This window comes from Falco peregrinus, chromosome 7 (assembly GCF_023634155.1).
Source record: "Falco peregrinus isolate bFalPer1 chromosome 7, bFalPer1.pri, whole genome shotgun sequence".
In the NCBI taxonomy this organism is placed as follows: domain Eukaryota; kingdom Metazoa; phylum Chordata; class Aves; order Falconiformes; family Falconidae; genus Falco; species Falco peregrinus.
The window spans coordinates 37,996,310-38,068,398 of NC_073727.1; positions in this window are offsets into that span (position 1 = coordinate 37,996,310).

Here is a 72,089-nt window from a genome sequence, read left to right on the forward strand (position 1 = left end):
GCTCTGGTCTAGAACTGCGAGTATAACTGCAGGTTCATGCCGGGTGAGCAGAGGGCTGGCGAACAAGATGAAGAGATTGCATCTACAGAATTATTTATTATGCTCTGAAGTTATAAACAAACATGTGAGAGCAAGCACATTCCAAACTAAAGTGCATTCATCATTATTGTTAGCAATAATGATTAAAATAATTCTTTGTGCTTCCAGTAGGAGTGCAAATCTCAGAAAAAAAATATTCCTGAAAATAGGAGAGTATTATAATGACTTTAGCTTCACACAAACCCTGTGAATTAGGCACCCTTATCTGCACATTACAGAGGAGGAAACTTCGGCATGGAGAGATTGTGATTTGCCTAGGGCCAGGCAGGAAACCCAGGGAACAGCTGAACAGAGCCCCAAGCTCATGAATGCCAGCCCTCTGCTATAGTCACAAGATCATTTTTCCTTTCCTTCATTTGATGTTTTTCAGAAGAATTAAGTTAGGCAAATCCATAGTTATGGATTCAAAAATAACCTTTATGCCATCTCCCAGGCCAGGGTGTTCAGAACTACATGGTAACAGAAGACTGGTAAAGGAGGTTTTCTCTACTTCCTACATATGCTAGAAGTGCAGATGGGTTAAGAACCCTGAGCATCAAACTGGGTAGTCTTTGTAGACACATCCAGTATTGAGACTTAGAAAGGGGTGCTGCAACAGACCCAAAACTTTTCTAGATGCATTTCAAGCCCCAAGCGTGAGTCTTTTCGGTTCTGTCACTGGAGTGATACATATTTAATTATGCTGCTTTGCACAGGAGAGCCAGCAGCCCTGCCACAGAACACATGGTCACTCTGCTTGGGGCAGTTGTCTGGAGGCTGGATAAGGTCCAGGATCCTTTTCACCAAGGCAGGACTCAAACATTGCTCATCCTAATGAGTGAATGCTTTCAACATTAAGCGATTTCTTAACAGGTAGAAATACTCACTATCTTCCCTGTTTTGCCTGCAGCCTAATCTGACAGTGATTTTCAGAAAATTCCTATCAGCTCAGATCTCATGGGCAAGAAGGGGCAGGACAAATTCATCTTGCTTGTGAAAGCCTTTCAGCGTGGGCCTGAGATGGGTACCCAGCTGAACAGCACTGCAAAGACCATCATCAGCTCTGCTCAGTCCCACTGCAGATACATGGGTCACATCTCACCTGCCTGTCGTTGTTCTTGGTTGGAGCAGACAGCACTAAACGAGCTTGTGCTCTGGGAGCTGTTGCACCGCAGCCATTTGCCCTGACTATTTTGCCTGTCAGCAGCGTCAGCCCAACAAGCCTTCACAGCTTCAGGTTCCTGGGCTAGTATTTCTGCACAGCACTGCAGTGTGGCAATTACATGTGCCAAATTTATTTGAAGCTAGGCTGGAGATCTTTTAGCCATCACTGTTGCATGTAGAGTAAGCCTGGACACACAAGTGGTGTTAGTGATAGAAGCAAAAGTGCCTAGTGACTTCATGTGTTCCCAAGACCAAGAGCCGCCAACAGACAAATTCTGAGGATATAATTTTAGATTTAATGGTCAACAGTGCTGATCTGATATCTAAATCTTCTTGTGGATCTAACTTGAAGCTTTTCACAGACTACTACCAGAACCATATGAGAGGTAGAAGAAAGACTCTGTAGTGCAGCTATTTAGCTTTCTTGTACACTTCTTACCTAAATATATAATTTCATACATAATTTTTCTTCCTCTAAAACTCTGTTCCAATCGTATCTTACTTGTATGCTTCTGCACCTAATGTGTCTTGTACCAGCTTCACAATCAGCCATGACTCGGCAGTGTTAGGTTTATGGTTGGACTCAATGATCTTAAAGGTCTTTTCCAACCTAAATGATTCTGTGATTCTATGATATTGCTTTCACAGCTTTCTAATAACCATGGAAAATGATCTTGGTAACAGTAGCATATGTTAATCTTAGGGGGACCATACTTGGTGTTAGTCCTATTCTGATATAATACCACTGCTGACTGCTTGCTGTATCCCTCCCAACAGCCAGTTTTATCATGCACCTTTTTTATACTGTTGACAAGCAATGCTCCTTCAGTGTGTGTCTAAGCTATCAGTGTGCTGCTGTGTTCATAGCATCCCTAAAATCAAGATAAACTGCATGCTGCATTTCCTATGTCCTCCATATCTTTCACCGAAAAAGCCTCTCAAGCTGGTTTGGCAGAGACTCAAATCCAGGACATAGACCCCTTGATCTCTAAGGCCAGTGGGCTACATTTGAGGCCTAAGACATATCACTGAGACTGGTGACATCCCTCAGAGGAAGAACTTGGCACTAGAATTTTATTTTTCACACCTGGAATTAGAATTTGGTTTGGCACAAGTGGACGTTTTTTTCCACATCCAACACACATAAAGCAGAGAAGAGTGCTAAGAGGCAAAACAAAGAGGTTCCTGCGAAGAGTCACTCTGCCACACTGTAGCAACAGCAGAGATGTCTCTCTGCCAGCCCCAGGCATTGCTGCAGAGCGGCCCATGTGTCAAACCAGCCCTGGAGAGCAGGCATCCACATTTACACCAAGACAAGTGGCATGCTGAAGGGACAACTCGCAGCACCTGGGGGGATGTGCTGGTATCACAAAGACAGCACACAGGGAAGCATGCAGTGCTACTGTCTCACATGAACTACAGTAGCCTCAATCAGCTGATGGCATCTCCGATCAACAGAGAGGCTATCTTTAACCTTTCCTCCTTTGGGATCATGTATTAACCACGTGAGTGTGACCCTCAGCATCCCAAGCAGGAAAACACGTCTGCAGTTGTCACTTGCCTGACTACTTGTTTCTCCATCAGTTTCACAGGGATTCTTCATGTGACATCAGAAAAAGCAGTTCCTTTCTCCTATTGCCAGTTATCCCATCTGCAGCAAGAACATCAATAATTCCTGATCTCACATCAGTGTGCATGATTTACCTTCAGCTCTTCTCAAACTATTGCCAGTTTCTAGTCTAATAATTGTCTCTAGATATTTTACAGACAGCAGAAAAGAGAGCAGAAAAGTTTCAAACCCATGAAGAATATTAAGACAGAAGGCAAGACTTAAACCCCAGAGGAAAAGGACCTACCAGAAACCGCCTGTGCAGGAATAACCAAAGCCTGAAACTCTTATGAGGAGTAATGCTTTACTCTTTAAACTATTCATAGTAGCTATCAGGACTACTCACTGAATTAAATGCCCGTCATTGTAAACATATTTAGCTGGGTCCAAGGAGAACAAACCCAGGATCATTTGATCGGCTTCATGAAAGGACTGTGCTGAGTTCCTTTTGTAGCAGAGGCAATGGGGATGAATGGCTGCCCTGTCCACTGTGACTGCTTCTGGAGGGAGCATCATTCCTCATCTCCATGGCCCAGCCCCAGGGATGCATGGGGAAGCTGGGCAGGAGCTGTCTCCTGCTAGCTGTAATGGATGTGAGGGCTGTGTCACTGTCTGCTGTGGCAAACGAAGCAGAGGAAGAAAAATTATCCCAAGGATAAAGCCAGTCAGCCTGCAGAAGTGTTGGCCTCACTAAGCTGAAACAAGACCAGGAAAGGCACCTTGTGTGATCAGGTCTGTGAGGACTTGTTGCCACGCTCTGTGCCCTCAGGGATTCCTTTGTTAGTCAGGTCTCTGCCATCAGTGTGCCACACTACAGCACTCGGGCATGGACTGGCTTGCCGTGATTGCCTGTGCCTGAGCTGCACAGAGGACTTCTGCCACCACTGAGGACAGCCCTTGGCTGCCAGCAGGTTCTCCTGCACCAATGAGTCACGCAAGAGTCACTTGTCCCTGCACCAGGAACAGCCAGTCTTCTCCCAGGGAATACAGCAACCTTCCTGGCTGACATAATGAGTCTAACCAAAAAGGACAGGTGAGACACCAGTGTGCATTTGTTCCCAGCAAAACCTCTCGGGTATTAAACCATCAGCACCTAGCAACAGTTTGGAGACAGGTTTAAATTAGATGTTTCTCCCTCCGCCGTTGATTTTATTTTCCTTTTTGGCTCTGATAGGAAGTTCTCAGTGGCCAAATTGTAGCGAAGTGTTAGGGGAAGATGAGAGGCAGCTGTTGTCAACTCTGAGGACTTCTGCTAACACATAAAAGTGCTCACAGCATGCAACATTAATAATGCCCTCTAGGAAGTTGCAGGGGAACAGTGATCTCCAGAATAACAAACAGATCAGCCCAAGCTTTTTGCTGGTCTCCCTCAAATGGATTTGTAAAACCTCAGATCACTCTTTGTGAACTTTCCTGCTGAAATACACATTTGCACAGGTCAGGCTTCACAAAATAAAACCCTTCCTCTTTCTCTGTTTGATGATGAATTCACTGGGATGGGCCAAAAATGTCTCTGTCGTGCTTGAAGGAACTTCTGATCGATTCTGGAGTGACTGGACCAGGAAGGCATGGCTTAGAGGCAACCAGTCCAGATGAGAACATAAAGCCTCATGTTCTGCTTTCAGTAGAACTCCCCAAAATTACCCTTTAAAGATAGACCTGTTCTAAACTGACTGCAGAGAGAGGTCAGATGGGCACATTTAGGGACATTCATTCCCCCTATATTTAGGGAACAATGGTGAGATATTCAGAATGAATCTGTTTTCCTTTTGCGTTGGCTCCTTTCTGACAGACATTTAATATGTGCCCTCATTCACACTCCAGCAGGCCTGCTTTGATTACAGGTACCTGGTATCTTTCTAACAAGAAGAAATACAGATGAAGAGTTCATCCTGGCTTCCCCTCTACTTAGTGTCTAAAACTGAAGAGAATACCAAAGAAAACAGAATTTAGCAATTGCTTCAGAGGAGCTGAGAAGAGGCCATTCTTGTGCAACCAAAGGTGGTGTAAAACCCAACAATCTGAGCATCTGAAAAAAGACAAGCGACGTGAGCAGCAGAACCCCACTAACATGATTTTCCTCAGATGAAGCGTTTAAGACTACGGTAAGGTCAAGAAGCCTGTGTAGGACCTTCACAGTGTCCTTCATCAGGCCAGTAGCGCTTCAGTTTTCTTCAGCCCTCACTTGGCAACTCTTAATAGACCAAAAATTGTAAAAATAAATGTTCTGATCCTTTAGCAATAGACAGGAATCGCTGCTATGATACACAGCAGAATGGGCCAAGATACCCTTTTGCACCTCCTCATCCACACAAAGGGCTACAACACCAGTAGCTGTGTTGCACATCAGTGAAACTGAATAACGCTGGGTTTCCCTTCAGAGGTTGTTGCCTCATTTTCGGGTATGCAAACATGTTACTAATATTAGTTTGTTACTGGGAAGTCAGAAAGATTATAAACTTTATTTTGAAGGTAAGAAACAAGGACATCAGGAGCTCGTTTAACTTTCTGCATATGGTGATGAACCACAGGCAAGCCTGTCACTCCAGAGCTGTGAATCCACTTCTCTGCTTTAGTTAGTAGATAATACCGTGTTTCATAGATGCCCCTACCACACTCTGTGCCCCTACCACAATTCTGGAAATCAACCTGCTTTAACACAGAGACTGCAGGAGAGCTTTCTCTGTGAAGCAATCACATCGTTAGCAGCAACATTTTCAGTACAGACACACATTTTTTGCTGCAAAGCAGAGGAAAAAAAATGCTACTTATTTTGTGCTCTGCATCAAGATAAAAATAATTGCAGTTTATCTTCCACCCATCTTGAGCACACTTAATGGGAGAAATGAACCTTGCTGGAACACTCAACTTGTAATCTTTTGGTATAACAGCACTGAATTTCACAATATACCTGGTCTGATTAATGCTCAGCTCTGCATTTACTCCTCATCAGGCTATAAATACAACATACTTGATGATTTTACTTAAGCTACCCAAGTGTAACAGCTCACATCACAGGGTTATTCAGGGAAGCTGTTGCTCAGACCATGATATTCAGCCTTAACTAGGTTTGTATTCATTTCTGGTCCCCTGGTAACACTAACAAAACATGTGACCACTTGTTAAACCAAACACTGGGGCATCTTTTTTTTTTTTTTTTTTTAAAGAAAAAAGTTAAATTTTTGTTTTAACTTGTACTGTCTACTGATAAAGGAAGATGAAAAGATAAACAGTGTGCTGGATGCTTCCCCTGTCTGGTTAGTAAGCATTCACCCCACACCCATCCAACTGGAGACATAAACATGGTGAATCATGCCCAGTTTATGAAAATGTTAAAACTGAGCCTTTGATGATGTTTCTTCATATTTTTCCCTCTGGGAAAGTTCCCTAGACTCCTTTTGCAGGAAATAATGTCCTCTCTTGTGTTTCAGTATTCAAGAGAACCTGCAATGGAGTGCTGAGACCAAAAAGGGTTAAAATACTGAGAAAATTCAAGAAGTCTGCTGCCTTCTCTAGGTAGCTCTGCAAATCTAACATATATTCTGTTGAGAAAAGAAAATGCTTGTTCCCTGAATACATGGGATTCATGGTCTTTCAGACTTTTCTGAGATGAAAGAACCAATCAAGGGGCATCGTAGAGTACATTATTAATATTTAGTAACAAGTGAATTTGCCAGATTAGAAGATTTTTTCTACTGCCTACTCATCTTGGTTTGTCAGAATATGGAAACACTGCCAGCAGCTGAACCAAGACTGTGGGTAAACTAAGATCAACTACCAGACAGAAAAAATGGTCCTTTGCAGCTCCTGCTTTCAGTCACAAAGTGAGGCACTAAAGTAGTACCCAAGATCAGCTCCTGAGGGATTATATCTCAAATGTTGTCATGAAGAGAAAGCCAGGCCTAGGTGTTAGCTGCTACTCACGTGGTGAAAAAACTGAGCATTGCATGGGCTGGGAAGTGTTTTTAGCTCAGAGCCCCATCCCATGACCTGGGTAACCCACTGCCTTGGGACCATGGCAGGGGACAGGAGCTGTTTAACACAGAATGTAAAGAAAGTTGCAAATTCTAATGTAAAAGTTTTTTCTTTGCCAATTCTTTGCCAATAATTTAAGTAATGTAGTTTTAGGCAACTCCACAATTGCCTACTGAGTGCTTTTTTGAACTGTCATGCAGTAACCTTTTGATTGCAAAATCCCCACTTCTCTCATTCCCCTGGCTCTGAGAGCGTGATGAATATGTTAGCTGATCATCCCACACTGGTTTCTTTCCTTCAGACTGGAAAGGACAACTGTCACCGGATCATGGTATTGCCATGAAAGTAGCAGCTGAATGTATACAAGCATTGGACTTGCTGCAAGTACAAACTCTGAAACCCAACAATAATAAAATTTGGAACCTTAGTGAAGGGATTTGCTTTCTCAGGCCTGTCCACTCTTTACTACTTGATCAAGCTAGAATTAGGTGTTGACAGTAATTAATTCTCTCATTTGAAACCGATTTTCTTGAAAACAACAGAATCTGATTTCCAAATAATGCAGTCGAAAACTGGACACCATATTATATGGTCTCTGCTGAAAAAGTATAGACACTGCTAAGTTAAATAAAGCTTTGCAGTCATGGAGGCAAGGTAAAAAGCAATAGACAAAAGGTCTTATTTCTTGAACAGTAGGTTACACCTGTCAACTGAAAAAAACCGAGAAGAAAATATGTCTATAGCTATAGCTAAGCCCTGCATAAATGTGATAAAGATCACACGCAAGCCCGCACGCCCTCAGATCCACGCTTTTTAGGCAGGCACCTACAACAACAGATGCTGAGATTACCCATGAGGTTGCACAACCCAACGAGTGCCTAATTCCAGGTTCTGTTATCAGGCTGACACTTTCTAAAGCAAGATCCAAACTATCAGCCCTGTCCTCTGCAGCTGGAACCTACTGCTTGCTTTGCATTAGGAAATGTTTGCTTTGCATTAGGTACCAAATCCTATTCTACCTCCCAACCTCAGTGAATTCATCTCAGTTTAAGCATCATACTAGGGAGGGCAGGCTTTGTCACTCAGGCTCTTAGACCTACTTGCACCCTGCTGCACATGCACTCGGAAAATACTCTCTCACATACGGTCATGGGATCAGGATTAGCAAAATGATCATGAGGCAGAACAGCAGTTCAGAGCAGTTACCCAGGCAGAGACGGCACTCTGAAACAGATCAAAGAGTTCCCTGTAGGCTCTGTCACCCTGGTTTGGGGGCAGCAGCGGGGCTGGCCTGCCACGTTTGTCTTGTCATCCCTGTAGGCGTCCCTTCCACCCACCATTAATCTCCCGTGCTGCTCTTGAGCTTTGCCAAGCTATAAATGAGACCTACCTCAGGTGGAGGTAACCCAGGCCAAAATAGATTTCTCCAAGAAGGCTTTGCCCTAAGTGCTTCAGTGATTAAATACCTATAAATAGCTCAAAGTGATGAGACAAAGATAAGCAATGACCTCTCCTCAGGAAACATCATCCCACTAACTTGATTCTCATCTGCTGCCTATTAGGCCTGGTAATGGGGTTGGGCATATGGTCATTTTAAACTTATTATGTGATGTAGTCCACCTCTTTGGGACACCACAGCACGTGTAGAGAAGATAAGAGTCATCCCTTTAGAATTCCACACGCATAGGACAGTCTCGGCAGCACCACTAGCAATGTAGCAAACTGCTTGTCACCTCATTTTCTTAAAAAGAAAATAAAGCCATTGCCCATGAGGTGTCCTTTGAAGTGTGGGACTCCAGGCTTTTGGCCAACATCCCTTTCCTGGCCAACTGCTTTGTGCATGACTGCAGTAGCACGCTGCAGTCCCACGGGACCTGGTTATTACTCCTGAGTAAACTTTCCCCCTTCAACATGAGAAAACAGATTCACAATGATAGAAGGCTGGGGTTCTGCATAAGGCTTATAAAATTATTTTTTATCTTTTCTTTTTTTTCTTTCAGGCAAACACCAAATAAAAGAATCATGTTAACCCATGATTATAAAACATGCCTTTGATGGCTTGTGTGTTTGCCTTGTAGTACCTCCAAGTCAAATATTGTTTAAATCCCCATCAGCTCGCCAAGATAGATGGAAGAAACAGGATTCAGGAGGCTGGCAGTGTGCTAACTGTATCCGCTGCAAAATAAGCAGCTACCACAGCACCAGGACTGATGCACACAGATGAAAGGAGCTGTCAGGAGATGCAGCCTCTTCATCCCACAGGTTTCTTTTAGGCCAGCAGCCTGGCCAACGCAGCCCCTTTGGTCTCTGACTGTGGGGCCACCTGCAGCCTGTTTGACTGAGGCAAGAGGGTTCTTAAAATCCCTTGGTTTATGCAGACAGTTATTTCACTGTACGCACATTAAAAGCTTTAGCTGTCTGCCTGCTTATTCAAAGCTTCAGTTTAAAATTAAAAATGAAATTATGTGTGCTTGCAGAGGGGAGAGAGGGAGAGAAACAGCCACCTGCAGCCACCTGCCCCAGTGCCCAGCTTCAGGGTATCTCTGGCTGCCCTGTAGCAGGAGGGAAGGAGGGATGGACCTCTGGGCACTACAGAGAAGCTACATAAGGGAGCAGAAGAGAGGAGTTTAATTACTGGTTGTTGCTGGCAGAAAGATTTTGAAAGTGGCAGCATCATATTTATGACTTGAGAGGACTAATTGATCCTACATTTGTAATGACTTCTTCTGGATGTATTTGCTGTGCTAGGTTTAAAAAATAGTTAGCCCTGGAATTCCTTCCTTACCTCCTCTGATGTAGGCAGGCAGCCTGGGAGAGATGGCAGCTCGTTTTACTCCTGGCTCTTGCACTCCTGTTTTTTTGTGAAAGCCATGACTATTCATGTACAAGTTAAATGATGCTGGCATTACACTGAAGTGGTACCACAGTAAATCAGAGACATTTTCAAACTACTCAAATTTTAAGGGGACAGAAAGAGTGGATTTAATTAAATACAAAAAATGAATAATAGATGAAAAGCAAAACCCAAAGAATCTAAAGTAAAAAAAATACCACATATTTATTCCCATTTCAATCCAGACCTCTGGCTTGCAGTCCAGACACCTTGCTGCTTACAGACAGCAACAGAAGGTAAAAGTTATAAAAGGTGTAATGTAAAGTAAAAGTCAAATATAATTTAAAGTTGTTTAACACCAGCTTAACTAGCTCTGAACCTAGAACTGCAGAAGCTAGTGCTCGGGACTAGATAGGTGTACCTATCACAAACATGGGACTGTTACACAGACAAACCCCAGTATTCCCATAGTGCCACCCACTCACAGGCAACAAACGTTTAGAGAAGCCCTCTGCTCTCTTGCTTCAATTTACCACAAACTGCAGAATCCTTCGTAACCTGGTACAAGAAGCTTTGGAATGCAATTTTAAAAATCAAAAATAAGCCAACGACAAAACCCTGCATCTCTGGTGCAATGGAAGAGAGCAGCAGGGGCTGAGGATTTCCCCATTATTCTAGAGCCACAAACCACACAGGATCTATGAAGGAAAAAACTGTGTTTGTTGACCTTTTCTTTATATATGCCCACCTATGAAATAAAACCTTTACATAATAAGTTTATTAATTGTATATTATACTGTGATAAATGTTGATATGTAACACCATGTATATTATATATATCTACAATATATTTTATCTGCTCCTGAGTCCAGCATCCTGGAGGACTGCAACATGCACTTTGGACTGCATATACAACACAGGACCATACCCCATACGAAAGTACCTTTTTTGTATATACTGGAAGAACAAAGCACACTCACTACTGAACAAAACACGGCAATACACCTTAGGCTGTAGGTGAAAGTGGGAATCATGAAGTAAAACTTCAGTGAATTCATTAGATGAGCAAATGTAACATGCAAGGTAGGATTTCACTAGGAATCATTATTCTGATGAACACAAGAAGAAATGTATGATTCACAATGATATTTATTTAGTTTAAAAAGACCTATGACAAACAGAAGAAAAGCTAAAACGCTTCAGTAGTTTGTTATAAAAGCATAAGTGAAGCAAATCCTGTAAAATGGTTTGTATGTGTGCATGTAATCTCAAATACATACATGCACTTCGTCACCCAGGTGTTCTGAACATCATGTGCTACTCTGGAATCAGAAATGTACAGTACATTCAGAGAGGATATCATAAGAAAGCTGTACAAGGTAAATAAATACTGAGATTTTTATGAGTGAACTTTTGTGAACTAATATAATATGGGAGCATGAGAGGAAGTCATAAAAGGAGGGCAAAAGCCAAAGAACAGATGAGGATGAGAAAATTATATGAGGTATGCAGCAGAGAAAGAAATTTAAAACAACCATGCCTTTTATTTGACATGTATTCAGAAGAAAATCCATTAAAGCCATGAATCTATTTTAGGATTCAGGAAACTAAAGCTTTGCTCTTGCATTATAGTTATTCCCACTACCTGTCTCTGGAGTACAGCCTCATTAAGTTCTACTGAAATTATATTATTCTGGCATTCCAGGTATGCTTTGGAAATTCTTGGCTACAGTGTAGTATAGCTGAAACTGATTTATTTGTATGCAACACTGTAACTACTTTGCAGCCAGTACTCTGAGTTTGCACACAGCCTCTGCCTGTAAAGATCATAAACAGAGTAAAAGGATGACTGTGAGAACAGTGTCTGCAGGTAGGGCCTTGGAAAGCACTCCACAGGCACAGCTTCAGGCGAGCAAAACTAGGAGTGCAAATGAATAGAATATTACAGTTAGTTTCAAATTAAACCAGGCTAATACTGAAGAACAAAAAGTCAGATTCCCCAGTAAAAATACTCACAGGCCGCCTCTACTGGTCAAGCAGGTGTTCAAGTACAATAAAAACTATTATAATATGACAGAATATAAAGAAGGGCAGGACTCCAAAAAGTCATTTTTATCCAGAGACTGAACTAAACCACTTCTGATGTGTCCCAGCTGTTCGCAGAGCCTCCAGAGATGTCTTTCTTGGTTATTAGCTAACCTGTCTGCACTACCCCAGCACTTAACCATATACCACAACCTTCCATAGGTGGACAAGGAAGCTTGTGCAATGTCACGCAACAGGTCTGGCAGCTACGCTGTCACCTGCAGCGGTAGGCTTCCTGGTGTTGAGCTGAACAGACGCATGTCAAAACTGTACAAGACTGCTCTATCTACTTGGAAAAAGTGGAAATCCCCCAGTGTTGGCAACCTTAACATTACATGAACATTATTGCATGTAAAGAACTCAGGAGCAATGATTGTTACCAATGGTGCTATTATATTTTTAAGTAATTTTCCTGTGCCCAGTATGAATTATACCTGGGTCTGAACTGATCAACTTCTAGCAAGTTTTTTAAAGATGGCTGTATCATCAAGATAATTAAAACAATGTAGGTTCCTGTTCAATATAAAATTTCAGGTCATTATAAAGCTGTATGGCATAATCACAAACTGAATCTCTGGGTAAAGCATTACTGTGCTATCACAATGTGTTAATAGCCTGTTTATTAAAGCAACAGGACTATAATTTATGCCACCTTTAACCAACCAATTTTGAAAAGGAAGGCTTCTGGAAAATAATTTTTGATATTTTCAAAATCTGGCAGTCATGCAGACTCCTTTGAAAATCAATCATGTCAGCAAGAATAGCAAGGTAAATTACAGAGATCAATGCTTTTAAGTGCCGAAATGGATGCATCCCATATTCTTAACCTCTCCAATAATAACAGCAATAATAGGCCCTTTGGTTGTTTTTGCAGCTTGCGAGCAGAGCTGCGCAGTACCGCTGGCCCCAGCACAAACACGCTTCAGCAGCCACCAGCTCTGATGCTGCTTCCTTCCACAGTGCCTACCAGCTGCTCCGAGTCACAGAGAGCATGTATCCATCTCCAGTTTCCTCTCGGCAACACTGAAAAGCATGGACGTAGTTTACGGAGAGGTGTGCCAAAGACAACTCTTGTGCTACCAGACTCTTGCCATTTCTGAAAGCTCCTCCGCTCAGCCGCTGTACTGCAAAAGTTGCAGCCAGACATCTCACTATGCCTCTGGGTACCAGTAGGAGAAATATCTTCAGCCTGGCCTTCTGTGACCTTCTTTTTTTCATCTTTTTTTTGTGGGTGGAAGGCCTATCTTCCAGTATGTGGCAGGGTGGGGAGGACCTGACCTGTGGCTTTATTTCTTCTGGAGAAATCTCATGGGGACGTGGGTACCCCAGAGACCTACTGGTGTACTCCAAGTTCAAGTGTTTTTCTAAGTCTCACCTGCCAAGTACCTGCCAATAAACAGGTGTAGATCCAGGTAAAAGCCACTCTGAGCTGTGGCTCCTGGCACTCACCATTCAGTTTGTCAGCATTTTTCTGGGCATGTATGTACAGACTTTTTAAAATGAAATAAATGGGAAATACAGGAACCCGAGCAGTGAGTGGCTATAAACAGATTGCTACCTCTCACCTCCATTTGGCAAAGAGAAAGTGTGAGGAAAAAGATCAGAGAACAAATTTCTATTTCAGGCCATAAAACAATAAGGATAGCATTTCCAAACTCAATGACTGTTCAAGAAGAAGCTGTGAGGAGGACAGAGATGTGGCAACAAGCAGAGGCAAAGCAATGTCCTCTGCAAGGAAGGGCGGGGGGAGGGGGGGGGTACATAAACAGAGGGTGCTGGGCTACGCCACCCTGAGCTGCTGGAATTGGCAGTTGTAGTATTGGGCAGGACTAAATGTCAGCATGGCATAGGAACAATATCATAGTGTGGCTAACCCTCTTAAAAATCAAGCTCATGGGCAATCTCTAGCAAGCCACTAGTTTTAGTCTTGCTCAGTAGTACTCAAGGCAACAGCTCTTTCTTTTTATTTTCCCCAACAAAAGCTGAGCTGAGGAGGGTCTGGCAAGTTACGAATGTAATGACCTATTCTAAGTGTTCCTGCCACAATTACTGCCCAAGTGGCTAAATCTTGGGTAAATTACCATGATACTGCAAACATGACCTTGCAGTAACCCCCAGCCCTTCAACTCCCTGTGGGCTTAGGAGGTCATCCAGGCCACCCACAGTCGGAGCCAGTGACCCTGATCCGCCATGGCACTGGGACAGCTCTGCAGCGATGCCCAGCTGCCCAGTGGCTGGCCTGGGTGCCCCAGGGGGCTGCTGGTGGCATGGCTCAGCAGCGGGCAGCCTGCCTATGCCCTGGCTGCTCTCGGGGCAGCGCCAGGCGCCTGGCACCTTGCCCTGCACAGACCTGATGCTGGCTGCTCCAGGTGAACCCCCAAACTGCACGGTGAAAAAAGTCACGCAGAGCAAGCTTGCGGCCCCACAGTACTTACAACCAGTTAATAGCAACTGACAAATACCAGTTTTGGTTGTTTTGGGAGTTGTTGGGGTTTTTTTTGATAATTCATTGCAAATGTTAAAAAGGAAGCTGTTTACAGCGTATGGCAGGTCCTGTATTACCCTGCATAAGTTTGGCTCAGTGAGGACTGTAAGCTTGGATTTTTTTACAAATTATTTTCAGTCTCATGCTTTTTCTCCTGGTCTTACCACTGTGACAGCAATCCACATCACTGCTGTGGGCTGCTTTTTAGGAAGTGGGCACATGCTGACACACTGGGGAAACAAAGAGCCAAAACTCGTTTGGAGAGACTTCGCTTTATTCACCATTTAGCATCACATCATGCCATCACGGTCAGTCTTTGCACTAAGAGGATGTCGGAGAGAAGGAGAAGGCGGGCACTGAAAAGGAGACCCTGGTTTCTGCATGGAAGATTGAAAAACCTGCTTTTTGTGATTTTATTCTGATGATCCACTTTCCTGAAGGCCACAGAAATGACCGGCCGTCAGGGAGGCGGTTCAGCAGTAACACCTCCTGACGCTCCGTCCCGGCCATCTTACCTGGCGTCGGTGTGAACGCGGGGCCCGCCGCCGCCCGCCGCGGGGCCGTGGCCTCTGCCCTCCCGCCCCCTGCCGCCCGCCGCCGCGGTGCACGCCTACCGCCGGCCGGGGCCGGGGCCGGGGGCCGGGGCCGGGGGCCGGGGCCGGGGGCCGGGGCCGGGGGCCGGGGCCGGGGGCCGGGGCCGGGGGCCGGGGCCGGGGGCCGGGGCCGGGGGCCGGGGCCGGGGGCCGGGGCCGCCACAGCAGCCGCTTACGTCCTGCCCTGCTCTGCCCCCGGCCACCGCGGGCAGCCCTGCCTGAGGTCTGGGGGCTCCTAGGCCGCTGTGGGTGCCCAGCGAGGGCTGGCACCCTCCACTGCTGCCGCTTATAGGGCACGGCTGTCCCACAGTGCAGCACGAGTGTTGGTTGATTACCCCGAGTAAGCACGTAGGGAAAGGAATGAGGCAGTGGAACTGATTTCACGCATCCAGAAGGGAAATGGAGCACTACCTGTGAAGTTAAAAATAGAGTTCAAGAAATAGAAGGGGCAATTTGCTTTGCGTGCACCCTGCAGAGAGGGAAGTCGAGGTGAGGTGGGAAGCCAGGCGCATCCATGCCCAGCCTTGCTGCGGATACAGAGAGGTTCCGCAACACCTTTTGCCGCAATCTCTACAGTAATATGACGACATTAACACTTCTCAGCGGTCAAGATCAGGAAACTGTCTGGCACAGTATGACGTAATATTATTTTCCAAAATGCTCTAAAGCAAGACTAACAAGAAGGTCAGTCTCTGGGCATGGCATTCCATAACCTTCTGTGCTCTCCTCCTGAGGTTCAATTCCTGATATTCGAACGCAAACACCAGACAGAATAGAGATAAACACCTAAGAGCAGTCTGTTGCAATTTTACGTTCCAACTTTTTTTGAGGTATTTAAGGGGAATGTAGTTAAAATGTTTGCATTAACTGTTAAATATTAATTATTTAATCGGTAATAAACATATTCAGATTGTTATAGTGAACGGTCAAATGGAATTTTAGAAATAGAGATAAGGTAGAAAAAAGGCTTGGTACAGCATTCTTTCACTGTTTTCTGTCCAAAAGACAGGTCTCTCCTAAGAGTCACCATAAATGGCAATAAATACCACAGATCATACCTTAACCTCTCTACTCTAAAAATCACCATTAAAACATTAAGAATAAATAACATCTAAGTGAGAGCCTTTTTGGAAGCTTTAACCCAAGCAACTGGAAAGTTGGTATGCGAGTTATGTGAGTTAATTTGGAAATAAATTTACAAACAAACATAGCTAAATGCTGGTGTATTTATTACTGCCGCTTGCAGCAGTAGACAGCATAGCAGCTCAGTGCGGAATATCTGTCCCATCATGCTAACCCTGGGTGATGTTTGGAAGACTGGCTAGGGCTAAAGAAATTTGGTCTTTTCACTTGATTAGGACACATGTATTGAAGAACTGTTGCCTTCATGTCTAATGGCTATATATCGGTGAGGTGCACTTAGACTCAAAATAAGCAGCTGAATGAGGGTAAACAGAATATTCAGATGATTCAAATCTCGTAGTCAGACTGTATGCTCTAAAGAAGTAACAATTGGGAAGCTTTTTGCAAGGCGGAGTTACTGAAAGTGAACGTATAGCTTTGACTTAAAAGCTCTAGAGTATATTCACTCAGTGATTAACTGCATCAAGTCCATGTTGGTATACTTGGACAACATACTTCATTTTCACCCCATATTATTTTTTCTGAGATGGTGAATCAGAGATAGATCTGTAACCTGCTTGCCTAATTACCAGTTATCCGTACCCTACAACTACTGGTAAAGAATAAAACCTTGAGGCAATTGAAAAAGAAAATGCAGTAAAATATGGAAATAACTGTAGTAATTAAACGATCTTTTTTCTTAGTTTTTTGGAAAAAAAAGTCAAACACCATAGTTAATATCTTCATCTCAGAATAATGGCAATTCAGCTTTTCATAAGGACACTAAACTTGCTGACATTCCAGTTCCTTTCCATTTCTAGAACACAGAAAATATTTATGTGCTTAATTATTTTTCAACTATAAAAGGGGAACCCAGTGTTTTGAAAAAAGCTGATCAGTCAGTCTGGTTACATTCTTTGCAACAGCTGACCTTCAGCCTCCCCCTTGACTATTTCCACTTACCTCTTAAGAGCTTCATAGCCTGTGACACCCGCCCTGCCCTACTTCATCCCTGCATCTCAGGTCTAGACTGTGTCCAAAGCCCCAGGGCTGTGCCTGTCTCCCTTGCAGTGAGGTATACTCTCAATTCAAATGGATGCTGGCATAATCCAAGAGCTGAAGCATGCTGAGATTTGAAGCTCTCTTGAAGGTTCAGCTGAAGGAGCATGATTAAGCAGATCAGTGTTAAGAATGATCGCGCCAGTAACCATAAGAACAAAAAAATGGAAAATGTCCAAATAAAGACAGAGGAAAGCAGAACATGCCAGTACTAGCAGGCACATTTCTAACATCAAGGATCATAAATGTTTGTCTCCTGAGGCATGCATATTAGAAGGACTTTTCTTGGTAATACTTTTGTGGGTGGATAAGAGTTGGAAAATACCTTTTGCTGTTGAAACAACATCCTCTGAAGTGATACAGTGCTACAGAGCGTGGCTCAGCTAATAGAGGAGAATTAATCAAAACAAGCCTTATTTACTTATGGAAATAAAAGCTGTGGGTTTCTACCACCCCCACCCCCCATCCTACACCTTCCACTGACACTGCCAAGTCCTTGCACTGTTCAGTCTCATCCTTAAGTCCTGTAAGTAAACTCGAGATGAAAAGTGTGCCTTTGTTCCCTGAAGTATCAAAGGAACTGTGATGTTCCTTTCTCATGCCAATCATTATAACAATCATTAAGTCAGCACAATAGGTGCAGGGCTTTCATATCCTTAGGGTTGATGGTACATGCACAAAACATTACTGTAATTGTTACTTTTACTATTTTTTAGTCATCGTTTGTTTACACTACAGCAAGCCTATGAAAATAGCAGACATTCAGTTGGTGGTCTGTCTCAGCAATCTCGCACAAAGTCCCATGTGAGACAGGTGAGGAAGAAGCACCAGGTATTCCCCAGCAGGAAAAAAAGCCAGACCAGTCTTGGTCCTGCTTCCATGGGGTCTGTGCTACACTGGGGTCCTGTTGGCTTTGGCTGGATTAGAATCAAGCATGCAGGCATCATCTAGTATTTCTGTGAGCCAACACTGAAGCATACTTGGTACTAAATTCTGGAAAGGTACTAAATTCAAGGAAAAGACTTGGCAGATGTAGCTTTCTTTTAAATATATTTAGCTGTTGTTGTAATCAAAGAGAAAATACTGTAAAGAAGATTACCAAAACATAATGATTCATTCTCAGGTGTTTTGTGAAAGCAGGAGCAGATTTCTTCAGGGTTCTTCCCTCGTGGCAAACCAAAAAGCTTATCTCAACCAGAATGTTATTTAATCTGATTTAATTTTTATTTGTGTTTTTATTGTTGGCATGAAGGAAATTGTGGATCTGGAACCTTCAGAGTGTTCTGGAGTGTGTTAAGTTTGATTGCTTGTATCAGCACAAAGAAATCCTAATTAACCAACACAGAAGTAATAATAAAAATTATGGTATCAAATGCCTGTCCTGTTCTTTCAGCTTATTTTACAAATGGAGAAACTGTGAACCAAAGCAGCTAAAAGATGCCTATCATTGCAAAAGAAATCAACACGGATAGAAATTACCTGCTTCAGGTTCTAGTTTGAAACATGTTTCCCCTTAAACAAAAAAAAAAAATCAGCTTGTGAAAACCAAGAGGTCACAAAGTCCAAATGACTGAGCCCTAAGTTAGTAATACATACCCTCTAGTTCCCACACATACATGATTACACTTGATACATCTAACTGGTGAGATCATTACTTTAAAGTATCTGATCACATAATTTAGTTCCCAAAAGCCTGACATTGCAAATCCTCTGTTGACATTACAGAGCATCCATTCGATGTAATCCCTGAAGGATAAAAAATAATGGAAGCAGGTATTCAAATATACCTCATGAAAATCAAGCCTCTGAGGTTAAGCAAAGGTCAATAAAAATACGAGAAAAAGCAAGACAGAGCATAGGTTTGCCCAGATATACATCACTGGAAGACCTAACTAAAGTGTCTTAAAACTTTTTTTGTAGTCCTTACTAGAGGTTTGGCAAAGGCCTGAGGAATCCATCCCTGTTTTTTAAATAAACCTCAATGCCTGTTGTTACAGGAGCCCATGTGTGCGTGTGGTCATTGCCACAGATGTTTAGAAATCCAAGCAGGGTGGATGAATTGAGGAAAGTTATTTGTTCTTTATGTTCATCGTTAAGTACTACCATATTCAACTGAGGTACCTAGTAGTCTGTATGTAATTTGACCAAGTATTTTTTCACCTCCCCATGTATGCCAGACAGGACTAGCCAGAATTTTCTACTTAAAAACATTATTTCCATACTCCACTCTATTTATATTGGTTTGGTAAGTATTCATTGGCTGAGCATAACAGAACAGTGATGCCTGCCAAGCATAACCTCCTTGACTAGAAATGAAGGCAGCGCTCAACTATCACTGACTGTTGACTTGTAAATCATTTGACATGAGTCTAGAGCACTGATGGGCAAATGCTTTTCTTCACATAGTGTAAATGATCTGGCTATGGTAAAGTAATATTGATTTAGAAAATCAAGCTAATTTACCACTGTTTCTTTAAAAAAGATCACCTGTACAGGACATGCTAAACCATAAAACTGTAACACGTGACTGGCAGCTCTTTCCAGGTGGATTGCAGAACAAAAAAACCAATACAGGGCTTAATACTGCGAGCAGTGAAGCAGCAGCATAAGGCTTAGTTTGTTCTACAAGTCACCCATTTAGTCCATCATATACACTTATATTTTACCAGCTACTCACGTTGATAAATACCACAGACAACATTTCATAGGCACATTTTCAGGCCAGACAAATTTCACACACTGGATGTTACGTTCTCATAATTATCTTTCCTCATGCAATTCTGTTGATTCCCCACCCTCCCGACCCCAGTTAAAAAGCAAAACCAAACCAAACAGAAATATAATGAACACAAAACCACTTTGTCAGTGTATCTCTTATTCTGATGACCTCCCACACCTGGCCATGGAGTAGGGATGAAGCCACTAAGAAAGAGAGCATTCTTGTTGGACCTTGTTGTGTCTTCCTAAGAGAAATTGCAGCTTAGTGTTACCCAGTCCCCATATAACTTGACTTAGTGCCGACACACAGCAGCACAAAAGAAAATGCATTGAGCCTTAAATGTTTCAGAAAGGAGATAAACAAAGTGTTCACATTTTGGCTGTGGCTGACTGGAAGCAGCAGTAGGATTTAGGGCAATAGGCTTCTGATGAATGGTCACTGGTGTAATTTTTTTTTTAATATCAGATGACACCCAATGGACACATCTTGCATAAGGGATGGAGTAGAAATGAGTTGGCCCAGCATTTTTTCAGAGTTTGCATGTCTGGCTATTCTTTTGACAGCTTCAGGTGTATGCTCTATGCAAAGTAGCTAGTAATCATTCCAAGCAGGTACACAGAGAGCTATAGCTCACAGGGATGCTCACAGGCAGAGGCTGCTCTGGAGCTAGTTTTGGTACAGGTTGCAGACAGACAAAATATGGTCCTCTACCCATGCCCTTGTATAACCAAATCTTCTGCCTGGTCCCGGGAGGATACTCCTCATAAGCTACTTCACTCCACATAGGCAGGAACTTTTCCAGTCCAGCCTCTCTTGCTTCTTCCTGCGCCTTTCAAACCATATGAGACTGTCCAGAAAAATCAGGATTTGTGTTTAATTTAGCCTAACTTTTCCCATTGATTGATGGAGCAGATATGCTCTTGTATCTTCAGTATCTGAGCACAGCCTCTTAAAACATGTACTCTTAGAGTGCAATGGAAGGGTGCTGCAGTCCCTACTTTGCAGGCTGCACAGAGCAACTAAAGCTCAGGTCTCCCAGGATACGGAGAAATCTAACCCTTATCAATTTCCTTTGAGTCACAGAGGAAGTTGTTGCTAAAAGAGAGGATCCAGGACCCAGGCTAGGATCTTAATCACTGTCATCTTGCAGTTAATCCAGTTATCCTTCCTGTTTATACAGTACTTTTCCGTTGATCGCATACAGTGGAATGCAATTTTGGGAGCACAGCAGCCAATTACCAGGACATATCCATATTCATGGAGACCTATCAAGCTATTAAAATGCATTTAATGAAACTGGAGACTGACCTAGAAAAGGCTGCACTGTAATTTCCATGCACTGTCAGAGCAAATCAGTCAAGAGCAGCAGTTCAAGATCCTGGCCTAACGCAAGGGATGAGGGAGTAAACAGTTTTGCCTCTTCACTAATCAGCCACCCCTCCACAGGCAGCTGGCAATGCAAGCAGGACACCTAAGGGCAATCTGCAAAAAGATTATTTACTATTAATGAAATTCAGTAGCCTTTAAGGTAAACAAGTGCTCCTCAGATGAAGACTATGGAGCCAAGCCCCTTGCTGCCATTTGGGACTCATTAAGCAAAGAAATAATCCAGTGGAAATGGCTGCAAGAGTCTTCTCTCTCTAAGACCGATTTTGTAAGCCACACTGGTATTTTCCACAGCTTCATGTGATTTATTGCAGCATGTTGGCAGTAACCAAGGAGTTTTGATGTGGTATATGTCTGATCCAAATTCTTCTTATAGAAATAATTTTTGATCTGTCATGTCTATCTTCAAATTCAGAGGTCCTGGGGAGAATGACTTTGTTCAACACAAGTATAAATAGTGTGGAAATGAAACTCTTCCTCCCATAAACTATTTTGCAGGTTAAGATCCTCATGATTCATAGTTCTCTAGTGCCAGACCTGTTTTGGCATGCTGCTTAAGGATCACTCTTTACTAATTAGCAGTCTGTTCAATAAAAGGTACAATTTATTGGCTGACAGGTGGCATTAATTTGATGACACCATGAGACACAAAATTAAATTAGTCTCAGTGTTGCTTAAAAAAAAGAATATAGACAAATAGGCCGTGGTAGAGACAACATGCATGTGGGAGAGGTTTCCCTCAAGTTTTCTCAAGAAAAGAACCCTACAGCACTGCAGGGAGTAATCCCTGCTCTCTTTGGGCTAAATGAAATGCAAAAATAATGATGGGGGTGAAGGCTGCAATGCAGAATTTTGGTATTTTTACTGGGAGCAGTGCTTAATGGCCCAATAAAGCTGTAATAACATACAGAGACATTCATCTCCAGGCCCCTGAGACAAAAATAGTCCAGAAGCAGCCACAACAAGGTTGTTATCTGGTGAACACCCAGTAAGACAAAAGTTGGATGTGTTCCAACTACTTCCAAATGAGTGTGTAAGGCTGGTAAGTTATAAAACTATTTTCAGTTTCCATCCAGAAAGGTAAGAAGGTGAAAGAGAAGTTCAAAGATGTTACCTGTGGTCTTAGCAGACCCAGCAAGGGCTGCAGAGAAGACTGACCAGGGAAAGTGGTGAATTTGGGTTGAGAGGATATGGTAAGTATTTGTCTCAGCTCCTGCACACACAACATCATTCAAACTTTACGCTGCACAGAGGTTCAGTGCTGCTCTCTATATACAGTTTATATACAGAGTGACACGCAGCCTCAGAACAAGCACAGCTGGTGTCTGGCAAGACCATGCAACAAGTTGTACAAACAACTGCAAAACTTTTAAGAAGCTATGACAAAGAAAATACCTTCTTACAAGCCATTTATTTTGCACTTTTAACAAAAACTTAAAAACCTGCGACAGTCACACTCTGACATTAAAACCTGTAATCTCTGTTTCAGGCTGTTTTCTAGCAGGGACATTGTAGCTCCAACTCAGACTAGCCCAGAGGAAACACCATCAGCAAAATGCTTCTCCAACAACTATACCAAATTGTCCTGTAACAACTACACTGTACATCCTTTCCTTTGCATTGGTGCACAAATTAACACAAGCAGCCCAAGGAACTGGATGGATTTATTTTGTAGCTGTAAGGACTTGCCTCTCACATGAAGGAGATAATCTCCCAAGATTTACTCCTATGATGGCATATTCCAATCATTCCATGGATTTCAGGATTAGTCATATCTGAGGTACAATTTTTTTTTAGCTTTTTGAAATGTAGGAGTGAGAGCTCTCAAAATTAACTGCTTGCTGGGCCAGTTCTGAAAGATTTGAACTCAGCCAATACTTTCTTATGTTGTTGTACAACAAAAAGCAATTGCATGGCCTCTTTTCCAATTTGGAAGCATCATTAGAAAAGTGGTAGGATGGGGCAAATCAACTTTGAATTTTGCAATGCATTCTAAGGCCTTACTGAACATCCACATGGAAAATCTAGTGCTTTTTCACCAGTGGCGTATGTCACGGATAACATTTTCTATTTCTTTGTCCTTCCCAAACATAAGGGCCCCTTTGTCAGAAGGTGTTGTGTACTTTGGTTTCCTGTCAGTCCATGGAGGGCTGGCTGAAAAGGCAGGATGAAGCATTTTCCTTTCACCTCCAAGAACTTTGTGTTCACATCCTGGGTATTATCTGAAGTGATAAAAGGCCTGAGTGATTTTCTATTGACATATAATATGTTCCTTGTATCAAATCAGTGAACAAAACCCACTATAATATGACTGAGCCAACAGGCCAGCTCATTTTTGTAAAATAGCAGACAATAAACAAACCCGGTGATCCACCTAAAAGTTTGACGTAAGCTGGTAACAGACTTCTAGTTAGGCATTTCACAGTAAAACATGAGAAACCAAGCACCTTGATCCTCACCTCAACAGATTTTAAAGCAAAACAGTTTCATTGTCCCCAGCCTCAAATATGATGCAAACCTAACACACACGTCACCTCGTAAGTGAAGTTACATGGGGCAAGGGTGATGAAGAAAACAGGAAAGGATCTAAATCCCTCAAAAAAGGACTCAGAACTAATGTTTTTTAATTTTGGTTTTCTTATGAATAGGTAAGTTTTAAAATGCTGCTGAAAATGTCTGGAGATATTTAATTCCTTGTCTTCAGACAAAGAACCTGTCATTATATTGACAGACTCGATCAGGAGGGTTTCCTCCTGCAACTATTTGCATAGGCAACCATGTCAAGGAGTTACCCCACGGGAGAGGTTTGATTTTGCAAAAATGTTACATGACATTACAGTGCTATGTTCTCTTTGGATGCTTCATGTTCATGGTGATGTAATTTTCATGTTTTGAAGCCTTGTGTCTTGTTTTTCCTTCTACCTGCCTCCCTTCGGGATAGTCATCAGAAAAGGACAAAGTTCCTCTAAAGGAGTACTCTGAGTTCTCAGAAAAAGGTAGTCTAATTGTTCAGGCACTTGCACAGCCCAGCCCTGTTTATAATAACCTCAGGAGCAACATCCATGCCAGAAATAGTTTATTAGGGAAACTGGAAGTGTTTAAGCCACTCTGCAATTTGCACGAGGTCAAGGTAAACATTCCACCTGGGCAAACAGCAAGGGAGAACATGCTGTTACAAACCTTGAACAAGTGACGCCAGAGCAAAAAGCTGAACACAGGACAGAACATTGTGACAGACCCCAAGTTTTCTAAAACTAAGCATTTACAAAGAAACCCTAAATTCAAGCCAGTCAGGTCTCACTGACTGAACACAACACCTACTTCTTTACACTCCACCTTGATGCTCCAGCTTTGCTTTGCTGGTACTCGTCACATAGCACCACTGGCTCTCTCTTGCAGCAGAACCCGTGGTGCCAGGCTCGGGCCTTTTGGAGAACTGTGATCCAGGGCTGTGACAGAGAACTCCCAAGTGCATGGGGGAAGCTGAGTGCAAGGTGCAATGAAGCCAGGGGAGCAGGTCACCCTGAAGGATGTGTTCTCTGGTGTCATAGCTTTTCCCCATCTTGCCACCTTTCGCTTTAGCCTCACATCATGTTTGATGCTCTCAGAGATATCAGAACCTCAGCATTTTAGAGGGCTGGTCCATTTCATATATCCATACTATTGAAACAGCGCATTAATCCAGACCAATCCTCCGATTCTGCACAAGCACAAATTGAAAGAAATCCTCTCCAGCTATTTTCCACAAATCACATTTGCTACAAAAAGCCTATTTTCAGTCTGAAATGTGAAACGTGGGCGAGCTCATTACAAACCCTGGCTCTGATAAAAAATAAAGTTTTCAGTCGCAGTCTCTTTAGATTACGAGCAGCAATGTTGTTTTCTCATACTTTAGATCACTTAGCTTTCCCCTCTTTCTCTCTAATTTTGCTAGTGCCAATATTGCTTTGTAATGCTGTTTTGGCAGTGGTGAAATGGCATATGCTAACAAACATATTCATTCGTAATTTATTCATAAGTATTCCTACCAACTTTGTGTCTTCAGCCAAGGCAAAGAAATGGACAAACACATTCAGGCTTCAGTTTTCAAGCACTTTATTCACTGCACTTGGACTCAGCTATGCTTGACTCTTCTGAAAACATTCATGCCCTCTGTTTCTGGCAGGTGCTGCACGTTTGGATTACTGCAACAAAGCATTAGAAATGATTCAATAATATCCTCAGAAAACTGGATGACATTTCTTCACTCCATGACTTCTTCTAGTTCATCTCCACCTTTGCAGATTGCATAATAAGGAAAAAGAAAATGTACTTCTTTTAGGAACAGCTGCATCTAGTCTTAACTTCATGAGCTGGCCACTCCCACATGCATGGATTTCATACCTAGGGTCTGTAGAAAGTCCTAAAAACAAAGCCAGAAGCATTGTCAAAGACATTATTTACACATCAGCCCAACTTCTCTGCACTTAGCCTTTGCCAGCTGCGTGTGCCTCTTTTACAAGCGTGTCACATGCTTCCTGCAGCGAAAGTAAGAGACCCATGTTGGACACCAAGGCTTCAAAAGGTATGTGTGCTTTCTGTCCAAGTATTGTCTATCTAACAATGGAGCTATGCCACGGAAGCAGTAGAGCAGCCGCTTCTCTCCCCCCAGCCTTTGTAGAACAAAGCACCAGGCTCCTCAGGAGTCAACTTTGTTGTTCTGCTGTTGTATAACGAGCTGTCATCCGGCCACAGGCGCCAGTGGCCACAGCCCCCCTTACAGGAGCAAACAGTTCAAAAGCAGAGATGGGTTTATGCCGTTTAATTTGATGTGTCAAGCATCTTTATTACGAGCATTCTTGCGATGTTTGCTGTTAACACTCGGAAAAGAACATGTATCAAATCTAGCCAGGACATGGGGAGGGACAGAGGACAGATCTGGCAGCAACTCTCACTTGCTCTGACAGAACAGTAATTTTCAGGGACAGCATGCAAGCTACCAAGAAGATACTTCAGCATGCTGTAGATCTTCCCTGAATATCAGATGGGATAACAACCAACAGCATTTGCCACCGGCAATCCGGTGTTTGCCCCTTCTCCATATCCTTGGCAGTCACTTCCAAGGAGAGAAAAAAAAATATGTTTGCAGATAAACAGTTTGTGGGCAAATTAGTCAGGCCAGATGTGAGTTAAACTTAGAGTAATTATGATGGTTTTATACTCTCTTTCCAAATGACTATTTAACTCCCATTCAGACTATTGGGAACAATATGACACAACATCCCGTGCAGTAAATGCTCAGTAGAATGCCCTCTGCCAGAGAAAACATGCTGCAAATATTACTGTATTCAGTTATCTCAGCATAGGAAGAGACAATGCTCGTCAACATATTCTTCAAGGAATAGGGGAAAAAAAAGTATAATCTGGAGCCACAACCAAAACCAGTTGCTGACAGTTAGACCAAACCCTTCTGGGAACCTGTCAGTGTTTTCTTCTGCTGTGTCTACTGCACAGGCACCACGTTAATAAGTGATTCAGATACATTCCTGTGTAAATCCAAGAAAGATGACGTACTTCCTAATAATGATAGGCAGACAGACAGAATGATTTAGAAACTACTCTGTTTGTTCACATTTCTCAGAACACTTGTTCACAGCTTAAACTGCCCAGCTCCAGCTAATCCTTTCAGAAATAAAATTGTCATACCAGGCAATAAGAGTCTTCATATAAGTGGAAAAGCTTTTCTTTTCCATGAACCCGTTGACTCATTCATCTTTCAGCTCTCCACTCCAAACACATTTCTTAGAGCAAACCCTCTGCCACTCACATTCATGCATGAACTGCCTATCATAATTACTGACAAGAAAGAAACAAAAGCAAGCTGCTTATTTGTACAGAAGCAAGAATGGTCTTGTGGTTAAGGTACTCTGCCATGACTTCTATGTGTGTACAATTTACCTTACCTCTTGTCTTGATTGTCCTTCCCCTAAAGACACCATTATGGTATCAGGGCTTTCAGACCACCCTGGGACAATGTAAGTCTTTGCTTCATTTTGACAGTAGAAAGCACATTCACCAGCTTTAGTTGCATACACGAGTAATTAGGTTGCCATAAAGAGTGCTATATGCAATTATCCATCTACACAAACTTTCTTAACCAAACATTCCTTAAAGTCTATATCTATGCTAAGAGTGTTGGGCAAGCAAAACACCAGCTGAGCAAGAAGACCAAGCCTTGTTATGGTAAGTAGATAGACACCACCCAAGGAAGGTAGCCCAAGGCAATAGGCAGCTGGATAGAAAACAAAGAAAATTCCTTTTTCATAAGCGAGCTCCTCCACAGCAACACACAAACATGCCTAAACTAGCTCTCTACAGCTCAAAAAAACCCCACGCTGAACTTCCACTCTCTTCTACCTAGCAACAGGCTCCCTTACAGGGATTACATGCTCTTACACAAGCGTATATGCCACTGTGCTGTGTGAGGATTCCTGAACTTTCCTTCGGAAAAGTAAGGCAAAAATCCCTAGCGAGCATGTAAAAAGGTATATTTTGTACGTTATTATATGGCCTAATAGCACATTGTTACCAGATGTCTAATCAGCTACTTAATAAAAGGTGTCCTTCCAGTTCCAAGTGGAAAACATGCACACTCTCCAATGAGCAAGCTCTTGAAATCTTTTCCAGCAAATGTGTTTTGTCCAGACTAATAACCCTCCACAAAATAGCGCAACTGTGACAAAATTGTGTGCATCAGTAGGAAAAGAGAAGGAAAAGAGGTCTGAGGTCTTTACCCCCAGTTCTTACACACTTCTTTTCAAATTGCATTGCCTGCCTTTCTGCTCATGCACTCCCCTGGCCATTAGCACCTCTATACATGATTTGGAGCACTTAACCTGACCCATTAAAAGGTACGCAAAACACTCTTCAGAGAGCTGTTCTGTCTGCTTATCACAGCACCGGATCTCACCTACCATATTTTTAATCACTCTGATGTCTGCATCCATGTGCTGCATGCCCCTGGGCTCAGGAACCTTATCATATTGTTGATCTGTATAGAACCATGCACACTCTCTATCTATAAATAACAGAAGTAATTATTACTAGTAAATAATATATACTAGCTCATTTAAAATGAATCATGTTCTCCAGTCACCTTAGAGAATGAATAAAATAAGCAAAGCTACAAGGCATCACTTTAAAATACTTCTTATATAATTATTATGAAATTGCATTAGGCTATGACTCATTCCTGCAAATGCAGAGTTCATTGAGGGTAATTAAAGTAAGTCACTATCTCTTCAAGGCAGTGACTCATAGGCTGCTGCCCATAGCAGAGTGCAGTGAAGTCAGAGAGAAGCTTCTGTCTTTCCACTGAAAAAGCGATAGCAGCTTATTAAAGCAGTAGGTAGGCTCAGTTCGCTCTTCCCTCTAGTCCATTTAGCCAGCCATTTAGGATTTTTTCCCTATCCGAGAAGTTAAATCAACTACATATTAACTAAATGTCTCACTAAGACTATAGGGAAAAAGAAAGAGCTAAACACAACTGGGATATACCCAAATGACATTTCCCTAAATAATTGTTTGTAGGATTTAAAAAAAAAATAATGGTGGTGTCTGTGTGTAGCAATATAGAAGTCATCTAATTAAAAGTTGCTGACAGTAAGGTGCTACACTTAGTAGGTATATATGGATCATTTCATGACAGAAGTTGCAGCTGAGATTGAACTAAGAGCACCCAATAGTTAAGAAGAAGAAACTGAATGTCATGCTCCTTTGGTACTATGGCAGGAACTATAGCAAGAAAAGTGATGTCAGCCTCTGCACCCATGTATATCTGCACAATAGCTGGCAAGAATTTATATTCTTGAATCTTTTCTAAAAAATACACAGCTTAGATGAGTCAAGTAGGAATAATTCATATAGTCTGGGAATCTGGTCACCAAAGTACAAAGCTACTGAAAAAAAAAAAAGTATGAAAGACAGGAGATTTTAGATGCACTGCTCTCCCATGCTCCAGCACTAATGACAGCTCATGAGTAGCTCTTTGTTTATCTCTACCATGGTTTTCCATGCTGTACAGTTGGTGTTCTGTGTTTCCTAGTATGTGTTGCTTTGCTAAATGCATATATTTTTGTGCAAGTATATATGTATTCATAAATTTTTCAGATCTTTTGATGTGGGAAAAGCCAAACATCAAATACCTTCCTCATATTCTTAGCAGTTTCATATCAGAAGATTTCTGTCCACATGAAGAGAATTAACTTAGGGAAAGAGTGTGCTTTCAATATATAAATGAATCTAAAATCTACCAGTACTGGGAAATGTACTTCTTGGGAATACACAATTAAGCTGATAGCAGGTTAAAAGAATGTTTTCTCATTATAAATTGCTTTGCAATAACATAGATCATAATTGTAGGAGTCAGTGACAGTTCAATATTAACTGACTTCATTTCCTTAAAGCTTACCATCCCTCCTAAAGCTTGAAAAAAGTTGTGGAATATCAATAATAGAGGATATGAAGAGTTTAAGCTGTTTTATGAGCCTAATCAGACTGAATTTGTTAAGGAAGCTGCCATAAATACTGAAGGACTGCAGAGTTCATGATATCCAAGTCAGGTTAACTTAAAACAGTGCTTTAAACACTTCTCTTTCAGGCTTCACAAGCATATTCCAAGTATTAAGTGGTTGCTTCACCACATTCTCTATACCAAGGGGGGAGCATTAATGTACCATCTTGACAAGCTCCATTTGAATATAAAACATGATATTGTACATTGGCCCCAGGGCCTAGAAGTCAGGGTGGAATTCATTTAGCAAGTTGTTTTTTAAAGAGGTTTAAGCACCAATTTATTCATTTTCTTGGTTGGGAATGGAGATCATAACTGATAAAAGCAATCTGCTTTGAAATTTGCATCCATGTTTGCAAATATCCATGGTACATCATTAGGTATAAACTCACTTGTGTAAAAAAAAAAAAGTGAAATTATATTTTCGGAATTGAACTGGATCTGGCTAGGATGGAATTAACTTTACTTACAGCAGCCCATATAGAGCTGTGCTTTTCATTTGTGGCCAGAGTGGTGTTGATAATACATCAGTGTTTTGGCTATTGCTGAGCAGTGCTTCCAGATCATCAGGGCTGTCTATCCAATTCCCCACCAAAGGCCAGTAGGCTGGAGGTGAGCAGAAGGCTGGGAGGGGACATAGCCAGGACAGCTGACCCCAACTGACCAAATGGATATTCCCTACCCTATGATGTCATGTTCAGCAATAGAAGTTGAGAGAAGAGAAGGCATTGGGGTGGGGGGGCAGGGCGTTAAGACATTTGTCTTCCAAAGCAACCACTACACATACTGAGGTCCTGCTTCTCAGATGTGGCTGGACTTCACATACTCTGATAGGAAGTAGAGAATATATCTCCTCATTTTGCTTTGTTTCTGTGTGCAGCTTTTCTCATTAAACTGTCTTCATTTCAGCCCATGAACTTGCCCATCATATTTTCTCCCACAGACCTACTGAGAAGAGGGAGTGAGAGAGCGACCTTGGGGGGGACAGGTGTCTGGATTACAGCCAAGGTCAACCCACCACAACAATATTCACTGACTTTTAACCTCCTAAGCTTTGGCATGCCAGAACTTTGAGGTCAGGTAAGAAGAACTGGAAGGTGTTTCGTAAATCCTCATTGCATCCATTCTTTGTGCCTCATTCGTACACTTTCTTATTCTTAGTGTCCAGGTCTTCATGTGAAAGAAGCTATAAGCTCACACCATTCATTAGGTTCTGTACAAATCTATTAAGCTGCAACATCACATTATCTTTTTGCCAGACCACTTTGCACAGTGGCTGTCTTGTATAAAATGAGTTTTTCATTTCAAAGCAGTGAGTCATAGACATACAGCAGCACTCTAAAAATCAGCATCACAAATAACCAGCCCCAGTGGATAAATCCTGTGGAGTGTTTCAGCAAAGAGGTGCTAATTTTGTAACACAGAAGTCCAGAAGATCACACTAAAATCCTTAGCTGACCTGTTCTGTCGATTGTAATGATATTTATCAGTGTTCTGGCAACTCTATCCAGTGTCTCCTTCAGACAAAATTAGTCCACTCCCTTTTTTCCTCATAAATCTTGTAAGAGCATAACTAGACAGAGCAAAGAAGCTTACTAAAACATTCTCTGTTCTGTCTCCCTTTTTGCAGGCATGTGCTCAAGCACACTGGAAAAGAATTCAACATTTTTCACTAAAATGACTTCTAAATACAAAAAAAGCCCCCAACATACTAGGGAACATCAGTCACCTCACAAGCAGGAAACCTTTGAAATGTGTTCTGTATTTCTAAAAGAAATAGTTTGAATTCCAAATTCTTGGCCTTCCTGAAATACGCTGGACTTCCCTCCTCTCATTCATGTCCATCCTAAAAATCTCCTATTGCTTTTTCTCACCAGTGGAATTTCATTAGTATGGAAAAAGAACCACCAAAACCATGCTTGCAGGACCAGGAACAAATGTATATGAATCATGTATGGTTGTGCACTAAAGAACTATATGAGATGGGTTTTATTATAACCATTATTCTGTCTTTCCCAGTCCTCCATTCCTATTTATGTTTCTGATTTGTCTCAATATAAACTCCTAAAGTTAGAGACCCTGCCATATCTATGGTACTAGTGAATGCCATGAGAACAATGACTACAGTGCCATTGCTTATAATGCTCATCCAGAAGACCTGGAAGCAAACTAATCATAGGTACAAAATCAGTTAGGATAGACATACACAAAAAGTAAATTCTTCTTATCAGTACATCACTTTTATTGAACAAAACTGAACACTCAGCTGTCTTAATTGTGTCTAATGATTGCATGTAGTGCTGTTCTTCATGTTAACTAGGACTACACTGAATATCAGGGCATGTTGGCCAATCTATATATATCAGCTTCCAAGACAAAGCTTTTTGCTTCCAGCATCAAAAGAAGACTCAAAGTTAGATCCTGACCAAATCACTACAAATGCAGTCTGAATAGGCTGGGATTCTTCAGCTTGGGAAAGAGACAACTCATGACAACAAATGGTAGAAGTATACAATATTGCAAGTGCCTTGGAGAGAGTGAAGAAGCATCACGTTTTCACCTCCTCTCAATAAATAATCCAGGGCTCGTAAAATGAAGACAGTAGGAGCAAGTTTCATAACATTGTTCATAACAACGCTCTGGTTCTTGGTGCAGCAGATGCTAGAACTATGGAATACACTGCCCAAAGAAGTCACAAACCCAGCAGTTTAGCTGAGTTCAACTGTCTCCAGCAAACTGGACAAGTATGTGGAAAAGAAACGTTTTATTCTGGAAGTCCTATCAAATAAGTTTATCTTGTTATTGCTGCTCCCAAAGCACCTACTTATGTCCATTGTTGAAGAAAAGTCACAGGGCTAGACGAATCCTTTGATGCTTTTGTAATTGTTTTAAAGTTTTTATGCTATATATTCTCGGGACTGGACTTCCTAGGAATAGAGGCAAAAGATCTTGTGTCACTCAACCAACTGTCAAAGTCCTTACAAAAGCTTTGGAAGCTGTTCACCAGCTTCAGCCAAGGCTGACAGCCATGATGACATTTCTAAAATAGTAAAGATGTGCAAGTGTTTGAAAATCAATGACAGGAAGAAGACACAGATCCAAATTAATCATGGAATCACAGAATGATTGAGGGTGGAAGCGACCTCTGGAGGTCATCTTGTCCAACCACTGCTCAAGCAGAGCCACCTAGAGCCAGTTGCCCAGACCCTAGGAAAAGAGGAAAAGACTTCAGCCTTCATCCATCAGACACCAGAGAAACCAAACCAGAAGAGACACAAGAAGAAAGATTTAATAGATTTTACAGCTCACAGAACCCAGTTCTTACTGCAGAAATTTTACATTGAAATATTTTAGAGGCAGAGGTGACGGGGATTTTAATTTCAAAATTTGAATTTGACTTCATCAAGCTGGGTAGTCCTTCATATTCATATTTATCTTGTTTCCTTGGCATAATTGCACGATGCCCTATGACTAAGATGTTAAAAATAAACTCCTACTATAAATGACTCATAGCTCTCAAATATAACATATAAAATCAAATTATGAAAGTAATACATACACAATGCATTAATATTGCAGCAGCATCCAAATAATTGCTGTGCTTTGAATATATCTAAAAATACACAGACCTGACCACAAAATCCATTCCCTTTGTAACAATGCAAAATGACATTATGAATTTCAAATAAATCTTATTGTCGGCTGCATGTGGAGCTTTTCAAACATGGCACATCTGTCTTGGCCCACAAATTCTCCTTTTGCAAAGAAAGCAGTAGCCTCTCTCTCTGCTGCTGTGTCCGGGATGTTGCTGGTTACCTAATACCCACTCATATAATTTAGAATTTTACTTCAAAAAGTGCCTTGGGATATTTCAAGTATGAAGGGAATAATTTAAATCCCATTTTTATTCTCTGTCATGCCAAGGGGCAAAAGTAATAGCCTTATGCAATATTACACCACGTTGCATAGGCTGATGTGTTATTACATAACATTGGCTAAGTGCTGAAAGAAGCAAATGTTTTCAAAATACACACAAAAAGCCCTAAATGCAGGGGTCCTTTCAGTGCCCTGAATGAGCACAGCAATACAGACACTGTAAGGAACAAACCTGGCTTTCAGCTGAACTCATTCAGACAGACATGTAAGACCAGTGCTCCTGTTGCGTTCACTTTGCCCAGGGATGAACCAGGAAATGTTCCATTAAATCTCCCAGCCAAAGCAAGTGTATCTTGTATTGTGAAATAGCGTTCCTTTTTTCAGTCAAAAATTGCAATGTTGGTGACTACGCATCCTTTGATGAACATTTTAAAATCATCTATTTCTATTTTAGATACAAAACAAAAGTCAAAATTGAAATTCAATGTTTGTCTACCGTCCTGTGGAAAAGTAAGGATGTTCAAGAGACAAACTATAATCTTTAAGAATAATGGGTCAGTACTGTACCATTACCAAGCATCTGCACATTGCTGCCTGTACGTGTTTGCTCCCTGTTGATCAAACAGGACAAGCTAAGTTTCAGAGAATGACTTAACAATATGTAACCAAATTTGACCTTACTCTTCTACACACATTCAGAAACAATTTTATTTTATACTTCAATAAAAAAAATCTTGTAGTACAATGAAAAGGATTTTCCTTTAATAAATAAAACCGCTGAAGAGCATAACATGCTACTTCTATTACTCCAGACACTAAGGTAGTCTTTGCTCGAGGAACGTACTGCTAATGTAGCAGGGATCCAGCTATGAGCACTGGCCTGAGAGCATCTACAAGAATAAATATCTATCTAGGAGCAATAAGAGCATGACTTTAGGTAAGATATCTCCTAAGAATTAGACTTTGGACACTGCTGAGAGAAAACATTAGAAAGCAAAATTTCAAGTCAAAGGTGAGACTGTATTTTGAAGCACACATCTTCCACAAAGTATTAGCATTAACCCATTAATGACATCATGTTTTAAAAAGATGGTGACATATCGGGCTGATGTTCTCGTGGGAGGTTTGCATGCTCAGATACTGTAGCTACCAGTTCCCTCTGCATTTTACATTCTAATTGCTCAGTTACTGATAAAACAATTCTTCACTACACTAGGTGTTGTACAGTTTATACTGTTTTTAATCTTTTGAATATTCAATAATTCTGCCAGCTAACTTTTGATAACTGCATACTTTTTTCCCATACTTCAGTCTTTAGAGTTCCAACTGTAAAAACGTCTGGACATTACTGAGAAAAAACAATAACATTTTAAATCACCATTATGCTATTAAAATCAGAACTTAAACTCTGTTCTTACAAAAATAATATATATACTAAACTATGACAACACACTGGATTTTAATGCTCTAGTGAAGGATGTCATCAATCACTTATAAACCAATCGTTTCTCAATGTATTGTTTTTTCAGATGGATGATAATAAAAAGAAAGTGAAAGTAAATGGAAAGTACACATAAGAGCTACTGATAAACAAGTTATGGAATGTGAAAATATGAAGTAAAGTCTTTCTGTACCTTTGCTTCCTCTTGCTTGGCACACAGGTATGCAGCAAACAGCAACAAGCAGCAGTAAATGTCTATGAGATAAATCAACATGTTCATGTTTACCTCTGTGAGGTCTTGAGGAAGATTTTCACATTATAATTTCAAGTGTAATATTTACAGCAATAATGAGCAACCATTCTCCTGCAATATCAAACCGTGAAGGATTACCAGAGAATGAAGGTAAAAGGAAGGTTGGTTTAGAGAAATCATTAAAGAAGCTGTGAAACCTTCCATAGAGAGATTTGTTCGGGTACTCTTTGTGAAACAAACTGTTATTTGGTGCACCAGGTTTTTACAAATCTTTCCCTTACCCTAACCATAGAGCAAGATATTCTGATGATGACAGCTGAAAGACCTTCTGAAAGCAATATGACAAGGTTTATTTCTCTCAACTACTTTCAAATTTATTTTGTTTTGTCTCTATTCTATGATACTAGTTCAGAAACAGTGGTGAAACACAGCTGATTTCTAAGACTTTTTTTTTTTTCAAAATAAAATTCATTAATTATTTTTTAAATTTTAGTAAAAAGTAGTTTGAGCCATACTGGAACTTTAAAACAAAATTCTCAGTTAACCACTCTAAACTAGACTAATAGAGATTATTTTCTGAGTTAGAAGGAAGTCAGACTAAAAATACATAACCAAGAGCACATTATTGTTAGAAACCTTGTCTGCTTACACACCTAAATTCTAAGGGATGTTATAAGTATGTTACAAATAAGTGGTGAAATAAAACCTCAGTACAGGTTTATCAGTGTTCTTACAAGTAGGTGAAGGCAGATGACAGTGTCGAGTGGCTGCCACAAATGTTAGCTCAGTTAATGGCTTCACTTGTAAACCATTAAAAATCTGCTTTTACACTGTTTTATATTTAAACTAAGCCAAACAAGCAGTGCCACAACAGAGTGTACCTGAGATTGATGGACTCAGTTTGATGGATGCCTCAAGGTCATCGCAATTTGCATGTAAGGTATGACCGCAGAGTTTAACTGCTGGTTAATGACAGCTTTCTCTCTCACGTCCCTATCTGGGAATTCATCTTGAACTCTGAGTCCCAGAGCAGAGAGGAGAAAGGTCATGTACAGACTCAATTAACTGAAAAACTGGTTGAAAGGAAGCTGAAGATGTCACTGGTCCTTCCTGCTTCTCAGGGCAGAGCAGGCATATGGTACATAGCTTATTCCCCAGAGCCTTTCCCTAGGGGCTTTCAGGGACCTACAGGCACTTCCAGCCATTCTCCAGCCAGTCTACTCCAGCACTTTGCTACTATTTTGAAGAAAAAAAAAATAATAAAAAAGTGAATGTATGAGTCCCCACAAAGAACAGCTATTAGTTTCACACAGCTTCATGTATCCTCAGTGTCTGCGGATAAAACACACTTACACAGTCTAAGTCGTCACGATATCTAGAAAATATAATAGCCTAAGCTAGAAAACCTAACATTTTCTTTCCAAAGAAAAGGAAAATGCTATATCCTGAGGTGTTTCTAGCATATAGGCAAAAGCTGTCTCATGGGTCACTCCCAGTCTGTCATAGAAAAGAGAAAAACAATTTCAGTAATAGTCACAGCTCACTGTGTCCAGAGCCAAAGACCATGTTCAAGTGATTCTGAGCTGGAGCAATTCTTATGCCCAAGAAGGAAGCTCTACCCAGTCTTTTCGTTCAGAAAAAGATGAAAGGAGCTAAGGCTGGTTAGAACAGAGGTCCTCCTCTGCAGAAAGGGAGGTTATCCTTAATAAATAGCATAATCACAGAACCACAGAATGGTTGGGGTTGGAAGGCATCTCTGGAGACCACATAGCCCAACCCCTGCTAAAGCAGGTTCACCTGCAGCAGGTTGCACAGGATCATGTCCAGGCAGATTTTGAATGTCTCCGGAGAAGGAGACTCCACAGCCTCTCTGGGCAGCCTGTGCCAAGGCTCTGTCACCCTCAAGGTAAAGAAGTTCTTCCTCATATTCAGGTATAACTTCCTGTGTTGCAGTTTGTCCCTGTTGCCCTTTGTCCTGTTACTGGGCACCACTGAAAAAAGCCTGGCCCCATCCTCTTGACACTCACCCTTAAGATATTTGTGTGCATCAGTAAGATATAAAATCTTGGAAGTGTAAGCCAAAAGAAATATTGTGAAGTGATGAGAAAAAGGATAACACAGGACAGGAGAGAGCCACTGGGATATGGCAGATCCAGTTTCACACTAACAAGGGCAACAACATCGTATAAATAAGGGTGTGAATGTACTGTGTTCCCTTTTTGTTTTCCTGATTATCTTTAGTTACGGGCTGCATGAATTATGTAGGGACCCAGCTAGGCTGTGCAATTATAGCTGCAAAGATAAAAGCCAAGTCAGAAAGCTTGCTATCCTTTTTCATTTATTATTTCCATCTCACTCTCCATTTATTGTAATAAATGTGGTGATATCTGAATCCTATACAAAACAGGGCTGAAAAATCCTTAGATACCAAGGCAAGACAAGCCCTGATCTAACAAGGCAGTTACTTATGGACCTGGCTGTAAGTGCATAGGTAGTCCCATTGAAGCTGGAGCAACTGCTTGACTGGTGATACTGCTTAGTACTAGGGTCTTCATGGGATGTGAGATGTGTCTTTGCAGTTACCAGAGGACAAAGAGTAAATCATACCCGATGCTATCCATATATGTGCTGTATAATTTCAGTGCACAGTAAACAGCTTGGCCACACACTCTGCTTGCTTATGAAGTGACATGGTCACCACTGAAGACATCAGAGGCCCAAGATGTACTGCTGCCACCCATACAAGCCAGTGACGAACAGCTTTCATCTCAGTCACATTCCATTCTGTATCTACCATAGTGAGAGCCATTCCACTGCTCCAAATGATAAAGGGACGACAGATACCATATCACAGTAATTAAAGATTTATAGTAGTGTAAATAATTAACACTCCCTCTTTCCACAGAACACAAAAGTCATGCTTAGATGAATTTAAAAAAAAAAAAAAAAAAAAAAAAGCAGTAAGCTCATACCAGGCAGCTGAAACAAATTTATCTATGTCACATCTCAGAGGCGTCGTGTCCTCTCTCAAAAGAACATTTTTTGTTAGGTCAGGATATATTGGCTATAAAGTGGTATATTGCATATTTAGGTCATTTTTCAAAAGAATGAAAGTGTGCCCTATTTCAGAACTGCTTGATAAAACCAGTCCGGTTTGTGTTTAGGCTCAACAAAGTAATGCACTGAGCTCTTCAAGTAGTGAAGACTACCACTCCTCTAGTCCTGACACCAGCAATCTCGTTGCCATCTGGCAACTTCATGATAGGAGATATTTTTTTTTCCTTTTGCAATCGTAGGTGCTACAGTATTAGGTATCTAATTTTTTCCAATAATTTTTTCGCGTTGTTGTGTTTCTATTGTCTCTCATTTTCTTTGCATCCTAATGGGATGGCTTTAAACCCCTTTAGATTATACAATGTGCTTTCAAAGCACTCTTCCAAAAGCACAAAGTATGCCTGAATTAAAACATTACGGTTGCAAAGACCACTACTCAGAAGGGATGAAGCAGTGCCAGCAGACAATGTGGTAAATTTAATATAGAGCCATTCCTCATAGGCATTACAGTAATGTCATTAGCTGCTTGGTCATTTACTCTTTTTTTGCAGGCTTTTTCTTTCAGTCGCTGCACATAATGGAGTTGTTCTGGTATGAATGAAATGTGCAATAACAAAGGTTATTCTCTGCAGTTTCTCTGCCTCAGCTGCTGCAGAAGCTGGAGCATGAAAGGTGGTTAAACTCAAAATTTTTGTCTACTAGGGAATTTTCATGTTCTCTTTAAGGTACTTCAAGTTACAATCAAAAAGGAGAACAGCAGCATTTCCTGCAAGATGGATATTCTGATGATGTTTTGTTCTGTAAGAAGAAAAAAGCCCAGTGTTTTGTTTCAGAAACATGTTCAGAGCTTGCAAGTTTCTTGTTCCTTAAGCAACAGAGCAACAAAAAGATTGCCTCGTAGCTTCTTGCACACCAGCACTGGGCAGTCGCCCACAGCCTCCCTGTAAGAAGGCAGCCGTGTGGGACTGTGCAGCCCCTCAGCCACCACTGCTCCCTGCCAGGGCCAGCCCTCGGGGCTCCCCCCTCCAAGGCCCTTGGACACCCCAGCCATCAGCAGACACATTTCTGGCTCCCAAGCAAACTCCTTCTTTGGCTTGTCTGCCCAGCTCACCCCTGCTGAAGTGCAACTGCCTGGCCTCCCTGACACCCCTGGTGGTTAGGGATACCTAAGGAGAGCCCAGCGATTTCTTTTAGCCTCATCCTTAGGAAAGGCTGGTTTGGATTGACACGGCCTCGTCTCCAAGGCCATCGCTGCAAAGATGTGCTGCCTTCAACAAGTGCACTAGAGTACTCGAGCTGTAAGGAGAGCTGGTGGAACTCGTGGGCAGGTGTCCCCTGCACGTTAGCAGCCTCAGGTCACGCTCTCACCGTGGCTGCAACACAAAGTTTAGTGAGAAGACATGTCCCTGCGATCCTACACTCAACTCCAGGCAAGAGGACAGGTGACTCTTTGTACCTGCATTTCTGTTAGGACAGAGAGGAGGAAAAAGACCCGTCTTCGGGGTCAAGGGGAGAACATTTGCCTGGGGCACCAGGAAGGCACGCTGACAAGCAGGGGTTATGTGGAGGCAGCGCCTGCCGCGGGTTGGCGTTCCTTTCACGGAAGGGGTTGGGTATTCTTGTACCTGGGCCAGGATTTCTGTGCCAAAATCTGCCTAATGAATAAACCTCCAGGCCTTCCTTTTAAACCACTTTCATTCCACAATCATTTCTTACGGACAGGGAAACAATATTTTTGTGAGTCCATTTGTAATATGTCTCTTTTTTTTTGTTGTTTGCCTCCTTCTCCTTCCTCCTTCTTCGCAGTTGTGAGACGTGACCCTTGGTTGCTGGCAGCCACATGCCCAGCAGCGCCCAGGGGGGCTGTGAATGCACTGAACAGGTCTCAGAGTACGCAGGGGTCATATTAATTTCTCTTGAGAGTTCCTTAGAGACATTTGATTCCTGTGACACAAAACTAGTTACTAAATAACAAAGATTCAAAGATTAGTGTTATTGTGTCTCCCCAGGCAGCCAAGGGGAGGAGGAAGGCAATAATGTGAGCGGCAGAGGACACCGACCCTGCATGTGCCAATGAAAGGAGTCATTATTCATCAGGATTTTGAGCTTAAAAGTTAAACTCAGCTGTTTCCTGTGGCTGATACTGGTTGTCTCTGTTGCACCACCAATGACCACACAAGGTATAACACTGGTTTGCTATCACCATTTCTCTTAAGCTTGTCAGTGGTGATAAAAAGCCCAGATGCTAATTTGCTATAATGCAACTTTATCAGTGCTTTAATGGTAGAAGAGGACAAGGATCAAGTAAGTAATTGTTAAGGAGAGGCTTTCCCTGTTTCCCTAAGACTAGAAGAGGTGTATGTAGAGAAGAAACTGGGAGACAGCAAGGAAGATTGTGGTGAATGAGTGTGTATGCGTGTTGCATAATTTCTTGTACTAGGAACAGTGGGAACATTTGCAATCTAAATCACAGTGCTACAGAGGACTGGATATCCTGAAAAGCAGCTACAAAATGGGTCAGCTCTGCTTTTTGGAGGGTTCTGGTTTGAATATGGCCTCCTAGCCAGCCTGTCGGTCAGTGGGTGCAAGTGGTTCCCATTCCTAAATGCACAGAATGCAAAATATGTGAAACATCGGAAGAGACAGCAGAAGTTTCTCTCATTTTAATTAGAGAGTAAAAAAGAAACAACAAAAAACTCCAACAAAGCAAGCAGGTGAATCTTTTTGTTTCCCCGAAACTGAAATGTTCTTCTTCTGTTCGAGAAACCTCTGGAGCAGTCTGCACATTCTTTAAAGCTTTTAGTTGCATTAAAATACCCTCAGACTATGGCATGTTCTCAATAATATCCTTCTGCAAAGTGTTCAAATAGCCATATAATGAGGAAAAATGTCTCTAAGCATGTTCTTGTTAACTACAGTGGAAGTTCAGGAGCTTAAAATGCTTGTTTTTCAGACACATGTTCACTGAATATCTGCCTTTAAACACAGTGGGTGATCTCAGTACTTCTTGAAAGCATTACAGAAAGCTTTACAAATGTACAGATTCATCACAGTTTTCCCCTAAAGTCAGGGGATGAACCTTAGGAACATTTAGAAGAAAAAAGGACTTGAGGGTTTTGCATTTTAGGCTTGTATAGTGCAAATAAAAAAGCATCTGTGCCAAGGAGCCTGGGAAACCCACTCCCAGGGTTTTGCAGAGACCCCCTGGATTCATCTGGTGCCTTCTGCCAGCCTGCAGTACCCTCTGAATCAGTTCTGACCACACAGAGCCCCAGCAAAGAGCAGTAGCATGTGTGCAGCTGGTTGCTTTTTACCCACCCACTTACATTTGTGTCTCTTCAGAAATTTGTTCTCCCTCTGTGTAGTACTGCCTTTTTATTCTGTGGTTGGGACAGTGAAGAAGCAGCTTTGAAAGGGTGTGAAAACAGGAGCTACATACCCTGACTAGGAGCTCATTGATCCTGTATGCATGCTTCATCTGAGCTGCCATACGCTTTCCAAAATCTGAAAGCTTGTTAGGGAAAGGTATGTGATGCACAGAGGAGGGGTTTTCCCTGGAGTTTTTGCTGATTCATTTTGTATCTACCTGGAGCAGGTAGGAGGAAAAGAACCTTACAGAAATTTTAATACAAATTGTAAATAAACATATTGAGAGCCCAGAACACTTTTTTAAAATTCCCATCTCCATCTATCAATACCAAAAAAGGAAATTTTTTACCTACATAGTATTTTCCTAGCAAGTCCTAAATAGAATTAGGGGCATCAGAAATTATGCAAGAAATCCGTTGACAATTCTGAGGGTAATCATGCATGTTGAGGATGTCTGAATAACTTGAATAACTTGTGGTTTAGATTTCACATTCTGGCTGCTCGTATTGTTAACTTAAGCCAGGCTCTTTGTCTTTTACTTGACAGAGCCAACAATACCTCCAAGGTGGGCAAATACACTTTCAGAGATAAATAATTAGCTAAAAAAAAAAAATGCATTACTCTATAGAGGTATCATGGCTTCTCTTTCTCTTTGTCTGAGAGCTGGATAAAAAAAAAATTAAAGCAATGGAGATATTTGAATGAAATGCTAACAGCCTAAAATCCTTCCATATGAATTAACACTATCCATAGTGCCAAGAATTCCCTCAAAGGAGCTATAAGTGCTGATGGCAAGGACTGAGAGATATCTTGCTGGTTGGAGTCAGTTTTAAATTGTCATCCATGGGTGGTTAAAGTTCCCATAATACTGGCAGTTTTCTCTGGCTCACTGATCAGGAAAACAGAACTAGCTAGCTCTTCCCCTAATGAAGGATTAGGATTTCATCCTGCAGGCACCGACCATCCTCTTCCTTCACTACCACTCATTTCACAGGTTCATTGACTTCTTAGCACTTACAGAAGAGATACAGTCAAGCAGTCCCCGTGCATCACCACTGTGTTATTTAACCCTTACTGCTGCATGATACTTCAGAGCTCTTTGAAAGAACAGAAAGGAGAGAAGCTGTTCAGAGGTTGTCACAGAGGCATATATGATTGACAGCCCCTTCCTGTCTCATTTCATGCTTTTTTGGTTTGAGAATACATTGATCCCATGTTCCCTCTTGGTTTTCAGTTAAGGACATGACACTGGTACATCTTTGCTGAGACTTACTTGCCCGCCTCTTGTGCCATCTTCATTTTCTTGAGTTTGAAAGATGCCTCCTTCCTTTTATCACCATCAAATTATCATTCCGGTTCTACCTATTCAAACTAGTTCTCTCTCTCCTACTCCGTATCACATCAGTGAGTCAGAATCTGGCTTTCTAGCAAAAGCTGTTACTGTGCACACAAAAGCACGCCCCTTCAGTGCACCTCAGCATCCCCTGTAAGATCCTGTATCATCCTCTTCTCTCTTTTCTGTCATTTCCAACCATGTATGTAAGCTACCCCAAACATAGTCCCTTCATTAAAATTAATGGCAAAGTCTTTATCTTTTATATATAAGACATAGCTCAGGGTGGATTTCACCCAACTTCAATGCTTTGCTTTGCATGTAGAAAGGATTACAGAAGAAAAGTATGCACTGTCTTATCGTGACTATGGTGGTGTGCTGAGACCAAAGCAGAGATCTGCTATATTTGAGATGCAGGACAGGCCTTTTATGTTCAAGCTGCTGCTGTTGATACTTGGATCTGTACCAGCTGCACTGTTTCTAATTTGGAGAATAGCAAGCATAGGGGATTATCGAATGCAGCCACATGGTCTACATTTTCCCTATGACACCTTTTCCTGTGTGACCCTAGCCCCCTCCCAAGAGCCAGACTAAGATGCTTCCATTAGATAAGGCAGAAAAAGATCTTCCAGTTTTAGTAGCCAGCATATTTCTCTTACATGAAATGGAGCCCATACCTTGGATTTGATACAAGAGTAAGTAGGTCATTAAATAACCTGGCAACCTACCCAAAGGATACAGAGGCATCTGTATGGGGAAGTTTTTACGTAAACATTTCATTCCAATAGTGAACAGCTATCATTAGTCCTTTAACATGCACTTTGCATAACCATCAGATAATTCCCAGCCTTCTCTCCTATTTCATTTTTTTAGAAGTCTCCTTGTCACCTATTATCCTCTTGGTATATGTCTGCATTGCCACACAATACTATGTTGTGTAACCGCTAGGCAGATTACCTTATTTTGCCAACTGAGCTTCACTGTAAGCTAACAGGCATCTGCTAAATTAAGTTTGTAATAAAGCCATGTCCATTGCAGATCACCTTGGCTTTTAACTGTTGATGAACAGGAACTTACTTCACTGAATGCTTTGCTTTTTTCACTTTTTCCCTGTGCCAAGACACTCAGAACAGCAGCATTCATACACCAAATGTACTATAGCACTGGGACATCCTGGCCTCCACTTTATTATTTTAATCGTTGCTCTGCTTTGAATTTTTCGCTGTTTTATTCTCTATAGCATGAGATCCTAGTAGGTTCCTGTGATGAGAGGTCAAACTAAATAAAAATGGCCCTGCTGGTTCTGTCAACTAAATTCAAACATTACTGTAAAGCTTTATAGCAATAATACCTTTCGTGCTACTCTATTCAGTAAGCAATTCCAGTGGAATCCCTGTTCTGAGTGGTTTATTATAGCTCAACCATAAAAATGTGCTTTGGGCTGAAAGTGGATTTATAAGATTTTTTGCCCAGGAGCATATGCTTTGTAAAATTTAATTTAAATCAGCTTAGCTATTTTTTTCTTTAAAGACTGAAGAATAAAAACAAAAATAGATTATTAGTCTTTTTCTTAGCAGAAAAAAAAAACCTTTGCTTTTATTTCTATAACAAGTAGGCATTATTCTTGCCCTTCACGCATATATGTAATTCCATCAACTTTGGAGGAGACATGGGGAAGACCATGAGAGCAAAATTAGTCTTTCTTATTTTAAATTAAATATGGAGGCTGTCTGGCCAACTATTTTGACTAGGATTTTCTAGTGAATAAAGGGAAAAATAGGAACAGTGATATTGGAAAAAAGAGGGTCTAATGCACGTTAACTGCTTTTCACAGGAGTTAACAACAAAGACTTCTATGAAATGGCAATAGGAAAAATCTTATTCAATTCAGTATGATTCAGTTTACAGACCCATTATTACTCTTGGGATTCCTGGGCACAACTTTTTTTTCTGCTCTAACAGTTGCTTTATGCAGAATTTGAGGGGTTTTTTTCCCCCAGTTTTCCATTATTTCCAAACATTTGAGCATACATTTTGCTGAGAACTCCCAGACAGAAATATGGCAACTGTTTCACACATGACTGGTGAGTTAACAAGATGCAGTAACTCCTTCTGCAGTTTTCAGGTGGTATTTATAAGTTGGTATGGCATTTTGCTTCATGATAACATTTACATGAAGGATAGAAAAGCTGCACCTTCTGGAGTAATGGGATCTGTAGCAACAAAATGGATAACCAGTAAGTCTGGCTGTCTAAAAGTTTTATCATCATCATCACATGGATTAACGTAAAACTGAAAAGCTACATTGATTTGGTTCAAAGTGACAAACTTCCATTTTGGTTTGACATAAAACATCATGGTTTTGTTTTGAATAGTTTTACTCTGAATTTTTAAACTTTTTCTTGGGTGCGATTTTCCTGACCAATATCTCCTCTTTCCCACTCAGCCTTATTGAACAGCAGCGTTGACTTAAAGAATAGTACTCCATCAAACATATTGCAGTTCTTCTGACAATATTCAATCTCATGCCAGGGGCATTGCTTATGAAGAACTAGAGCCCTGGCTACATTTCATCTTCAAATTTTGTTCACCTGAAGGCCGCCTTGATAACTTGCTAGAGGTCATGCAGACATTGAGCAAAGTAGATTGAATTGAGCAGCTCATCAGACAGGGCTGGACCATTTCATCTGAGTCAGCACACAAACTACTCAGCAAGTAACAAGGAGTTTGGAAATATAGGAGTGATATTGCTCATGGAAACTGAAGAAAAAGGTGTCTGATGGCAGTCTATGGGACATAGCCTAATTCAGGGGGCCCATCAGTTCAGAGGGAACATGCTTTCCATTAACATTGTTTCAATAGAGCTGAAGATGAAGCATTTTCATTTTCAGATCTCTGCTTCAGAGTAATTGTCACATACCCCATGCTTTGGGCACTCTACTTCCAAACACTTGTTTGTAGAGGCTTTTTTTTTCCTTTCCTTTCCTTTCCTTTCCTTGCCTTGCCTTGCCTTCACCATAACAGACAAAGTTAATCCAAATGCAGAGAGCTGTCTACAGTGAAAAGATCAGTTAAAGCAAATGAATGAAATCCCACCTTGGGGAGGCACTGTTATCTTCACCTCTTTCAGTGGTTTAGCTGTTGACTGTCAACTTCCAGGGAAAACAGGATGAGTTATAACAAATCAGGTGGATAACAGTACAGACAGAAAAAAGAATGTATTTAAAAATAATTTGGAAATAAGAATAAGTAAAGAAATTATGTTAAAAGAGCCTAATGAGTTTCAGGAATAGCAAGATAAGAATATCTGAAAAAGCTATTTTAATATGCAATGGATTGTTACAGTCAGCATCACATACCCAAATACACATACACACACATATACATATATATGAATAGTCTTGATGCTATTTTAATCTTAAATTAATCTCAGATTTTAATACTGCCAGGTGTTCAAGATGGTTAATCAGTATACTGTATGCAGCTGATACATATCCGGGGATAGGAAGGAAGGAATCTGAAGGCACCTGCCTTCCTACAATATGCTCACAGGCTGTTTAATGTATGAGGCAGTACACCACCCTGGCAAGCTGGAAACAGCTAGCCAAAGTGCCTTGGACATTTAGCAGCAGCCATTAGTGAAAAGGAGTCAATGCTGCATGTCAGAGATCCTGCAGCTGTACCATGTCAGATCCTGCAGCTGGATCCAAACATCCATCTTCTACATATATAGTGGATTTCATAATAGAAGAATAGGCAAACTCATTCATGACTTAATTTATACCAGATGCATCAAAAGCTAACATGCAGTTCTGTCATGTGGTCCAGACTGCTTTCTAAGGCACAGCTTTCCAGTCCACACAGCTAAAATCTTCCTCTAAGTTCTCACATCTCAGTACTTCTCAAATCCCACATCTCAGTAGCATCCTTAGCTCTACCATGAATAGGTATGTCTTGTTCCACTCATTTCAATTCATATAGCTTGTTCTCCTATGGCTTGTGTTCATCTGAGACGTTTCACACTTCTTCCTTTTCTCTAACATATGAAATAGAGACAGGTTCTTTTTACCTTTCTAGCTCTTCACAGAGCATCATGCCACTTCTCAGACTCTTCTCAGTAGTATTAAGTGATATGAAAAGAGGCAATGGAAACACACTGAAATACAAGAAAATCCTTTTAAACATTAGAAAACACTTTCTTATTGTGAGGGTGGTTGAACACAGGAACAGGTTGCCTGGAGAGGTTGTGGAGTCTGTATCTCTGGAGATACTCAAAACCCAACTGGACAGGGTCCTGGGCAAACTGCTCTCACTGACCCTGCTTGAACAGGGGTGGTGGTATAGATGACCTCAAGAGGTCCCTTCTCACCTCAGTGATTCTGTGATTCAGTGATCTTATCTACCATCTCTCATTCATTATTGACTTGATGACTCTTCCTTCCAAAAAGTATTGATAGCAGCTTATGCTATCTAGGAGTTGTATTTCCAAACTTGTCCCCATACCATTTCCATGTAGGGAAAATCTCCCTTTCGAACTTCTGCAAAGTGCCCCTCTTCAAGACTCCCCTGAAAACTCTGTTGCAGTCTATAAAGCCTATAAAAGTAATTTGTCAAGATGTAGGTAGTTGCTGTGACTACTTATTACTCTGACTACTGTACTTCTATGACTGTTGCTCCCTTTATAATTCAGGTTGTAAAATGCTTGAGACACAAACTATGCTTGGGTTTTGTACTGCACTTACCACCACTGATTGTTGTACGTAAGTAGAACTGCTAGACACTCAATGAAAAGAATAAGTGGGTATCGCCAAAATAGTCACAGTATGTTCCAGGTTGGGTCAAGATTAAAATAAAGGCCCTAACTACTATTTTAATTGTTAAGGAATTGTTTTGATTGTACAAATACACAGAAACTGTAAAGCATATGAAATCTAAGGTATTTCTTTTTTTGCTATACTATTCATTTAAGTTTCAATAATTCCATGGAACTTAGCCTGAACTTTATTGGTAACTATGGTGACTAACTGTAATAAATGAAGTAATAAAGGTACCTCAGACTTTATTTACTGGGGAATAAGGTGCAGCTAGAAACAGAAACCTCTACTTTTCACAGACAGGTCATTCAGCCATTTACGTAGGCTGTTAATATATAGATGAGTTTTGAATCACTTGCCTCCACCTGTATGAATAGATCTGTTTCTCCCCTTCTTTAATGGAAATGTGCTGAGTGCAATAAGCCAGGCAGACAAAGTTCTGAAGCATTTCTTATCAGAGGATGGAGTGTCACTACGTCCTAGACAGATACATTTCCTCCAAATTACCCTGTGCACTGCAGCGTGAGCCTGCAGCCTGAGCAGGAGAAGTTGCTTTCCGATGTGTTTCTGGCTCTCACTGGCAGCAGAGATGATTCTGTATTGAATGTAACCATAATTATGCATCCTGCTGTCCCATTTCTTTGATGCAACAGGGTAGGAGGGAAGACCTTAAACAGGACTGCAGTTGCAGGTGGCCAATTATCTAGCAGCGTGTTTGGGACAGAGCTTTTTGCTGTTTACATTTCATTACCAACTGTGCAGAAAGCAATTAACACCTGGCCTCCCTTCTTTCATTTTTGATACCTGTATAAACAGCAAAAAGGATGATACAAACAGCAGAAGAAATTCAGAGATGAGAATGTTCTACTCAGTCCTGATGCACCAAAACCAGCAATGTTGTACTTGTCTCATACTATCTCCATTCAAATAAGGCAGCAGCTGGAACAGCCAGAAAACATTGACCTCTGTCAAAATGATAACAGCAATACTGTAGCAGCTTTTAAAGTATGAAATTAGTAGCTTGATTAGAGCAATAAGATGTTCTCTTGGGGTTTCATGAGATGAGCAGGAGTGCAGAAGATTTTGCTTGCTTTTGGCTAGGTATCAGAGTGTCATGATACCTATGGTGTCAGGCAGTATGAGGTTTTGCTGTGTTTCATTCCATCTACTCAAATATAAATACACGTATGTGTTATTACTGTGGTATAAAATTCACTCTGTTATGAAAATTCGACCCTTACATCACCAAAATTAACTTCCTTGCCTTATGTTAGTCTCTTTTCAATACCTAAAGTCCTTAGAAACAATATACTGGCAGAGTTCTGCTGCATGGACAGAAAGAAAAGCCAAACCAACCTCTTTCCTAGTGCATTACACCCATATTCCCCAGAAACACCTCCTTGCCCAAAACACAGAAATGGTCATTTCCTCCTGTCAGCCCTGTTTTCTTAGTTTGGGAGCAGAGAGTCACAACTTGGCCAGGACAAAGTAGAAGAAGCTTTGTCATAGGCAGAGCAATTCCTGAGACTTGATACAGAACATGAGTCATATGATTTTGAAATATAATCTATGGCCTGTGAAATATTTAATTAATCTAGTGCCCAGAGTTGTGGTTTGAGAAATAAAACAGCTCAAGCTTGTCATCTTGGGTGGCATTAACCCAGAGCAGAGTTATGGGCACTAAGAAGTTCACCTGAACATAGTTTGTGGCAATGCCTTCCCCTAAGAAACAAAACCATGCAGCACTGGCTTTATCTGCATTTCATGAATGGCCCAGATTTTGTCCCAGCAAGCCCCTGACTCTGCTGGTTTAGCATCCTGATAAACTGGTATCTGAGATTTTCAGCTGGGAGGCAGCAGCACCAACTTTGCTTTTGAGGAGTTAGGTGTCATCTTTGAGCTGAGACTAACAGCTGACTACCGTGCTTCTCTTCTACTCTGTTGCAGTGTGCAGTCCAGCTAGTGGTCTAAAATTACAGACTACTTTAAAACAGTGTTTAAACTCTGTGTTAGGTTTAGCCTTGGTTCAGAATACTTAATTTCACCCTAAGTCTAAAGGGGTTGGAAAAACACCTCTCCCATCTGATCTGGAAGAGCTCCCAAGTGGCCTTTGAATTATTTCATTTTTCTCTAAGGCCCCAAATAAACACAGAGCCTTATAATACACACGCCTTGGGTGTAAGCAATTATTCATGATACAACAATACAAATACAAAAAATATGTCACTATAAATTCTTAAATGAGCTGTTTTCACTTTCTGATCTCAAAGTATTTTCTTTGTTTGATCTGTCATAAAGATTTCTCTTAGCTCTTTAAATAGGATTGGCTTCTTGATGTATGTGGGAAGATAACTTATTGCAGTGGTAGAACAAATTAAAATCTCTTGTAAATGTGAGCTACTAAGTGCTGCAAAAGAGAACGGGTGCTTCAATGCAACCAGACCATAAAGTTTCAGCATTAGTTGCAGAACTGCAAAGGACAAATGTTAGTGTGGCAAACTGAACAAAGTCGCTGTTGAGACTTACTCACTGGAGACTTACTTCCCTGCATCATCACTAGGACCGTTATCATCATTTACTTCAAACCAGGAAAAAAATGGTGCTGGCACCTACCTTTTTTCACAGGCCTAGTGAAAGTCAGAGAATATCAATGGCATGAATAACTGTAAAATCTCCCCTGATTTCTAAAAAACCCAGCTACCATTCAGTATTAACAGTATGGGCCTTGTCTTATCACAGTGGACCTAACATCTTCCTGCACTTGTCACTATGTTGATTTCTAAACTATGTAACTTTTTACAGGGACTAGAGGGAAGAGAGGAAAAGAGGATGTTTGAAATGCATTGAAATCATGCTTTGCCTTGATTAAATACGTATCAATGCCAACCAGCAACCCTGCTATAATAAGCTACCTAGCAGTTGTAAACAAGTACCATGGAGGAAAAGTATTAAAAAAAAGACTGAGATCTCATTTTCTGATTTATACTGCAGGGTGTTTGGTTGGTTTTTTTTTTTAATACTCTTGTTTAATCATGTCTACACCAACCATTATTTATGTTGCAACTAGAGAACTGAGCAGCAAGATCCTGTATTTTCTAGGCCTGCTCCTGTCCTGCTGGAACTTTTCCACAGCACAGCATGGCTGAGACATCGACACTTTGTTCTGGTCCAATACCCTCAGCTCCAGACAGCCCCAGAGGTCATTGCACCCTATCCAGAGCCAAGAGAGCAGTGCCCAATGTGACAGTCTCCGTCTCCTAGCTCCCTGCTGGCCATCATCCCTGGCAGACAGCTTGGTGTCAGCAGCCCTGGTCTTGCCAGATGTCCTCACCCACCTGAAGATGAGTTTTCCCAAACCCATTGCCCCTCTATTTGAGCCAGAGGTGAGGAGTGTCATGAACTACTAACCTGCCCTGGGTACCAAGGTCCTCAATGTGGCTCATATTTATATTAAAGTGCTTTTTAGGCACTGCAGCTGTCTCTCTAGCATCACTGCCCTACATCTGCACTGCCCGCAGCCAGCATAGGCTCCTCTCTCCTCTCTGTCCTGGCCTTACAGCCTGGAATATTTGACTAGGTACATTACTAATGGCATTTCCTTCCTGTGAACCATGGCACCATGAACAGAAACCTGCATTTAAAGGATGTGTGATTTGCTCTGCTGTAACAAACTATTTCTTGAAGGAAGGCTGAAACAGGTTCTGACACTTTTATAATTATATAAAATACATAACAATTTTTTCTTTTAGGTCTCTAAGTTGTACACTGAAGTCAGTAGGAAACACATCACACTGTGATCAAGTGTGATCCAATGCCCTTAAAATCAGTTTTCAGAACTCATATGTTCCCATTCTCAATGCCTGGTGGGCTGTGCAGAAAAATAAACCCTCTTATACCTCTACCAGCACTCATGCACACACTCCTGGTTGCTCTGCTTCCTTTGGCAGCCCATGAAAGCCAGGCAATGATTCTTCTCCACTCTTCCTAAATAAATGCCTGATCTGCTGTGAGTGCCAGAGCTCCTTGACCTCTGCAGACTAGGGAGAAAGGACGGGCTGTGGGTCATACCCTACCTGTCATTAAAAAAAAAAAAATAGCATCAAGTGGGAAAACTTTTTGCTTCCGCCGTGTTTTGGCAATATGCAAGAATTGGAACAGCTGTTCTGCAGTGGTATTACAGCTAGGACTTCACTCACATTTGAAACCATCTGATAAGCTTACATATTAACCCTGCTGATTTACGTTAACACTTAGCTGTGGTGACAAGTACTCTTTGCACTTACTGCACACTGGCACTTTGTCTTGCTGCTTGCAAGGAATTCAAGTAGAGATTAGTGACGTTAATGAGGAAGAATAAGAGGGTGAATGTAAGCAAAGCTTGAGATATTGGCAGGTATCAAAAAAGTCTGCAAAGGCAGCAAGCAGAAAATACTGATTAACACTCTGCACAGGTTGCCCTTTCATCAGAACACAATGCTTGACGATTCAGTTCTGTCTGGTTTTGCATGTATTCTTTAAACCATTGTTAATCTTTTCATGGAAGGAATTCCATTTTTATTAATTTGTTACAAGTATTGGGATTTTTTTCCCTTGCTTTGTTCCAACACAGAAGTTATAAAATGCAAGCCCAGACACCACCGTTAAATAGTAAAAGTCTCATAATTCAGATACTAATGCCCTCTCTGGAGATCCATTGGGCCTACCCCTTAATGGCTGGACTTGATGCTCCTAAGGGTCTGTTACAGCCTAGATGATTCTTGTGCTTTTCTCTGAAGCAGAGAAAATGCAGTTGTCATTACTCCTCAGAAGTACAATAAAACATTTTACTCTGTCTTTACTCTGTACAGGATTTCGTTACTGAAAACAGTGAGGCCTATCTGAAACAGAAATATGACTTGTCTGAACTATAGACATAGCTAAATAAATCACCAATCACAATTCCTTTACCTGTTTGCTACACCAAAACACTAACCCGTGCACAAGTTCTTCCCTAACCACAACCGTGCACTACTTCTAAGTGAAAGAAGAATAAACTTGGCATGTGTTTCTACCAGGGCAATTAGTGCAAGGCAGCCACAATGCTACAAGCTCACACCCAAACTGAGACATACTTTGACTGTGAAGCTGGCTGACGTAAAAAGAACATACCACATGTTCTGTTCTTGGAGAGGACATGACTGGGCTGTGGCAAAGTAAGTTCAAGGGACAGGGTGCCTCTGAGGTGCCAGGCAAAGCAGGGGACAGCAGGAGGCAGGCAGTGCCAGGGATGCAGTATGAGGGAGGCAAAGACCTGCAGGAGATTCCAAGGCTGGTGGTCCTGTAGGGTATGTGGAGAAAAAGGCAGAAACATTGAGTCCTGCAATTAACAAAAAATTAGGAACCCCTGTCTTTGTTCACACTGACCTCACCATTACACAACCATATAACTGTATAGACAAAGAGATGATTCTTGTTGGATTGTCCTGTCATGGATCACTTAGGGAGCAGTCACTGATCCATTTTCCTGAACCAGGAGATCAAATCAATGTTTCCTAAAGTGTTTCTGATTAATATTTTCTGCAGAGCCAGCCTTGGCTGCGTAGCCAGGTACATTGCTCTAAAGAGCACACTGTTGCTAGAGCTAATGTTTACTTAACTGCAGGTGGATGCTGGTGACGCCAATAGAGATGGATAGGAGGGGGGATGGAAGCCAAGCCTAAGATACCAGCAAAGATTAGACAGGCATGCAAAGGTAGCAAACAGAAAATATTGATTAGCGCTTAGCATAGGACTATGCTCCCGAGCGAGAGTGCTCAGCTGACTCAAGAGGCTGTATATTTCCACTCACAACTTCACTATGTCATTTCGGTGATTTTACCCTGTTGCCTCTTTCCCCTGTGCCAAATAAGAATAATCACCTTCTTTATAATACTGCTTTCCCAAGCCGGATAAGTAATCATGGCCCTTCAATATTTTGTTCAATTAGTTTCCCCCAGTTTTGTCTCATACTATTGGTTTTATTTGCCAATGATTTTGCTGAGCTCCTCTGAGCTCCCTGACAGTTGTTTGGTTTAAAAGAGAAACATCAACACTAATGCCAGTAATCTCATCCAGACCTTCCTCAGACAGTATAGGATGGACAAACGAGACTACTACATGCAGCTCCCACTGTGGTGACACATACCCTGGTGTATGGTGTGCTAACAGTGCGCTGGTAACCCACTCAAGCAAGCACATGCCATAAACCCCATGCCAACCACTCTCCCTCAACAGCAATGCCTAGATTTCCTAGCCCTATGGGCCACTGGCCCTTTGGAGTCGATGAGGCAGAAGAGACAAAGACCGCACAGCATTTCTGACCCACCATCAAAGCATGGCTGGCAAGGGGATGGCATTCAGAGAGCGAGTGATACAAGAAGAAGACAGGTGAGACTCTGGAGACCAGTTAATAACAAATACTGGCTGTCCAAGAAACTAGCAAGATAGCAAAAAGGAAATCTAATGGTCAGCCTTTGTTGCCTCAGAAATGTTTGCATTAAAGCAGAATTTTAGAACATTAGAGCAGAACTAGGGAAACCTTTTCTAATTTATGTTGATTAGAGGACTGATGACTTCTGCAGCTAGCCTGAGACTACACAGCTTAAAACCCCTTCTCAGTCTGCTCCTCCAAATCCCAAAATGAATGCAGAATCCCTCTTCTGTTCTCCATATAAGTTATATTGGCCTCATAGCTACAACATATAGATCTTTCTGGAAGGAACCTCATCCTAGAAGAATATAGACTCAGATCCTTTAATGTATGAGGGTTTCATTTACCTTATGAGGACATTTTTCACTGAAAGACCATCACAGACAAGCTGAACACATGCACTATTGGCAGTCCAGGTCATGCTGCTTTCAGCTGCCAGTGCAGCAACAGAAACAGGCTTGGATTTGTGGAGGGACGGGCAAAGTCACAGGGCTGCAGCTTGCCAGTTAGTACAAATCACTGAGTGTGTGTGTGTTAGTGTGTCTGTGCTCCTGACACAGCCCACAGGGACTTTCAGATTGGGACTGCAGTAGACACTGCTGAAATACAACCTAATTCTTTCCTGACAAAAGGGAGTCAGAGTAACAAAGGTATGCAAGAGCCAATATGTATTTAAACAATAACAACAAAAAATGTCCAGGTCATAGCAATGCTACAGAAGACAGTACAAAGGGTTCAGGAAAGTTAAAGTGAAGGCAGGCCTCCTCCAGGGCCACAGAACAGCATCACTTTTCCACAGAAGTCTGGATCAGTGTTAAATTAACTTCAAATTTCCTGGCCTCTGCGTAAGTCTTTCATTTATTAAAATCTCAAATAAGGACTGCTGGGGTTAACTTCCTCGTATTTTTTTGAAGAAAATTAAAGAATTTTTCATATAAATTTCCACCAGAAAAGACTCATATTTTCCATCATCTGAGCTGGAAAGTAAAGAGAGATGAAGCATGGTAAAGGAAAAAGAGATTGGGATTCTCAATAAAAGGATGAAGAAAAATAATTATGAGAAAAAAAAACACACACCAAAAAGCGAATGGTTGGAAGGAGGAAGAGACCTAAAGAACGTCCTGCTCCCTCTGGGTTGCAGCACCAGGCTTTCTTATGTTGTAAGGCCATGACAACATGAACTCCATTGTCACTGAAGTCAGCATCTACATCATCACCCCTAAGCATGAAAAACATGAGGTCAAGAGCAAGCAATAGGCATTGCATGACTGCTTTACAGAAGAAGGATGTACACTGAAGAGCAACTCATAAAAGAAACAAAGGAACTCTTGAACTGTCTTCTGTCTGCCTTTGGGTAATCAAGGATCCACAGCAGGAATGGGGTAACTGTGGCCAGGCATGTGGGATAATGTCCAGCATGGGGGAACAGGGTGTGTTAACAAAATATATGGATGAAACAATATTCCAAAGTAAATTATTTTGTTTTTTACAAGTCCCCTTCCATGTCCATGCTACCAGTAGCATCTAGGACAAAACTTTATTTCTTGTCATTTGTAATGGTACAGTAGAAATATCTGGAGACTTGAGCAATATTATCTCATACTTTGCTCAGACCTAGAACAGGGCCTCACTATTGTGGCTGTGGATGATGGATAAAAGGCCTTTTATTCTTTAGTACCAGCCACTGAGCACACACTCCTATGTCAGAAGAAGTCAACTGCAAAGTCTGCTCAGTTATGTCAGGGTGGTATTTGCACCTCACTACCAGCAGAGTGAAAAATCTAGGTCTACAGTATACTGATGGAAAACATCTGTACCCTTATAAAGGTACAGAGGATCTAGACCAGAATATCCCGTGACCATTAAAGGCAGAAAACTAACCTTGGGAGATACTTTAAAAAGACAGTGTGAGGCTGATAGGCCCCAGTTACCAAAACCAAAAGAAACAAACAGAGTGTAACGTCACTAAAAAAATAAATACTTGGATCTCCATTGTACCTCTGAATACTACTTTAAGCATCAGTTCTTTTCAGTCAAGCTATGGCATTTTTTTTAGATTTCTCAAAGGATTTGGATGCTCTATTGTGGCCAGACTGTGATCTGGCTTCACTTCCCGCAAATCAGTATTAAATACAGAGAAGCAACCTGCTACACAGGCATTTTGCAGACTAAAATAGTGCAGAGCCTAATCAGGAATCTCGTGGCAGGAAACAGGCCTTCCTACAACAGGAAGCATAGGAAAGACTACTGGAGACAGCCGTCCAAAAGAGGCCGCTCTGCCAAAAAAGACAAAATGGCTGTATACTGGCAACTCCTGCAGCAGGAAATCGCTGAATTAAGCACTCAATCTACAGAGCAATTTAGTATGTCATCTGTTTCCTGGCAACAGATATTTGGAATCACTTCTACATTGCATTTCAGCTCTGTCTCATAATCAAGCTGAGGACAGTGTCCTCTCCAGTAAGCGAAGAGGTCAAGGTCAGAGGCTTCTCTGAATCCTACCCAGAATAAATATTTTTAACCCCTTTCCTTTCTCCATTTTCATCATTTTATCATTTCTAATTTAGGGGCCTGACATTCCTGTTTCTACTCTGATTTGGGGCCAGGGCAGACTGAGTCACTGATACGATGCCTGCCAAAGTTAACTGTGGCCTTCATGGGACTCTACAACAGAGTCTGATGGAAGATAAGTATCACATGCCACAGTGAAAGAGGGAAAAGGAGATCAATGGATTCTCTGTAATTTGTTTGATGGAGGGTCAGGAAACTTCAGGAATAGAGAGGCAAAGGGAAGGAGGGAGGGAAACAGAAAAGAAAGAAAGAAAGAAAGAAAGAAAGAAAGAAAGAAAGAAAGAAAGAAAGAAAGAAAGAAAGAAAGAAAGAAAGAAAGAAAGAAAGAAAGAAAGAAAGAAAGAAAGAAAGAAAGAAAGAAAGAGAGAGATAAAAAGAGAAAGGAAGGAAGGAAGGAAGGAAGGAAGGAAGGATTTTTTTCTTTGAGGCCCAAGTGTTGATGCAGACTGTTGGCAAATTAAGTTATTTTTTTCATTATTTAACCAATATGACCACTTGCTCATGTCATTGAAGACATAAAATATTATTTCTTCATTTGTTCCTTAAGCCTTACGGAAGACAGATGTTCAGATGCCACCTCCTGTATTTCTGTTTGTGCCCATTGCTTCTTGTTCTGTCACTGGGCACCACTGAAAAGACCCTGGCTCCATCCTCATTACATCCTCCCTTCAGGTGTTTATATGCATTGATAAGCTACCCTTGGGTCAGCTCTTCTCTAGTCTGAATAGTCCCAGCTCTCAGCTTTTCCTCATAGGATTGATGCTCCATTCCCTTAACCATCTTTGTGGCACTTCACTGGTCTGTCTAGCACGTCAACGTGTTTTCGGTACTGAGGAGCCCAGAAGTAGACGCAGCACTCCAGGTGGGTCCTCACCAGTGTTGAGTAAAGGGGAAGGTTCACCTCCCTTGACCTGCGGGCAACAGTCCTTCTAATGCAGCTCAGGATACTGTCAGCCTCTTTTGCAGCAAAACACATCTAACACAATCACTGTGGTTTTGGCTTTGGCTTTTGAAAATACCCAAATAGTGGATAAAAAATACCACAGATGAGAGAAAAAAGCAGACAAGAGATAATAATAATGACAGAACACAATTTCCTTCTGTCTGTCACATAGCAATACACATACATTCATGCCATATTTATTAAAAAATCATGTCATTGCTGACCAAAGGAGGAAGAAGGATGCCAACAATTAATTGTGGATATTTTAAGCACAGTTATATAAAGTAACTCAGTTTGCATAAAGTGATTGATGTCAGTTAGATTTTCTGGAGTCAGTGATGTCCCTGTACACTTTTGGTCACCCCAGGAAATCCCCCTTAGGAGATTTGGAAGCTGTAAAGTGCCACCTGCTAGTGACTTTAAAAGGCCTTGCACATTCGGTGAGTCAGGAGGCGTGAAATCTATCTCAAAATGAGACTAACAGCAATAATAATCACCTCAATTCAGCTTCAACAGTTTTGATCAAAACCAGCCAATTTCTTATTTTACCCTAAGAGTTCCCATATCTGTTATAAAAACAGGCTTTTATGACAAAAGAGACAGGCTAGCAACATTATATTTACAACAAGAAATGGAAAATAGATTTCTGAGGAAAGCTTGCTCTTACAAAATGAGATGTGCCAAGTTTATAAGATGCATGAGCCAATTTGATCATGAACACTTCACACTGATAGAAAGAAATGGCAAGCAAATTTTGAACTATATCTTTGCTAACAGGGAGAATAAAGTTTGCACCAACACTTCACAGCACAGTCTGACAGTCCCTAAATTATGGTTTTGCTTCCATTTTGTGTTTTTACATCACATTTTTTGGTTTATTATTTGTCAGGTTTTTAAACGTTTCCTGTGACAGAGCAACACCCTCCTATAGCTATGAGTATTGAACACCTGGCCAAGTGTCAGTATCAGAATAAGGAACTGTACTTAAGCTAATGCTTTTGCAGCTAAGAGGTTTTTGACAACTAATATTACTGGGTAATTCTGCAGAAAGAGCTGACGTATAACAGGACTTGATGAACTTCCATGTGTGCAGGTTGCTGCTGTATTTTAGCACACACAGTTGGGGCTCTGCTAGGTGAGAAAATGGGAGAGTATCACGATGAAAGCTGAGAGATTTAAGGATGGAGTAAACACTTCTGAAGTCTAGGCTTTGTGTCAGAATACAGTTTCTTCAGTTGTTTCTGTTCCCTCATATTCATCTGTCTTTGCCTCAGAAATAGCTATACAAGGGCTTGTAGTTTAGTGAGACAGTTTTCCTAAGTTAACTGTGAAGGGATGACATATGTGATTTTTCTTTCACAATGCACTAGATCTACAGAAGAACCTGTCATCTCGTCTCCTCAAGAATCCTCTGGTCTTGGAGACATCTGAGGTCCACAGTGCTTCTTCCAGTTGGTTCCTATGTCTCTAGCAGTTAAATTCTCCAGATATTTAACAATCAAAGCAAGCCCAGGACTGCCTGTGTCTAAACAACCCTTTAGCTTCCTGAATTGTGGTAATAGAGCAGAAACCCAACAGGCAGTTGTTTTCAAAGTGACCCCACAAGGACCTTCCCCTTGGACAAACCCTCTGCCAGCAGCTGAGGTCCCTGATCCAGCTGAGCAGCACTTAGACTTAGGGACTTTCCTCAGCTTGAAAATACCTAAGATTGCATGCCCTCAGTGAACACTTTAAAACAGACATAAGAGGGCAGCTCTTCCTGAAGTAATTCCACTTTGCATAGACCAATTAAATATTTATTGGGCTAGAAACAGAGAGAGAATAAACCTACAGCCTAGGAGCTAGGATGGTCTCTAACACCGAGAGGTAGGTAAAATGTGAGCTCACGGTATGCAAAGGAAAGAAAAGGAGTCCAGTCTCTGCTGGCCCCTGCACACAGCCAGGCATGCCCTAACCACTGAAAACAAACGTAGCGATGATGCCACTTCTGCCTAGCTCCTATGCTGCACATTTCAGTGTGGGCTGCTACAGGCCCCAGCAGCACCAGAAGACATTCCGCCATGTTAAATCCAGTCAGTGCTGAAGACTCCTTTGTGGCCTCGAACAGAACATATTTCCCTTTCCCTGGGCAGGGAGCCTTGGCCGGCTCCGCACCAGGCGTCTCACCCACTGCTATGCCATGAGCTCTTGCCGAGCACGTCATCTTGCACATCTCCTCCCAACATCTGAGTGTAAAAACAGGCTGTGCTGCAAATTCCGTACAAGCTCACAGTGCAACCCAGCGCTTATTTCCTACAAGACATCTGATTGATACAGTTCCAGCTTTGGCCTCTCCCGGTATGGAGGGGGATCTCCAATAGAGAAAAGAAATGAAGGAAAACAGGGGGAACTGAAAGAAGACAAAACGAAGATAAAGGGAAAATTGGACTGAGAAGGGAAAATGAAAGATCTTTGGAAGAGGGAAATGTAGACAAGGTGTGTAAAGCCTGGTGTTACACTCCATCGCTCTAGTTCTGCCAAGACACAGGTAGGAGTTGATGGGGCATAAAAATACGGCAAGTATTTCTGAAAGGACTGACCTCTATCTGGTGCCAGAGGCATGTCTTTACCGCTTCGTCAGCACTAATGGGTGTGCAGAGCTTTCAGGGCACACAGAACATGAATGCCCAAGGTCCTATTCCATTCAAATCATTATCAGCTCCCTTTCTGGCCCTTTCCTTCCTGGTAGACACAGAATTATACCAAAATCCCAGTATCTAATGTCCCTGAACTGCAACAAAGTTTAGATCTGATGCATAATCAGGCTCTTCAGTGTAGCATGATACTTGAATTACACACACGTGAAGTCCAGATGTTGACCCAAACCAGGATTTAGCAAGTTGGAAACACCTGAAATTCAAAAAGAAAGTTACAAATTACAAAAACAGCTCAAGTCTCTGTTGTGGGACAGAACTCCATTAGCACAATTTCACATGGAAACTAGGTGGGTGGGTAAAAAGTTTGAATTCAAATGCAAGGGTGGATGATGAGAGGTGAATAGGGAGCTGAGGGTGGAATGTTAGCAGCACCACCCTTGATTTCCTTTTAACCTACTGTAGCCAAGCATGTATCCACCGAGCAAAGCAGCACACAACAACCAACTCTTCCATCTGTGCAGGAAATTTTAATACATTTTCAGAGCATTTTCTTGACACTTTCTCTTTCTTTGTTCATATTTTTAACTTTCTAAGACAGCTTAAGACAATGAATGCAAATGCAATGACAAATAGGGTATTAACAAAAGTGTTAAGTATACAAATCTACAGTTTACATCTGCATTGCAAAGGTATTGTTCCTTTTTAACAGCAAAGCAACAGAAGTAATTTTAATGGCAGCGGTCAGTCTAGCCCTCCAGACATGGCCTGGTTCAAATAGGTGACTTAGAAACATGTCAGAACTACTCAGAGATGTTCAGCACCCAGCAACTCCATGCCCAGATGAGACCTTCAAAAAGAACTTGGTCGATACTAACTTGAGGCAAGAAGTCCCAAAAGTCACAAGCAGCGACTTGTGCACCACCCTGAAAAGTTCCAGCACTTCATAGCAGGGGAATACCTGCCAAATGGTGTCTTTGATAAACTTCCTCCTAGGTCACTTGTCACATGCTACGCATGATCCAGCCCAAATGTCACTAAGCTATTACTAACATACTGGGTAAAATGCAGAAAGAACCAGAGGGATGTTAGTGTTGGAAAATTGCAGCTGAAAGAGTTACACATCATGAAAAATCCTGCACCCAAGGAGGAATAACTCTGGGCACCAATACCTGCTGGGGGTCACCCAGCTGGAAAGCAGCTCTGCAGAGAAGGATCTTGGGGTCTTGGTGGACACAAAGTTGAACATGAGCCAGTGATGTGCCCTTGAGACAAAGAAAGCCAATTGTATCCTGAGCTGCATGAGGACGAGTGTTGTCAGCAGGTCAAGGGAGGTGATCCTTCTCTACTCAGCACTGGTGAGGCCATACCTGGATTGCTAGGTCCAGTGCTGGGCTCCTCAGTACAAGAAAAGTATGGACTTGGCAGAGCAAGTCCAGTACAGGACCACAAAGACAGTTAAGGGAATGGAACACCTTTCATATGAGGAAAGGCAGAGAGAGCTGGGACTGTTCAGCCTACAGAAGAGCAGGCTCAGGGGGATCTTGTCAATGTGTGTAAGTGTCTGAAGGGAGGATGTAATGAGGATGGGGTCAGGCTCTTTTCAGCAGTGCCCTGTGAGAGAACAAGAGGCAATGGGCACAAACTGAAGCACATGAAATTCCATCTGAATACAAGAACACACTTCCTTACCGTGACAGTGGTCAGACACAGGAACAGGTTGGCCAGGTAGTTTGTGGCATCTCCATTCTTGGAGATATTCAAAACCCATCTGCACATGGTCCTGGGCGTCCTGGTATGGCTGACTCTGGTCTGGGCAGGGGGACTGAACTAGAGAAACTTAAATAGGTCCCTTCCCCCCTTAGCAATTCTGTGATTCTGTTTCCAAAACAGAAGGGACTGGAAAAATTAAACTTGAAGTGGCCTCAAGATCAGTGGCAAAGAGTTCCATAAATCAAATAACAATGACTATTCACTCTGATTGCTACATTGACAGTTAATAAAAACATTTCACTTGGGTAGAGCAGTTTTTGCTTTTGTTTCAATGCCTGCTCTGATTGGAGTTTTTCTTCACTGTAGGGTGGGTATGCAGCATGTCCTCAGCGATACTGATGACAAATACACTGCTTCCAAGATGTGTTCATCCTGGGGAAACCAAACTTTCCCCTCAGTTTCTGCGTGTACCCTTCTTTTCAGGAATACCAGATGAATCCTATTGACCTCAAGCAAGTATGAGGACTCAATCAAAGCAAGTCTCTCTGACACCTATTCAGAAGTTGGAGTTAGGTATGGTGGGCGTGTTTTTATGGAGCTCTCATAGCCTATGCTTTTGAAAACAGTGAGGAAGAAGTACCTTTCAATGTGAAACTCACTAGAAGATAAGAGCTGAAATAGCCACTGCCATCAGCACTGGTTCTGTGTTGCTAGGAGGAATTATATATGTGTAGTTGTAGGCCATACTTTGATGTATTGTGTCAGTCCTGCTATCCCAGACAGGAAAAGAGAAGCTGTGTTCCCTCCCATCAAGACTGCTTCTTGATTGTTTGTCTGATTTTTCCTTTTCCTTCAGAGAAGGATAAAAAGACATTTGCCTTTGTCCTGAAGACTAAGCTGTAGGTAGGCTGTGGGGGTTCCTGCCTTCTGGGCAGATCCTGTTCCAAAGGCTCTACTAGGAGAGACAAAAACTTTCCCCTACAGTTAGAAAGAAGACAGTTGTAAAAAAAGTATGTTAACTTTATTTTTTTTGTGTTTAAATAACAACTGTAGTTAGAGATCTAACAATGAAAACTTACTTCTTCCTAGGTTGATCCCACAGCCATGAAAGATTTGGCAGCCTGAGGACAATTGTAAGGTGGAGAACCACGTTGCTTCAGAGGTTCTGACATTTCCTCTCTGAACCATAGTAAAGACATTCAGTTGTAGAAATTGCATAGTGCAGAAAGCAGCACATCATGCCCTGCTGTGAAAGAAATTAGTCTGACAGTCAAGCTGGAAATTGCAATGCCAACCCACGTGAAACTGAAGTTGTTATGCAATATCTGTTAGGCCAGGTGACTTGAGGGCATGAAAAGGTTTGCCTCTCCTTCACTTTGTGAGACAAAGTCTGACACAGCGTGTTACTGTAACACGGAACAGCTGCTAATTTCACTTGTTCCTTAAACCAAGTATTCGTGTCTGCACACAATACCAGAAAGTACTAAACACAGAGTTTTATGTTGTGTGTATAAACAATAATACTTATTAGTGGGGTTTGGTTTTGTTTTTTTTTTTAGAAAAGCCAGAAAGGCCATTGTGAAAGCAGTTTGATTGTTACAGATGAAAATGGAAAATTAAAAAACTACAAGCCTAGCAACCTATAGTAGGACTGCTAGACAAAATTCCTCAAAGGTCACAGAACTATTATCTGGTAAAAAAGTGCCAGCAGGCATCTTATTCCCAGTGACCGTTTTTTTACACACAATTCTTCTTTTATACCACATAAATAAGTCCACTAAGAAACGACCACATCCACAAATGCTTTAAGTATATGCACCTTGTCAGCATTATATCACCACTTCCAGTTCAGCAGAAAAACTATTTGTAATAAAAGTATCTTGATCTATTCTTGTTCACAACCTTCTTAACTATCACAACTGATGCAAAACCCCACTGAACTGAATCAAAAAAACCCATACTGAGATCTACCTGGTAGTCCAGGAAAAGCTGGAGGTGAGGGTCCCTAACTACCTACATGTAGAGGTAGAAAGAAAAAGATCTCTACCTGCACCTGGGAGTGGTTGCATACAGATTGTTTCTCATCCACATTTCCTCTGGCAGAATAATATTTGGAGAATGACACTCTCACTTGCCTTCTGATTAATATTTCCAAACCCTGAGACCATAATCAAAACCTCAACAAAATATTGCTTACATTCTCCTTACCCTTTGGCTTCCAAAGTATTATTAATCTGATAAAACACAGTTTCCTACCCAAACACCAAACTAGTGGTATCTGAGTCTCTTAGGCGATGGCCTGAAAATTCTGGCAAGCCTCCCAACTTTTTCTAGCCTCTTCATTTTTATAAAAAAGCACAAGGTTATTAGTTGATTTATCCAGATTTTCTCCTCCCTATTTAAAAAGCCCAGCTAAAGTGTAATAAGTAATACTAAATATGCAAAAAAATAAGCACATCACTTAAAAAAAATAATAAGTGTATGCAGTCTATCTGCATGGAGTCTTTATGGCACAACTAAATCTTTTAAGTCACATTATGCTTTTGTAGCTATTTATAGCCACGTACGTCCATCCTTTGCATCCTATAGTTTGGGGTTTCTTTTCCAGATATAAACAGAGCTTCCTCCCTCGCTTTGTTTATGTGTCTGCCTGTCAACGTAGCGCCAGCGACTGTCTCTCCACTTTGCTGGTGCTGCTCCCTCATCCTGTTTATAGGTCAGTGATGACTGCCATTGCCTCCCTGCTACCCAGCAGAACTTCCCATAGCACTTCAGGATGTTTTAGTCACATTAACCTATGCCGCCTGTCTGGAGCCAAACGTCTACCCTCTGCACTAATGCCGCAGGCAGCATTCGCCTCAACAAAACTCAGCTTTGCTTCCTGGGAGGCCCAAACGTTTTCAGCTGTCCCTTGTGTGAAAACACAGCTGGGTTCTATTCATTGTCCCATGCATTGCAAAGAGCATAAACAGATACACGGCTGAAGAGTGAAAAAATTCTCCTACCCCTTCAGTCTCAAGCATGTGAAGCCTTGCAAGCCACCGAATGTGGAGAAAAAAAACCTTGTACCTCTTAGTTGGATGCAGGTTTTTATTTTCCTTATCTAGCAATGTCCAAGGTCATTAATACAGTAATTCTTTAGGCATTTACTTCAGCAGGACTCAGCAAGAAAAACAGGTCAGCAGCATCATGTGATGTGAACACGCACAAGACACCACAGGGGAGGAAGAGGCAGATCAGCTGTGGAGCGTAAAGCCAGTTGCTGAAATGGAGCCAGTAAAGCAATGTGTCTATATCCCCACAGCACTGCGAGAGTCCTCTTCCCTCCAAGCCAGCCAGGTGAAGACGGATAAATCCAGAACCTTAGTGCTTTATGAAATCCATAGGAATAGGAGTACAGCACTTGTACAGATCACCTTTTCTGGTTACAAACACCTAGTAGTAGAGAATTATTATTAAACTCAGAATGTTTTGGTCAAAGATTGTTGAAAGACATTATCATCTGTCTACATGACCCACAACCTCCTCCATATTACAGGATTATAATTCAGGGTCCATCAGCATATATCTGGTAGGAGTATGTAAATATCTCCTTTAACAACAAACTCACACAATCTGTTTTAAAACACACATTGGTAACAGTGTTCACAATTGCTTCTGTGCTACCTTGCTGCATTTTGCTATCCATAAAGATACACACTGTGTTTAACCTCCTCTTTAGGCTGGGAGATGTAGGGCAACAGAGAAAAATAATGATGAATGAGGCTGATCTGACCTCTGCCAGAAACTGCTGCGTGGTTTACAACCTCTGTAGAGGTTTCAAAAAACCTAAATGGCACTCACACACCTAGTTTTCACAGGTTTCACATTGGTAGTGAGGTCCTTAACTACCACTTGTGCCTTTTAAAAATTTCCTTCCTGGTCTTTAGAGTTATGTAAAAAAATGCGATGCATGAGAAAATTCAGCATCTCAAGTTAAAAGTATTTGTTATGGACAATTGAGCAAAATGAATATAACATCAGAGCACTCTTGGCATGTAGATTGAAGTTAAGCGCATGGCACAAATGCATATTCTTAGAAAAAAAAGGCTTATCTAATAATTATGTTTCTTTAGATTCTACTGCAAGCTTTTAAAAACCTCTTACTGCAACAAAAAAGTTGACGATTCTGACCTACAAGCAGCTTGCTCTACGCTCAACAGCCGTTGATCTATGTGACAAGATCACAACTTCACATGACCCAGTGTGACCAAGCTTTGCAAATGCTGTTATGAATCTCATGATGCTGTGCTTTCTGTGATAACACTAGCTCTAGGACTCATATGAACAAGTATAAATTTGTTAGTGTGTTTGTATTTCTTGCTTTATAAAGCAGCGTGCTACCATCCCACAGTTTGGGAAGATGAAGCTGAAAAATCTGAAAATATTAGAAAACACACAACAAGATCTTAATATTTAAAACCTACATACACACACACACACACACACACACACACACACGGCTTCCAGATATGCTTAGGTGCTTCTTGATGTACTCCATAGCTTTGTTACAGTTCAAGAGATTATGCCTATGTTTATCATCTTCCCACTTTACAAAACTGAAAAAATTTCACTGTACAATAAAACTGCCTCACTTCAGTAGTGCTGAAGGAGTGAATTCCATTTTGATTTAATTCTATATCTTATCAGAAGAGTAGTGCAGGAGCTTCTTTGTGGTGTTTCTCATTGGTTTGTTCTCTTGTATTGTTCCTCTCCTCATTTAGATAGATCTGTATTCATTTCACAAGCTGCTTCCCTCTGAATCTTTTGTTCAACTGTTAATTATCTTATGCACCACTTTCTTTTCAAAGGCTCCCAACACACGTAAAAAAACTATGGCCCAATTGGTGCATAATTTGATATGTTCCAAGATTCTTGTCTGTACATTAGATTCTTATTTTCCTAAAAAATAAGGAGCACAAACCAGAAAATATCAGTATACCTGAGCATCCTCCTGTAATTACCAAGTGACTGCTGAGTAATACCAAAATATGCTAAACTTGCCTAATGTCTCTGATGAAAAAACATAATGCCAAGCTATGGAAAGGCAGAATGACATTTAACTCATTTTCCATTACTTCTCTGCCAGCTTTTGATGGTATAGCCCGCTAGTGTGCTGAATTACTCTTCTGTTTATAGCAGTTCCCTGTGCCAAGTCCTACAGATGTTCAGATTTTCCCCCACGTGGATGGGATGCTAGATACGATCTTACCTTCCCATCTAGTTCTGAGGGAAACCAGAGATGAAGCTTATAAAGCAAAACAGCAACCTCCTTTTTGAACAGCTGGGAATAAGGGATCAACAAGGGGAAGAACGAGAGAAAGAGAGTCAGACACAGGCCTAGAGCTCCTAGTCAGAAGTGATGACCTGGGAGTAAGATGATTTTTCACTGATTTTTTAGAGCCATTTCTGCACATCAAATGATGCTTGACATTCTCATGTGGAGACTCTGGGTGAGTTAGGAGCAAAAGATCTAGGAAGCCAAATCAAGTTAAAAATATATCAGGTCAGTTCAGGGTGTGCAAAGACAAGGGGCATCCCAGTGACAGAGGGGAAAGAAGTGCATATAAGTAAGCACTACACACCCAAGAGATAAAATTGATCAAAATAAGAAGAGTAAAAGAAAGAGATCTAGACCTGCATCAAAGTAGTAAAGTGTGGGGCTGAAGGGAGTCACTGGTCAAATATCCTCAAAGGGAAGAGAAGAGGGAAGGGAAGGGAAGGGAAGGGAAGGGAAGGGAAGGGAAGGGAAGGGAAGGGAAGGGAAGGGAAGGGAAGGGAAGGGAAGGGAAGGGAAGGGAAGGGAAGGGAAGGGAAGGGAAGGGAAGGGAAAAGGAAGATTCTTCTTCAACAAGGAAGGGATCAGTGTTCCTTGTTTTCAGCCTCTAGATACATCTTCCAGTGGTGTGATCTCACTGATGGATCTGTCCTGCTTTCCAGAAGTATTCAGGGTGTGTCCCAGGAGAACAGGAAGCAGAGCAGGAGGTGCTTTATCACCTGCTCTTCCAAACACATAAGTTAAGAGCAAATCAAGATTTGTCACAAGTCAAAACCAGGTGTAGCACATTTTAATTTTTTTACTGTTCTCATGATAGGTGTAAGGAAGAGTTACATTTCAGTGTATACACACATACATATACCTATGTACATGTACGTGTATACATATACATATGCATTTGTGTATACATGTATATGTACATATTGCATTGCTGCTTGCTTCTCAAAAGCACTTCAGACAATTCAAACCAGTGCTGGTGGCCAATTTGAACTGTTTAAAACATAGCATCTGTGGATTTATTGGCAGGATTTCATACGATACAAAACCTGTTCCGCAACACCTGTACCTTTTGAGGTCTGCTCAGGAAAGCTGGGTTTGCCTTTGAGAAAAGCCTGTGTAACGCTCAAAGTATCAGACCAATCTGTGGAAGAAATCTTGTATGGATTAAGATCATGGCTTATTGCAACTCACATCTTTGTACCACTGTTTGTCTTAATGGACTTTTTCTTTCCCTAATTGTAAATAACTTTATTTACCTTTGCAGAAATACAGATTAATGTGTTTGCTTACTTGTTATCAGCTTTGCTTTATTTTTGACGTAGGACCAGTTACTGCTTTATTCGGACAAAACCAACAGTTCCAACAACGTTTACTACAGGAGTAGCTTTCCCCAGCTGCAGCCGGCGGTGTAAGAGCGCCGTCTATGCTCAGGCAGAAGAAATGCAAGGCAGGGAAGCCATCGACACCTTGTCCGCAGGTGGACTTTAAAGTCCATCATTCTTGGGTGCAAGTTGAGCTATTCTTAAACCAGAAGGAAGGGTACAAGAGCTTTCTCTCTGTTAAAGGAAATGTGTCCGGCTCATCCTCAGGGTGGCAAGGATATACCTCTCATCTTTGGAGAATGATTACCAATACTTCTTACTGCAGTGTAAGCGTAGTCTCGCTGAGGAGCCTTAGCAAGGGTTCTATCAGCAATTAAATTGTAAAACAAATTTTTAAAATAATTTTTGTAACCTTCTCTGTGGTTTTTAAGGATCTATGTGGGCATTAATGTGCTGGCTTCACAGGGCAAAATGCCAAACAGGGGTTTGAAAAAGCTCTTATTCTGGAGTGTTATTTTTCTCCTGGGTCATTTCAGTGATCCAGTTTCCCAGGCAATTTCACAAACAGTTGCGGTTGCCCAACTAAAGAAGAAGCAAGCTGTGGTGGAAAAATACAAAAAGCCCTCACAACTGGACAGAAGGAAAGGACAGGAGCTACCTAAGCCAACACAATGCCAGTGTACATAAAACTAAACAAAACTTGGACCCTGATGGCCACCTTCTGGGTGACAGTCTAATTCCTAAGCTGGAAAACCATGTTATTCCTCCATGGACAGATCATCTAGTAAAGCTGTGGTCTGGCAAGGCCTTAGGAATATGCTCAGCTTCAGCCACACAAATACTTCACGTCAGTAGGACAACTTAGGTCCTTAGAGCTGAGCACATCTTGGCAGTGGGGCTTACTGTAACCCATATACAAAGGGTAAAAAGCTAATCCCACTGAAATCAACCATGCAACATTTCTACCTTGATTTCAAACCCCCTGTAATTTTTCATTTTACTCTTTCTGTACACACTGATTTTGATACAAAGACTCTCTTACTCTATACATGGTCTCCATATGAACAGAACTAACTATAGTCAGAGCGAGTTAGTTTTTCACCTCCTTTTTGTCTTTCCATCATCCCAGTACATCCGTAACTGGAACTAATACACCCAACACAGTCCTTCATGTGCCCTTATGTGCAGGAAAGGACAGCCAAACCATGCTAAGTAAAGCAAAGAGCTCCTATGATCTGTTCAGTTATATGGCTGGCATGCAAGTTGTCACAACACCTTTTCATTATATTAATATATATATAACCCATCTCCCCATCCACATTCAGAAGAAAAGTCAACCTTTACTGAGAAACCAGGTGCTCTCCATTAAGCTCTTAATGGCAAGCTGGCTCAAACAAAATTAGATTGATCATGCTGTTCAATGGTTGAAAATCCCATTTTCCAAGCCAGGGAACTTACTACACTGCTGAAACATCGATATGTGAAATGAGGTAACTCGCTCATGAACAGATACGAGTCTAAAAGTGGATTATGTGGATGTGGCAAGTGATCGCATGTGCCCAGAGGAGTCAGTGACACAGCTTAACACCATGCAGTGAAATAAATACCTTGCAGAGTGCCAGAGCAGACACAAAAACTAGAAGCAGTATCAGCACATCCTTCATCAGCACAGTAAATCCTTCTGAGATACAGCTTATATTGAGCTGAAGGCAGCACCGTGCCAATGTAGCCATAGTATTCTGCAGCCCTAATTACTCTCTACAACCTACAAGCCTTGCCTACCCTAGGGGAGTTTTACTAGTTAAACTGTCCTGGCAAACTCCCTTAGCAGAAATGAGACATATACCAGCAAAAGACTTTTACCCCCTAGAGCTTATACAAAAGCTTTCCATATTGCAAGCAGTATCAGGGCTTAGCCAGACAGTCCCCTTACTCCATCATCTGTCTTGTGGCACAGGTGTGGTTTACTTTTTTCCAGAAAATTCAAAAAATTGCTTGGGAGCAGAACAGATGAGATATTAGACCAGCAAAAGCTATATTGTGAATATCACTGAATGTCATCTGAAATACATTCTCTCACTGATTGAAAAAAAAAAAAAAAGGTTTACTCTAATCCCTAAAGGATGTTTTCTTTACAATTAATAAAGTAATCTTGTAATCTCTGTCTCTCACACACACACAAAAGGACAGGATATAAAAGCCAGAGTAAAAGCAAAGCATACGTTTTGGAGCTTAAAGTAGCCCTTTCAAAATACATCTGTCTCAAAGGGGAGGAAAGATGTGAATGGCTGAACAGTATAAAAATCTAAATTATATGTGATTTTATCCAGTCCAATCTTCATCTATGATACTAGCTTTCCTATGGACATTTTTATCTTCTTAATAATTAATAAAAGAGGTCTTTTTAAAAAATACTTTCACGGTAGGCTGCAGGCAATGATGGTATGTGATTTGTCATCAACTACAATGGAACAGGAGGAAGGAAAACTGTTTCTATGCAATCTTGGACATATTTATTTTTCCTTACCTTTAGTTTGTTTCAAGCTTACCACCTCTTAAGCAGCAGTGAAGTCATTCACCCAGGGGTATGCTTGACAATTTAATTCTTGTTTTAAAACTATTAAGAGAGGTGGCTGTTATGTGACGTTCACAATACTCAACATCCTACCTCAGTTACTTATTTGATCCTCACAAAGCAATCCAGCCTGATTTTAAATATAGCGTATTCATCAGCATACAAGTCTGAAACAAAGAATAAAAAGCTTTTTTCCCCTTTTCTGTCACTGACCAGTTGACTTCATAATTGGGCAAGTAATGCTGCCCCTCTTTTCCTCTTCTTCTTCATCTGTCTTGCTGATTCATGCTGAAAGCCCTTTGGAGCCAGATCTGTACTATATTTCATGTATGGGTCCCAACCAGATGAAAGATGTTCTAAGCTTCCCTGCATATTCTCAGCATCACTGTGAAATAGTAATAATTATTTCTGTTTGAAGAAGTTTTCATTTAAGAAAAACAAAGATGGCAACCAGTGATTTAACCAGCAGTTAGTTGGCTTTAAATTATTCTCTCAGTTCTCTCACAGAGTTAGTATACTCTACAACTTGAGGAGTTTTATTATCCTTGAAGTATATTACCAGAAATAATTCAAATTTAAAAGCTCTTGTGGTAGAGAGAAAGAATTGAGAAGCTGCCACACAATCAAAACAAAAAAAAGTCACCAGTATTTTCTCAACATTTTTTCAGGTGAGCATGAAGATGGATGCTTTTAATAATTGGATGGTCTTCCATTGGAATGATCTTAATATTTAACCTTATGAGATGGTGGAATTACATTAAATGCGTT